This window comes from Maniola jurtina, chromosome 6, assembly GCF_905333055.1.
Source record: "Maniola jurtina chromosome 6, ilManJurt1.1, whole genome shotgun sequence".
NCBI classification, from domain to species: Eukaryota; Metazoa; Arthropoda; class Insecta; order Lepidoptera; family Nymphalidae; genus Maniola; species Maniola jurtina.
This window is the reverse complement of record NC_060034.1, coordinates 12,584,846-12,656,934: the sequence shown is the minus strand read 5'-3', so window position 1 is coordinate 12,656,934 and position 72,089 is coordinate 12,584,846. Positions and strand designations below refer to the sequence as shown.

General features: G+C 37.0%; 2 long non-coding RNA genes across 2 annotated transcripts; both read left to right on the top strand.

Moving 5' to 3' along the window:
• The first annotated feature begins 40,262 nt into the window (after window positions 1-40,262).
• On the top strand, window positions 40,263-59,908 carry LOC123866126. The gene is made up of 4 exons (XR_006796138.1): window positions 40,263-40,273; window positions 40,359-40,370; window positions 59,774-59,779; window positions 59,826-59,908. It is a non-coding gene; the product is annotated as an uncharacterized LOC123866126 (long non-coding RNA).
• Window positions 44,718-45,351, top strand: LOC123866125. Its single transcript, XR_006796137.1, has 2 exons — window positions 44,718-44,843; window positions 45,134-45,351. It is a non-coding gene; the product is annotated as an uncharacterized LOC123866125 (long non-coding RNA).
• Window positions 59,909-72,089: the final 12,181 nt, after the last annotated feature.

Here is a 72,089-nt window from a genome sequence, read left to right as displayed (position 1 = left end):
GTGTGTGTGGTGTGTGTGGGCTGAAATTTAGAATGGATATAGATTATACCCTGGATTAGCACATAGGCTACTTTTTATCCCGGAAAATCAAAGAGTTCCCACGAGAATTTTAAAAACCCTACATCCACGCAAACGAAGTCGCGGGCATCAGCTAGTTATGCATAAAATTAAATAAAAATCTGTTTTAGAATGTACCTACAAGTAAAACCCTTTCATGATACCTATCATGAGAAATCAGCGAATCAAAATGTCAACCCGATATTTTGATTCGCTTGATAAAACGCCTATTTATAACCATTGGTAAATTGATTAGTTCGTTATCAGCGCCGTAAACCGATAGCGAATAAACAGGAAATGTCGGGCAGGAAAAGTGGTTTGATCTAGAAAAATATACCTAATATTGGAGCTTCTGAATCCAGTGTTTGACTACTATGTAGTCAAATCAGTATAATTTTATCAAACGTCAAAACACGTGCTTAGTATGCGAGCTTCTATAAAATACTGGCATGTGACGTCACAATGTTTGATGTGCATTTTTAGTTTAATCGATAATTTAAAATGGTTATTATACTTAAAACTAACAAAGGACGTGGATTCTACGTATTCTGGAAGACTTTTCTAGAATATGTCTGCAAAATTTCATGGACTTTGGTTGCTTAATATTCAAATGAAATTGGAACTACGATTGTATGAAACGAGTGACGGAGAGAGCCCTCTTAAATCACTGAGAAATAATTTACTTGTGACATTAGCAAATAACATATTGTGTTTTTGCTAGCGGTGATATAATCGGAGATAGCTCAGTGGCTAAGACATCGGCCTACTATTTGGCGGGTCGCGGGTTCGATCCTGGTCACGCATATCTTAACTGTACTTTATTAGGTATAGGTACTTACTGGCGCTTCTGAATTATGTTTTTACTAGATACCATGTACTTAGGTACAAACGATGATATAAGCGCCATTTGTTAAGCATGATTGATGCAGCGTTTTCGTAAACGACCACCTCGACGACAGTGGAAGATCATGTGATAGTACTATCACGCACCTATAATCTCTCAGTAATTAGATTATTCGAAGTGCACACGTCGCTAACCTTAGTGCACTACAGTGACCATGAAGATCGTCAGAACGTACCACTGACCTATTATTGTATGAAATAGGTTGATAGTGTGGCTTGTGGTGCATCTGTTTTTCGGCACGGCCATCGGTGTTACTACTAAAGGCTATTCATGCTGGAGCAACAATATGCAACAGTACGGAATGCTACAAAATATTATGGAAACATTAATGTTGTGGTTTCAAACAGCATGCGACAGTGTTTTTATCTAATGCCGAGATAATAAGTGTGCAATAGAGTTGGAATATTTAAATAAAATAAATTATTATTTTACTAAGTATAATATTATTCTTGTTACATTTTAAATAACTGTGCCATAAGGCCCTGTGGAATGCAGCAATGTCGCGATATGTTGCTCTAGCGTAAATGAAGCTTAACGCCTTGCATGTGGGTGGGAAATACTAACACCTTGTGAGTGCTCAAAAGCAAGGTGTTTAGAAATTATTTCCCGAGGATTTTAGCTTAAGAAATACAAGAAGATGAAATAATCCAAAACCATCAACTCAACTTATTTCTGAACTACTAAAGAACACTCTCAGAATAAGAAAGTGCATCTAGAGGCTATTAATAACTTTGGGAACATTAAATTCAAACTCAAATTCAAAATATTTTTATTCAATTAGACTTTCCAGACCTTTATGGTTCGGAATGAATTTTGATATGGAGAACTTATGGAGAACTTTCAGGCATGCATTTCTCTCACGATGTTTTCCTTCACCATGTGATATTTAACGCACTTAACTCCAAAAAGTTAAAGATATGTGCCCGGGATCGAAGCCCCGACCCTTTGAATAGGAGGATAAATAAATAAGTAGCAATCTTGTTTTATAAAAACAGTTTATTTTTTTATTACAAGATATAGTGAATGACTGAGTAGGCTTCTGCGGTAATGGAGCTGTGCGGGAGGGTGACAGTCGTCACAAGTTGACGAATCACTGAGCTCTCGCGTCACATCATCACACCCCTCCCGCACCGCTCCACTACCTCAGGAACCTACTCAGTTATGCTTGTCTTATAGAATTTTTATTCGTAAAATAACAAAACACATGTAAAAAAAAATTATCGATCTTCATAATTTAGTTAGTGCATATGCAACGGGCTTGTCTATCGCAATGCCCATAGCGGTATCCCAGAGAGTGGCACAATTGCTGGCACTGTCTTGTGTTGCATGCTACGACGTTCCGGTCGTCAATGCCCAGCAGTGGGCTCAGCAGACCTCTGCTAGACTCGAGAGGGAAAATCACGGTGTCGGAGACTTCTGAATCCGGGATCACCTCGTCTGTGGAAAAGAAATTTTATTTCAATAAAGCCTCAATAGGTCAACGGTTACAGGAGCGGTCTGAATTCTGAAAGATCGACGGTTCAAACCCCACCGGTTGCACTATTGTCTTACCTACTCCTTGCACTTTACGCTTAGTTGTAGGGAAAGCGTGGCCAAAGCTTTCTCTTCATCTATAGATACAAAAAAAACAACCCTGGGTCTAAAAACTTGAGCTACCTGCTAAAACTCTTCATATAGTAGTCGATCTACCTAAGGAACGATTTTTCAGACATTCCAACCGAATGAACTCGGTGATAATGGCTGTAATGCCTGAACAGACAGATGAAAAAAGAGAAAGAGAAATATGTGATTTAGGGCTCTTAAAAATTATTAATTTAGACTATTAGACTACAGGCCCATGTTTAAAAATGGGTGGGTCATATGAACCACCAGGTGACGTATACAGGACGATATAAGAGCATAAAATAATAAGTTTCAGCACTATGCCGTCACTTGTAAGCTGTCCAACAGAGTGCTGGTGAGAATTGAAAAGTGCAGGTAGAGTGAGTACATTTTGGTCATATATTTTTGTACGGCATTTTTACCATCGATAGATCCATGAAAAATAATAAGAAAGCGCGCAGTGCCGTAAAAAAATGGTGCGCCACAAAGTCAGTAAATGTTTTGATTTTCTGACAATTTCCGGGGTAAATTTGGTCATTTAATTCTGTACGGCACTAGTTTCATACTGTTTCAATACAGCCTCTAATCCATTATTCCGCAACGCCGTACAAAAATCATGCGACAAGGGGAAAAAATTGAGGGTAGCAACCCCCTCTCTTTCCGTGGTCCGGGGGGTGATTTGAAACAACATAAAATTAATTTATTTTGAAAGTGTTTTATGCATAGATAATATTTTTTTACATGCCGTACATTTTCGTTGGTCCAAAGGTTTGTAGGGGATGTGGATATTATATACACACCCGTTCACTTCAGTTAGACGGCATAGTGATTTTATCATATTATCAATTGTTCTCTTCAAAAATATGTTAATGCCGTACAGTATCAGATGGCCATAAAGTACTACCCTTAAAATGGTAGCGTCATTTTCATCAGCCTAAAAGATATGGTCTGCATTAAAATGTACGGCATAATTTTTTCCTAATTTATTTATCTTAATACTATTTAAAACAAGGGAAAAGCGTAGAAAATTGCTATATTTTATTAATCTATGAATATTTAAACTTTTGCAATAATTTGAAAAATTTCAGTTTTTGTATTTATCTATAATTTTTTTTAGAACAGTTTCTTTTGAACGGCAATACTATATAACAATAGTATTTTACACTATCATGTTAAAAAAAAAGTTGCCGTACAGAGTCAAATGATTTTACAGCTTTAAAAATTAAGTATACCATGAAATTAAGATAATTATTGATACACATTCAAATGAACACTAATTTTTTTACGGCATTATTTTTAATAGTACTTTTGAGTGCTAGATAATGTTTTGGAACCAAAGCCGTACTTTCTCAAATCACCCCCCGGACCACGGAAAGAGAGGGGGTTGCTACCCTCAATTTTTTCCCCTTGTCGCATGATTTTTGTACGGCGTTGCGGAATAATGGATTAGAGGCTGTATTGAAACAGTATGAAACTAGTGCCGTACAGAATTAAATGACCAAATTTACCCCGGAAATTGTCAGAAAATCAAAACATTTACTGACTTTGTGGCGCACCATTTTTTTACGGCACTGCGCGCTTTCTTATTATTTTTCATGGATCTATCGATGGTAAAAATGCCGTACAAAAATATATGACCAAAATGTACTCACTCTACCTGCACTTTTCAATTCTCACCAGCACTCTGTTGGACAGCTTACAAGTGACGGCATAGTGCTGAAACTTATTATTTTATGCTCTTATATCGTCCTGTCTACGTCACCTGGTGGTTCATATGACCCACCCATTTTTAAACATGGGCCTGTAGTCTATATTTCTTACCGAATTGTTGGACTTCTACATCTTCACAGGAAACAGTGTGCGTCGCGAGCAGAACTGCGCAGAGAGCGACGAATACTACGAACAATTTGTTACTCATGATTATTTCTTTACTTTAGTCTTTCAACTGTGCTATTAGTAATTAATTTTTGATATTTATACCAAAAAAACATGCAAAACACAGATAAGGGTTGTCTAAGTAAGCCTTTCGTTGGAGTGATAATAGTGATTATAATAGTGATTACCTATTGAAATGCATTTCTAGCGTTGATAATATCTAAATTATGACGATAACCTTTGTAACCTAGATTGTTTTTACCCTCTTTTTTATTTCTTTATTTGCATTCATGTTTTAGAGTTTTGTGCTTCCAAAGGAAAAAAGGAACCCTTTTAGGATCACTTCGTTGTTAGTCTCTCTGTCTGTCCGTCTGTCGTGTCTATCAAGAAAACCTATAGGGTACTTCCCGTTGCCCTAGAATCATGAAATTTGACAGGTAAGAAGGTCTTATAGCCAAAGAAAAAAAATCTGATAACCGTGAATTTGTGGTTAGATCACAAAAAAAAAGTGTTCATGAACAAATAATAAGTATTTTCAATTTTCAAAGTGAGGTAACTATACCAAGAAAGAGCTTGAGACATGTAAATTCTAAAACAGATTTTAATTTATTTTCATGCATGTTTTTGATTTATTGTGCAAAATGCTGAAAAAAATTCTGAGTACGGAACCCTCGGTGCGCAAGTCTGACTCACACTTGGCCGGTTTATTCTATTCTAATTTCTAATACCTACGAATATGCTGTAACCAGCCCAACACTCAGTCCTGTTTTACCACCTGTCATTTCCATTTTAAGTAGTTTCTATTTTTTAAAAGAAAAAACGCCAATTCCTGTTTACTACTTATAATATTTGTGTAACTTCTTCCAAGTTACAATGTTTAGCACAATAATGTGTCACCCACCAACAACACGCAATTTATAGCCTTTACTGTGTACGAAACAAAATTTGATACGTGGGTCCCTTGAGAAATTAGCTTTTTTCTATTTTTGATGGAAAGAAAACCAATGAAAAGATAATGTATTTTAAGTTCTATCGCTGTTTGTGAAGGGAGCTAAGAATAAATAGTTAAGTAGTTCTAAACCACTTTATGACACAGGCAATAAAATAGGCTCTACATCTTTTTATGTACTTTTAGGTAGTTAGTTCGTAAAAGTTTGTTACGAAATATGGCCAATATCTATGTCTGAAATCCATACAGACGAAATCATTGACGAAAACTAGTGGATTATAAATAATAAATAAACTATGATCATGATACTAATAAAAACCTTTTATTTTTATCAAACCTCCTATGGTTACCTACTTAATACAGACAATCATAAAATTATCGCTGATGATATTTTGAGTCGATAATAAAAAACGCATGATATCAACTTATTTACGTCGCCTAATTTTCATTACGGTGTAACAAGATAATTCAATCCGCTTGGATTTACAATTATACCTACTAATCTTAACTTTTAAGTGTTAGGTATTTAAGTCCTACTTATTTAGCAAAACAGAAAATTCTAGGTTAAAATCGATAAAAACACTAACAATAAGTAATGACTCTTCCCATTTCTCGGTCCGTTTAAAAACTCTTTTATTAATTTTTGATGATCTTTTTTTGATTGATTGATTTTCTTTTGACTCTGTATTCTGAGGCTATATTTTAAAAATCATAGGATAGTTAGATTATAGTTGATTAAAATTAAAACAAAAAAATTCTGCAAGCGGGTGAACTGATAAAAATACAGAAATTTATTTTTGTTTTGTAATGCCTCACAAACACAGCGTCAGAAAAAAGATTTAATTTCTTCTGAAAAAGCATATAATTTTTCTCATAGTCCTAAGTCAAATCCTCAGCGAGTGACTTGTCCGCAACGCAACGCTAATTGCATTTCTGATTCCGTCTGAAGTCGCTGTAATCTCGAACTGGCGGAATTGCGTAACGAAGATGCGGGAGACGGCTGAAAAACACTGTTCCCATTGTTGACTCTCCGATGACAGCATTTTCAGGGTTCCGTACCTCAAAAAGAACAACGGAACCCTTATAGGATCACTTCGTTGTCTGTCTGTCTGTCTATCCGTCCGTCCATCCGTCCGTCGCGTCGTGTCTGTCAAGAAACCTATAGGGTACTTCCCGTTGACCTAGAATCATGAAATTTAGCAGGTAGGTAGGTCTTATAGCACAAGTACAGGAATAAACCTGAAATCCACGAATGTGTGGTTACATAATTTAAAAAATAAAAAATAAAACGTGTTTCAATTTTCAAAGTAAGATAACTATACCAAGTAGGGTATCATATGAAAGGGCTTTACCTGTACATTATAAAACAGATTTTTATTTATTTTTATGTGTAATAGTTTTTGATTTATCGTGCAAAATGTTGGAAAAATACCTGAGTACGGAACCCTCAGTGCGCCAGTCTGACTCGCACTTGGCCAGTTTTCATCGTATCCTAAGTTTTGATGAAAAGCCGGAGGAAAGCTTTTGGCCAGTCATGAGATAGTATAGGGTAGATTAAATTAAATAGTTTAGTATTGGTAAAAATACGATGATTTTATTAGCTGTAGTTTGTAGATGATTTGAAAGGCAGAGCTCCTCGTTATTATACTGGCTTTTAAACTGGCGCCGCTGAATTCCTTATCGAATCGCCCACTAAGTACAATGGAGCTAGTTTTTGGCAATTATTTTGTAAAATTCAGTCGCTTTGTCTGATCCAACCCTTTACGCGTTACTTTTCCGCTACGAAACAAGTTTTTAACGTGATTGCATAATTGAGTATGAATTTTGTTACAGAATCGCTAAAAAGGCTAATTCTTCTGTAACACTGGGGCAGAAACGGTAATGATACAAGTGTAAATTAAAAAATTATAAAACCCCCGACGATCCAAAGTATCTGAGTTTTAAAAACATCATTTTCAAATAAATAATTATGTATTTAGGCAACGTCCATCTTGACAGCTTGACATTTGTCTATTGACATAATATTATGAACCTAACGGTTATCTAACCTTCTTTTCTACAAGAAAACTAGAAAAGAGCTGATAACTCTTAAACGGCTGAACCAATTTTTTTAGATTATAGCTTAGAACACTCTCGATCAAGCCACCTTTCAAACAAAAAAAACTGAATTAAAATCGGTTCATTCGTTTAGGCGCTACGATGCCACAGACAGATACACAGATACACACGTCAAACTTATAACACCCCTCTTTTTGGGTCGGGGGTTAAAAATGGCAGCTACAGACAGTATGACAATCACGTACACCTATCATTGACCAACACTTGCTCACTGTTGGCTATTTTAATGCATTGTTGCAATAAGAATACCTTAAATTCAGCCAATCCCAACAATTTCGATTGTAATAGTGATTACGCAGCTGGTTTTCAGTTGCAAATAAATCTCAGGTAAAAAATAATACAAATGATGATATAAAAAATACTATAATTTATTAATATACTTTGATTTTCCGGGATAAAAAGTAGCCTATGTCCGTCCCCGGGATATAAGCTAACCCTCTACCCGTCAGAATCGGTTAAACTGTTGGGCCGTGAAAAGGAAGCAGACAGACAGACAGACACACTTTCGCATTTATAATATTAGTATGGATAAAAAATTTATTTTAAAACACTTGGGGGCAAAATAAAACTTACGACATCTCATTCATCAAAATCGAATGGGTAAGTGCTAACTAAGTATTATTATTAATAGTTTTTGTTCATTTATTTATACCAAAAACAGATTGCTGTTATCTGTTTTCATTTTTTTCAGACAGATAATCCTTATCAGTTTTTTGTTTGCAAAATCGTTTGTTTAGTGTCATAAATTTTAAGGAAACTTTTCCTTGTTTCCGATCAATCCTCTGATAGCAAACTAATTGACATAAATCCAATAATTCTTTTAACAAAATTTAAACCATCACATAACAATTAAATGCATAAGACACCTATCTAATTCTTTTAAGAATCCAAGTCTATACTTAAATTAAAGGTAGGTAAGTATATTACAGTTAATCCACCGTAATACCTAAGTATTAGATGCAGAAGTAAGATGTTTTCAGCTTTGCAGAATATGTTTCTATTTTCTTCATAGAAAGATATAAAGATAAAATAAAATTTATAAGAATAGAACGATCTTTTATTCAAAAAAAATTTTTTACAAGTGCTTTTGAATCGTTTAGTGTGGGTTCCACTGTATCGGAATGCCCTTGCTACCGAATAGGAGCAGCAAGAAACTCAACGGTTGCTCTTTTCAAATATTCAATTTACAATATTTTACCATGATGCTATGATATTTCTATATTTTTTTAAATACCTTCTGTCTATGTCATCCACAAAACTTGTGTTTTAAGTTCAATACATAGATTCAAAATCGATGCATTTTAGCTAAATATTATAATCCTATTACTAGTATTAAAAAAAGGGATTAAGGATACCTAGTTTTTTTATCACCACAACAACACATTGTTCAATAACAAATTAGTGTGATTCACACCTGTCTATAGATTGAACAACCCTTATCTTTGTTCATGTAGCATAAATATCAGAAACTATTTGCGACTAAGCACTGTTGAAAGACTAGTCTCGAAAAAGGATAATGACTAACAAATTGTTCGTGGTGTTCGCAATACTTTGCGTGGTGCTGCTCGCCTTGCAGAGTGCTTCCTGTAAATATATCGATGTTGAACAACTTGAACAGCCCGGTGAGTTACTGAACTAAATACCTTCTTATTGTTTTCATGAAGTGTCTGGAGTCTAGACACGCACGATCTATCGTTTTATTAAAACCGGCCAAGAGCGAGTTACCTATATATTATGTCGTCCGTCCACTGTGGATCTTCCAACACTACGCTTTCTGGTGCGAGGGCTATATTCTAGCACCTTGGAACTCCGTCTGTCAGTTTCTCGAACTAAGTGCCCTACCCATTGCCATTTCAGCTTCTCAACCCGCTATGTCGGTCACTCTGGTTTACCTACGGATCTCCTTATTTCTGATTTAATCACGAAAAGAAATTCCGAGCATAGCTCTCTCCATCGCCCGCTGAGTCATTCAGAACTTTCTCATGAAGCTCACAGTTACTAAGCGACCGTGTCACGTATCCACAATATTACGAATATGATGATATTTATATGTTCACAGGAGAGCTGCACATTGTGGATGACGACTCAGCGTTACCTGTCATCATGACTGAGCCTGAAGCTGCTGACCGTGTCCAAGACACCCGCAGCTGCAATGCCAGCCAGTGTTCGTGGCAATGCAGGCAATGGGGACTCATGTATGGACGATGCAACGCCCAAAGCGTGTGCGTTTGCTCGAATTACCCCATTTAAAAAAAGCGTTACTAATAAAACTGATATATTTTAAGGTTTTTGTAAAGCTTTATACTTACTTTACTTTTGTAAAACATTCCCATTTCCTCACAAACCAAGCGTAAAAAAAAATTCTAGATCTGATTGATTGGAATGGATATAATATAGCCTATAACCCCCTAAAGAATTAAGTATTAACACGTAAGCTAATTTTTATCGCAGAAAATCAAAGAGTTCTCAAAGGATTTTAAAAAAACCTATATTCACGCGGATGAAGTCCTGGGCGCCATCTTTTATCAACGACACTTTTCATTCTAGAGCTTGTCCTTTTACCTTTGACCTTTTGACAACCTTTTGCGGAATTTCCTTTAGCTATTGAGGCTATATACATATTAAGATGAACGTGACCCCAATTGTCCGTGTTAATTAACTGGTACTAATCACTGTCCAATAACGAGATTATTCGGTTGACCCAACAAGTAGGCGCCTACATAAAGGGCAGTAGTCTAATGAAGCGTTAAATCAAAGATTAGTTACTGAGCGTGAGAGGAAATACAAAGAAAACTTCCACCAAATTAGGTCAACACTAGACGTGGAGTAAGTACCTGTCATGCGTGTCTCGTGGCTAGCATAACCGACTGGGTATCTTGAGCTCCCGGGTTCGAGTTTAGGGTCATGCTAGATTGTTCAAGAAGGTAATACGAGATGTTTATGACCTCCCAAACGACAGCGAGGTACACATGTATGATGAGGACGTCATGTGTGATGGCTGTCCCATGGTATGAAACTAGTAAAGGTTTATCAAGTACTAGCTTATGCCCGCGACTTCGTCCACGTGGACTACACAAATTCAAACCCCTCGTTTACCCCTTTAAGGATAGAATTTTCAAAAATCCTTTCTTAACGTATGTCTACGTCAAAAATAGCTATCTGCCTGCCAAATTTCAGCCTGATCCGTCCAGTAGTTTGAGCTGTGCGTTGATAGATCAGTCAGTCAGCTTTCCCTTGTATATTATAAGAAAAGTAAAATCAATAAATCGATATCGTTTTCACTTTCCACTTACAAATAGAAAGTCCGAAACCCCCAATAACCGTTGGCAACGTCCATTCCGTAGAAACGAATGTCGCAATCCTGTTTTATCGCACGGAAGCGAATTATCTGAAAACATAAACTGGGAGCGTTCGTCACAAGTCCCAGAAAAAGAGTCCAATTTAGACCGACGAATCCAACCCTATCTTGATTGAGACGGATTACAGGAAGAGGGCCTTGGGCTTGCTTTAGTTTTACTTCCACCAAATAGGGTTCAGTAGTAAAACAAGAAACCCTTGTAGTTTCATTCAGTTCAACTGGTCTATCTGTCCGTCTGTTTGTAATTCACGGCAATTTCAAAAATAAACTATAAGAGCTGCAAAGTTGTTTAGCAAAGTTACAGAAACGTTACGGTACTGCAATACACAGGCATACTCATTCTTTTGAAAACAAGAAGATTTTTCAGGATACTTACCTCCTGAACACTTGGTGACCACAAGTTTGGCGAGGAAATGTGAGATAGTGGACAGTGATCACATAAGATCCGAGATCGAGTCCTATACGGGCATAGCTGCATCCCTAAAAGAAAAAGTGGCATCGTATACTTTTTATTGGATGGCAATGCAATAAAATACCCTCGACCTTATAAACTACCCGAATCGTTGACAACTTTACAGTATATATAACATTCCCGGCTTTGGCATTGGCTTCTTCTTCACTCTGGGTTGGTTTCCGCACTTACAAGTTTCCATATGTTGTATAATAAGTCTGTTATGCATTGGCTTACTAATTATGTTTGAGCTTATTGTTCTGGCGTCAAAGAGTAGTTTACAGATATGATCAGGGTGTAAAGACGAAGCAGGAAGATGCTCACAAGAATTAAAGCATTTTTAAACATAAACCCACCGAACTCGTTGGATTTGGCTCGACGAACACCTGTTAGCATAGATATGTACCTGTTAGTAGTACTTAGTACTTTTTTATTTCATTGCAAGATAGAAGATTATTGCTTAGCGAAAATCATGCTTAATAAAAAGCATTGATTAGGCCTAAGTTGGAGTGCGTTTGCCTAGAAGACTATTCACTCTTGCCTTGAATGTTTAACTTATACAGAAATCAAGGTCTGAAATCGATACAAGAGCAAAATACCACAACTATTTTATCACAGTTCGAATACTCCACGTTATCAATCCTCGAAAGGAATTTGCCTGAACAATCGGACATCGGCTAAATCGTCTAAATAAATTGCTTACATAAGGTGTGTACTCTAAATAGTCCATAAACAATGTCCTCTAAATCGTTTTTTCGCTCGGCTCGGCGCGACCGAGTGGCGGGGCACCGATTTATTGCCTTGTGGTCGAACATCGCCCGTATATCCGAACTCCGAACTCCGAACTACCAGCTAGGGCTTGAGCTATGGAATTCCGGTTTTGGTGTAACTCCGGACAAATCCCAAATTTCGGGAGATTAATTATAGTTTCGTTTGCAAAGACGGAGTTGTCGTGAGCATGAGTTTCGATTTTCATATTTTTAACCCCCGGCCCAAAAAGAGGGGTGTTATAAGTTTGACGTGTGTATCTATGTATCTGTCTGTGGCATCGTAGCTCTTAAACTAATAAACCGATTTTGTTTTAATTTTTGTTGTTTGAAAGGTGGCTTGGCTTGATCGAGTGTTCTTAGCTATAATCCAAGAAAATCGGTTCAGCCGTTTGAAAGTTATCAGGTCTTTTCTAGTTACTGTAACCTTCACTTGTCGAGGGTGTTATAAATTTTTAATTTACACTTGTTAGAAAAAAGTATAGCTTTTTCAGGGGTTATATATATATATATACAATACAGAATCTTCATAAATTGTCCATAAGAAATAGAATAAAACTCATCCAATTTTATCGATGGAAAACATAAGTTAAAAAATCTGAAAGAAGTAATTTTACCAGTTTGTAAAAGAAAGTTTTGTTGTGATTTTTCTAACTGATTTATTTCATTTCACGCTCAACAGACTTAAAAATAATTTTAGGCGCAAGAAATATTCAAATCAAACGCATGATATATTTTGTCAACGAAGTTTCGAAACTCCGGAATTCCGGACATGGAACGCTGAGCATCGAAACCGGACTCCGGAGCTGAAAAATAGTCCGATTTTCAAGCCCTAGCCCGTATATCCGAACTACCAACTCGGTTCCTCTCCAATATTTCCTGCTATTTGTCCGCTAAACAATCATTTGTATCAATTTGGCGTGCCGATACTAAAACCATTGAATGCCCTGCGGAAATATTACAAGTATTTATTTGCGCTGAGCGGAAATTTCATAATCCAATTAACTAGAATAATGTAGGTACTAAACCGGAAACAGATTTGTCATACACACCATCACACACGCCTGTACCCTATATATCATCATCATCATCATCGGAACTTACACGCGCTATGGTTTTGCGCCGCCTGAATCCAGCGGCTCCTCGCGACTAGTTTGATGTCGTCTGTCAATTTAACTGTGGATCTTCGTGCGATGTCAATATTCAAACACCTTAGGACTCTAACAAACACATTTTGATTTTTTTTTGTGATTTAACCTCAAATTCATTTTCATTTGGATTTTTTCCTGAACTTGTGCTGTAAGACCTACGTACCTGCCTTTCATGATTCTAGGTCTACGGGAAGTACCCTATAGGTTTTCTTGACAGACACATAACAACGAAGTGATCCTATAAGGGTTCCTTTTTTCCTTTTGAGGTACGGAACCCTAGCAATAGTACGGATATAGGGATATTAAGTACTAGTTCGCCTCTGCATCTATATAATACAGATGATACAGAAATACTACGAATACTGGCATATCAATCCGAAAACAAGCTTTGTCTTCCTTTATAAATCAAACAATGGAATAGTGCCAAGGCAAATTGCTCGTAGAATTGGATTTCAAAGTTGGACTTTGTAATCTAAGGTGCTTGTTAAATGCGAGTCAGGATCTAACCATTAATCTAGGCTAGACTTGTTGTGAATTGGGGTGTGTGTTGGATAATAATAGATTTGTGTTCGTCGAGGCACCTGAACACTTTGTATTCGTAAATAGAAATACCTACAGTTTATATACGTAGAAGGCTTACTAGCAGAGTGAGAAAGTTGAATCTCATATTATATCACTCCACACCACACCAGGTTAAATGGTAAAATACCTATCACGTAGAGAACGAACTTGCTGGCCTAGATTTTGCAGAAGTTTTTGTAGGCTTCATTAATAAAGAGTCACATGAATAAAAAGCTGCGCCACAGCAAAACTATTTCCGTAGGTTTTCTGTCGTAACGTCCTCCACTTCCCAGACAATTTAGACCTGGTCTGGAAAGTGACCAGACAGGTGGTTACTTTCCAGTCCATTTAGATCCGCCATGGTTTCGAGGCCACTGAGCTATTAACTTTGAAATTTTTGGTCTGAACTCTGGTAGATAAATGTTCAGTAATAAAGAGGTAAGTACGTGAAGATGATACGTCGCATCAAGACTACGCCCTAAAATTCGCAGATGACTTTCCAGACAGTGAAGATCCACCTAATATTGGGTTTCATATAGCCCGCTGGCAATTTGGTTTAGCAACTCTTTAATCTGGACTCTATGTAGATACTCGTTGATTTTCTGCCGGCTCTCTGACTGTTTGGCAAATTTTCAAAAAAAATAAAAAACAAAAAGGAATCATCAGGAGAGCACTGATCATAAAATACCCCCACAAATCTCAGTTCACAAGCATAACACAGTCCTCTACATGCGCCCGTGGTTGTCAAACTATGACACGAGCAATGTACGAGTAGGTATATCCAGCTTACAATGGATGCGTTTATTATGCGCCACATGTGGTCCGCCTCTTAGGGCGAGAACACACCGGGCATGATGGCAATGAGTTGCAGCCATCGATGTATCGCATCCCAGAAAACTTTCTGTTCGGAAACATCGGACCATCTCGTGAACCTATACTACACAGAGGGCGTAACTCAGCAGTAGAAGAAATCATGTTACATAGCTAACTTCATGCCTTCCTGTGCGTGAAGCGACATCTGACTTAGGAACCCATTGCAATGATTTCACATCATCATCATGATCAATACATCGCCGGTCCACTACTGAGCACCCGTCTCCTTTTAGAACGAGAAGGATTTAGGCCGTAGTCTATCATGCTGGGCCATTGTGGATTGGAAGACTTTATTTTGAGCAGAGAAATTTAACATAGTTACTCCAACATAACCAGAGCGGAGTCTAATCTATCTACATGAAAAATATAAATGTAGGGTGTAGGTAGTAGGTATGCGCTTAGCCTAAGCCGCGTTACAATTCAGGAGCGACCGGCGCGAGTTTTATGGCGGGGTTCTCTGAATAATGGAGCAGCCAGCGCGTGAAGAGACGAGCTACTGGAGCTTTGTACAGTACAAGTTATAAGCGAACCACTCAGAGCCTCCGTATTATTTTTTTTTTAATTCCATTACAAGTTAGACCTTGTTAGACGATATTATCTGGTGGTAAGTGATGATGAAAGCAGACTAACCTGGAAGGGATATGGCAGTTTTGTTAAACTCGGACCCCTTATCGGTTTCTATGCGACATCGTACCGGAACTCTAAATCGCTTGGCGGCACAACTTTGCCAGTAGGGTGGTAACCAGCCACGGCCGACGCCTTCCACTAGACATATTCGAATTTCTTTGAAAAGTTGTTGTTCTGTGCGGACGGAAGTTATTGGATAGGAAAGGTGTAGAAAAGAGTGTGGGGATGCTTTTCAAATTGCCTATGTGCAGCAGTGGATACATACAGCGCGGCTGCAAGTAACGCAAAAACTCCACTCTTGTGGCTACTGGGGAAAACAGAAGCCGGGAGGTATTCCACATAACACTGCTTATAAGAGAAACGAGGAAGCGAATCGCTTCGTTCGAGTTCAAGAAATTTTGACAATGTAGGGATGTAGATGGCCATTACGTGAGATGATGCGCGGCCCGATAGTACTACAGGTAAATCAAGGCCAATAGAATAGTTCGTGTATCGCTAAAAGTTATGATTTAGACCAAGAAACAGATTGGTCGATTCGATGCAAAATGTAGAATTCAAATTTTGTTTTAAAGTGCAATCTGAAACTATGACTTGTCTTTATGAAGTTGGTCAATCTGAATAATAGAAAATCGAAGGAAACGAAATAAGTTACGTTGCATTGCATAGGTACAACATTTTGGTGTTTCAGTAGGTACCTACCTACCATTTGAACTATGTCTAACTATAACTAATGTCTAGACATTAGTTATAGTTAAAAATAAAATCCTTATTAAATGTCCTTGTTAAATATGAAAATAAAATCCTTAGGCACTAGTGCCTAAGGATTTTATTTTCAAATGCCACTAAAAATCTTGGGCACTTATCCCATCCGCACCGATGAGCAAGCGACGAGCTATGAACTATTTTCTCGCTCAAGAAACGTACAAACGATTATGATTCCGTGTCAATAAGAGATATAAAAGAGAGAGAGAGAGAGAGGGTTGATCGATGACTGCGCACGCTGTCGGCGAGAACTCTCTCTCCACTAGTTGGTAGCAATGACGAGAGTTATCAAAGAAAAAAACTCGTTCAGACGCTCTCTTGGCGGCCAACACAATAGTTTGAGCAATTCCTAAAAAATCGAAAATCGAGCTGATGGCCTCTTAAAATAATCTCAGTCGCCTATCCGAGCGACTGACGTAAATAATCGCTCGACGAACTCGCACATTTGCTCATAGCCCGGCGACTACACACCCGCTTATCAATTTGCTAGTCAACACGTTTCTAGTTTGTAGCTCATCTCGTTTCTCACTCATCAGTTGCGGTAGGACAAGTACTTATCCAAGTGATGATCAATGAAAGAATATTTTATTGTATGAAAAGAACGCAACAACTCTTCATTTTACATTAGCTATTACCTAATAATGGTCTTGGCTGGCTGCAACTGAAATCCAAGCTAAACAGAAAGTTCTATAAATGGCTGCGCAGCCAATTTCAATAATTAATGGCTTTATCTGATATCCGTTCTATAAATTACCTACAGGTCTATTCCAGGCTATTATTACGTTACCGATTTATTATTTTATCCGCGAAGTTTTCATGTTTCGCGGTGGTATTACGTCGATTTCTTATCTATTTTTAAGAGATATTTAAACTTTATATTATTGGCAGATAATAAAATTATTGATTGATTGAATGATTGGCTCATTGGCCACTTTTTGCTTTAGTTTCATTTGTCAAAAAGTAAACTTCAGCTTGAATAATTTAAACTTGTCATTAGTAAAGTTGGCATGCTTGGGACCTATCATACAAAAACATACTAGGTCAAAAATGATTTAATTGAAATTATAAGTATTATCAGTGTAAGCTTTGCAGTCTGGACTCTTGAGTTAACAAGGCAAGTCCGCACTTGAGATTGCAATCACATCCATTGGTTATCACGCGTCAAATATAATTTTGTCTCGAAAATCAGAAAATCAGGTCCAACAGGATTTTCAAAAACCTCAATCCTTGTGGATGAAGTTGCGGGCATCATATTATATTTGACACATGCTTAAGCTTGCATCCTGGAGACAAAAATACATATCTAAGGTATACTCTTTTTATCTCAGAAAATCAAAAAGTACCCGCGGGATTTTAAAAAAAACCCTCAATCTACGCGGATGAACCATCTAGTACTTCATAATAATTAATTAATAATGTACCTATTTTACTTATATTACGCGGGAAGTGGCTGGATGAGGAAGGCTGAGGACCGGGTGTGGTGGCGCTCTTTAGGGAAGGCCTATGTCCAGCAGTGGACGTCCACAGGCTGATGATGATGATGAATGTACCTATTTATGTTAAACACTAGTAAATAAACCGTGTGTGATTTCGGAGGTAGTAGTAAAAGACCTACCTATAGTATAAGATTCCAAATAGCCGCTCTACTGGTTAAGTAAATCTCTTTGGTTTATAGAGTATAATATCGCGTGCTCAGTTAATAGCAGTTATGTTTTAAATGACAGAATTTGCATGATATTGCGACTGAAATTATTAGTTAAAATTATTCTATTCGGTATTCTATCGTTATATGCTTAGATGAGCGGAAAAGCCCTAATTTAAATAGGTATTCAATTTTGATTTATTCTAATTCTTTCCGTAGATAATTAGGTTGTAGGTATAAATACAATTCTACACTTAAATCCATTCGTGCCTTATAACAAGTGTAAATTAAAAATTTATAACACCCCCGACAAGTGAAGGTTACAGTAATAACTAGAAAAGAACTGATAACTTTCAAACGGCTGAACCGATTTTCTTGTATTATAGCTAAGAACACTCTCGATCAAGCCACCTTTCAACAAAAAAAACTAAATTAAAATCGGTTCATTAGTTTAGGAGCTACGATGCCACAGACAGATACACAGATACACACGTCAAACTTATAACACCCCTCTTTTTGGGTCGGGGGTTAAAAAGAGACTTGAAAACTTAAAGTCAATAAAGGGGAAAATGAAAGATACCGAATTACAATGTAATCAAGTTTCCATCAAACGAACCAAAACAAATAACCGATAGCGCCGCAGAACTGCGAAACACGTAAAATTGTAAAAGTTAGCCTCGGGCTCCTATGACATACTAAAGTCTAGATAACGTACAAGTAGGTACATGCGTCACGGTTCGCGAGGGTTATGAAACTTAAAATTATTATCACCATCAGCCTGTGGACATCCAGTGTTAGACATAGGCCTTGCCCAAAGAGCGCCACTATACCCGGTCCTCAGCCTTTCTCATCCAGCCACTTCCCGCCAGCCGCTTTATATCGTCGGTCCATCGTGCTGGAGGGCGTCCCGACTACACTTGCTTATATACGCGGTCTTCACTCAAGGACTTTCCGGCTCCAACGGCATTCGGCTCTACAACAGGCATGGCCTGTATCTTAAAAGGGTATTTTAAAGAAATAAGCATTCTTTAGTCCAACTGTGTATCTTTAGTTCATTATATCAGTATCGAGCTTTTCAAAGAAGCTTAGTTGAACGTAAGTAAACATTGAAACATTTCCAAAGTTTCCGATGAAGCCCGTAAAAGGCCTTTTGAAAGGAGTTTATATTGTTTAAAAGAATTAGTCCTTTAAATTAATTATTATTATTAAGTATATTATAAAGAATTAGTCGTTTCAATTAATTATTACTTGATAAAGAATTAGTCGTTAAAATTACATAATTTATAAGTAGCTCTGTAATTATTTAGCTATAGAGACATAGTTACTTGAATTGATCCTTCGTAATAATAATTAATCGATCAAAGCTTTAAATGCCGAGGTTTATATCAATTATTTATTTTCAATTTAGTATTCAAATAACTGAAGAAGTACTTCACTTATTTGAATACTAGCTGACCGACTTCGCTCTAGTGGTTTTTTTTGACAATAATCGGTTAGGAAATGGAATTTCCAAAAACCTGAAACAGGAGGTACTTCTTAATATTTAACCCAAATCCTACGGTACCAATTTTCATGCATATAATATCTTTGGTCTGGTCTGTTGAGAGACTTCGGCCGTGGCTTGTTATCACTCTATCAGCAAAACTATATCACCAAGCGATTTCGGGGACCTGTACCATTCTGTTATTTATTTAATTAAGATGTAATATAAGTATCTTAACATCGGCAACAAATACCTACTATACAGGCTATATTAGCTATTAACTATAGATTAAAAACACTAACCATCTTCGTGACCCCCTAAAACAGCCTACCCCAAAACCACACTGTAATCAAGTGCCCATCAAACAATCCAAAGCAAAATATAACTGCCAGCGCCACAAAGTTGTGTAACGCGTAAAATTGCCAAAGTTATCTTTCTGCCCTTTATAGAAGCTTAGCAAACGTAAACGTTCAAAGTTTTTGATCAAAACCGCAGAGATCCTTTTGTTAATACAACGTTTAGATTCGTTGTTGTTTCAGTAAAATCTTGTGGGAAGAGAACCTTTTTATGTGAAGACAAGTAAGTCGTTAACTGCAATCTCGCCTAATGGTTAGTGATAACTAACAATATAGTCTTACGGCCGCAATTAGAGATCAATGTAGGGATTGTAAATGAAATTGATACAAAGATTTGTTATCTTCCAATAAATCAATCAATATTAACGGAGTTGATTAACTTATATTAGCTCCTACTGATCCATAGTAATTACGTATCTTTATTATATTGTTTACTGCTGATACGATTTCCCTTTCAATAATAAATCAATCTTTTCAAAATAAATAAGCACAATTTAGTTTAAAATATAATAGTTTATTGTAACGATCAGAGACGGTTACCGTTACTTTTTTGACATTAAAACATTTGGTTAAGTTACGTTAAATAGGTGACGTTAATAGTAGTGATAGCTAATAATACCAGTATGATTTAACGTATTTTTAACGTTAATCTATACTAATATTATAAAGAGTTAATGTTTTGTAAGTTTGTTTGTAGGGGATAATCTTTGGACCTACTGATCTTTTGAAACTTCTTTCACCAGTAGAAAGCTACACTATTCCTGAGTAACATTAGTCATATTTTATTTTCAAAAAAATTAGAGATCTCTATGAAAATTGTAATAAGCTACCTGTGCGAAGCCGGGGCGGGTTGCTAGTAGGTAATGCCTGCTTTCCGAACCGGTGTGGTGGAGTCTTGACATAATCATAAGTGGGACAAATTGTCATTCATGAAATGAATTTATTTCATTTTTTTTCATACAAAAGTCCCTGAACATAAATACAATAATCATTGGTGTTTTATTCATTATTATTATTCCAAACTCTACTGTTACGCATCTTAGGTACCTACTCTATTAATTATCAGTCTATCGTCTATGTAGTAATATAAAAACTGATAGATTAGAAATTACACCAATAAAAAATGAGTGATTCCCCCGTAAGGTACTTTTTAGATTACATGAATGATGGGGTCATTGCCCTCTCGTTACAATGATTCTAACTTGGTTGGACACAAACTAAGTACCTATTGACTACTGTACAGTTTTTTTTTTTTTTTAATTATATAGACTAGCGCTTGGCTGCAATCAGACCTGCTAGCAAGTGATGATGCAGCCTAAGATGGAGCGGAGCGCACTTGCCTAGAAGTTGCCTATTCTCTCTTGACTTGAAGGTACCCATATTATAGGTGGAAAGGAAAACTGATGCCAACAACTGTTCGATATCCTAGCGGTTCGGATTAGAATTTTGAAAATGAGAACTCACTCGCCATTTTATCTCTGTGGTGTCAACTGTCTTCTCAAAAGTACGGTCACCTTTAAAATAAGGGCTAAAATCGTATTTTTGACACACATGTTACAAATGCGGAAGTGTGTTTGTTTGTTCGTTTCTCCTTTAATCACGCTGCGAAAGATCAACGGATTGACGTGATTTTTTGCAGCCATATAGTTAAAGACCTGTACAGTGTCATAGGCTACTTTTTATCCCAGATAATCAAGGAGTTCTCACGAGATTTCAAAAAACTAAATCCACACGGACTAAGTCGCGACCATCAGCTAGTTTATCATAATTAAGTTAAATATTGCCATTATGCACTTCTATTTAGGTTGCTTATTGTTTTCTTTTTGTCTTTCTTTTTTTGATAGTGTATAATATAAAGCATATATATTTTATTTCATTCCAAAAATCTGTTGTTTCCATGAGCGCATCATGGAGTTAGTGCATCAAACTTATATTTAAAATCTAAATTTGAAAAATATGCAGTGGTACTTTTCTGCCAACATAGAATAAGCAAAGCATGTCTACTGCAAGGATGAGCCAATTTTATATTTGCAGCCTTGAGCGTTTTCTTGTGAAAGAAACCGCTCGTGGCAAAGAATAAAATAAATATTAAATAACTTGCAATATCCTTGGTTAGTTGAGAAATGTATTGTGCAGTTGTGTGTTATAACGGGACTATATCCGGACTTATAAAGGGCAACTTTAAGAGTTAGCTAAAGAAACAAAATATCTGTTATTTCTATGAGATCTTGGTTAGAGTTAGAGTCAGGAGTTAGAGCTGTAGGGGCTTTAGTAATAGTTCAGATACAACAGATCAACCGCGTGGATCTTATTTGCTGACATTCTTGCTAATTTTCTCTTACTTAAATAATTCCGTTTCATACAAGACAACTTTTCTTTTCCCGATTTCTCGTAGGAATTCCACAGTTTTCCGATTCGGTAAATAAAAAGTCCACCCTTTTGAATGCAAACACACTATTATCTAAGTAGCTACAATGCCCGGCGAAAAGAGGGGAATCTTGAAAATCGGCTGGCAAATCGCGGGTGCAAGAATACAAGCCCTTGATGTCCGCATTTGCAAATTTTTCCTGACAAAAATACACATAATAATAATTATACATACACTAACTTTCAACCTTAACGTTAGAAGTTGTAATATAGGGAAGTAATAATTGGATTATAGGCAAGATGCTTTGCGGTGCCCACTGCCCACTGATTCAGCGCGTTTGACGAGGTTTAACGGTGGTCTGCATCGCATCGCGGTTGTGACTTTTTAGGCGTCCAAAGTAAGATAAATACCGACCAAGTATAAAAAAGTCTCGTGAAATATTGAGAGTGAGTAATAGAAAAATACAGGACTCATATCAAGCTAGTCTACATTGGCGTTCAGTTAGAGTAGAGGTATCTGGTTCGAGAGGTAGATAAATATAGGTAGGAAATTCGAAAGTCATTTTAGAATCGCAGCATGTGCTACTTGGAACTGATAAAATTTCCTTTTTATGAATTCCCGGTATATTAAGTGTTTGCATCAATGTGGAAGTTCTATTTGCATTCCAGATAGTGTACATACATTATGATAAGCATTTTTTTCTAGAAAATACTACTACTACAATCTTATTTAGTAATCTTACTTGCTGCCTTTTACGAATATAGAGTAGGTAGGTAGGTAGGTCTTTAAAATATTATAAAAATGATGAATGAGCTACACTGCCGCTGTGGTGACACCAAGTGAAGGTTACAGTAACTAGAAAAGAGCTGATAACTTTCAAACGGCCGAACCGATTTTCTTGGATTAAAGCTAAGAACACTCTCGATCAAGTCGCTTTTCAAACAAAAAACCTAAAAGTAAATCGGTTCATTAGCTTAGGAGCTACGATGCCACACACAAATACACAGATACACACGTCAAACTTATAACACCCCTCTTTTTGGGTCGGGGATAAAAAACCAAGCAATAGTGAAGTTTGACGCATCGGTCCTTTAATTTAAAAAGCGATTTCCGATAAATGCAATAGATAAGCCATGTTTACTCCTCCACTGCCGAAATTACCCCGTCTGACGCAGATTGATTGTGATTCATAGCCCGCATTGCGTTCCCGGCCTAATTAACTTTTACCTGCAGTTAAAACAATACTACTTGTCTTTAGGATAAGAAATAGGAATACAAAGGGAAATATAGCTCAAAATGAACTAAAACAAAATGATATGGGACGCCCTCCACTTTAGTATAGGTACCTACAAGTTAAGAGTGAATAGACAAATTCTAGGCAAGCGGGCTTCATCTTAGGCTGCATTATCACTTGCTCGCAAGTCTGATTGCAACCAAGCGCTAGTTAGTCTTTAATTTAAAAAAAAAACCTCTGTCCAAAAGCAGATAACGTCTTTCGGTTGAAACTACGACTAACCACTACGGCGACGACTAGTGGAAGAGTTACTGTAACTAACAAAATTTCACAGAAATATCATTCGATTCAGTTCTCATTAATCGGCGAATGTAAGTGGAAATCCAATCCCGAAAGTTCGACACTTAACGGGCAATGTGTGAATTTCGGACGATTTACAAGTAGGTCAAATGGTGAGTGATCTGATCAAATGCAGTAAACAGTTCTGCCAGCGTTGCATTAGCCCCGCGTTCGTTTAGGCGTAAAATTAGGAGTAAGTAGGTATATCAAACAATGATGGGCATTAAGTATGAGTGGTAGATGCTCTTGACGATTCAAAAGCACTTGTAAATGTCTAATTGAATAAAAATATTTGGACCTTTGAATTTTATATTTAAGAAGATTAGTACATTAAATGAATATTAATTAGAGCACTTAGTTTTTATCCAATATTTATTCAAACTACATTTCTAAAATATTCACATTAGTAGATAAAAGCTTTATTCGAATTAATGATTCAAATAAATTGACTAGCACTTTAATTGAGGTTCTTTGCTATAAATTATTTACTGCATGGAGGAATAGTGAGCCGGCTACACATAACATAGGCTTGGTTCACAATAGTTCAAAACACATATTTTACTTGGTGCTTAATCTTAGGGTCTAAAAATTCTCGATTCGATTCCCCGCAAGGGGTTTAGGTAAAATTTTATAATTTCTGAATCTCTGGTATGGTCTGGTGGGGGGCTTCGGACGTGGCTAGTTACCACCTCATCGGCAAAGTGATTTAGCGTTCCGGTACGATGCCATGTAGAAACCAAATGGTATGGGTTTTATGGAAACTGCCATACACCTTCCAGTTAAGCCTACATCCATCTTAGATTGCATAACTTACCACCAGCTGTGATTGCAATCAAGGCTTAACTTGCATTCGTTTGGCAAATATATATTTTTAATTTATAGATTAGCGTTTGGCTGCAATCAGACCTGCTAGCAAGTTATGATGCAGCCTAAGATGGACCGCGCTTGCCTAGAAGATGCCTATTCGCTCTTGACTTGTATTAAAAGTGGCAGAAAACTGATGCTGGATGGGCGTTCCATATCCTAACGGTTCGAATCAGAAACGAAGAGACAAATCGCTTCATACGATCACGAAGGCATTTCGACTAGGTACGTACGGGTGCTTTACTTACAATGTGGTACACCTATTGGGGCTGGTGTCACAGATGAAAATGTTACATTTGTATGCTTTGTGTTTATCTGTGACTCAACAACAATTAAATGCATTTTGTTTCTTTCTTTCTTACTTAATTTAGAGATGCAAACGTGAACCCAGCCTTAGGTAAACACGTATTACCTGCGAACGGCGGCCGCTAATTTATTTATGCCGGGAGTATGCCCAGCGATATCTCAATGCCTCGCCTATATATTTTGCCTCACTTCTTTATTTGCATTCTGGAAGAGTTATGCGTTCTCTTTGGTGGGTTGTAGAACTGCTAACTGCTTCGATTAAAAGATTTATTTAAATAGGTACTTAATTTTGTGCAAATTAAAAAAAAATGCAAAGTCGCAGCTCGGTCTAGTTCACCCAAATCTTAAAAAAAACTAAATGTCTTAGAACTGCCAATTGCTCGTGGTAGCTCCAAAACAAAAATTAAAGGGGGCTTTATGCCACCATATTTGAAAACGTGCGGTCAAAATTATTTTGATTTTAATGGACTGTATTAGCGGTTAATTGCCCCATAAAAACGTAGCATTCGACGAAGGAGAAAAAATGGATGTGTCCAGGGAGTGGTTAGGTAAATTTGGACTTACGTGGCTGGAATGGTTCAAAAGTCTGTTCCGAACTGCAGCTTTCTCGTCACCACACTTTTACCATCACTGATCCCTGGCCAGGGTATATTTGTAAATCGCTGTTGCACTATGTGTCGTGTTGGGTGTAGACACAGTTTTCGATGAGCGGTATGTATAACTTCACAATGGCGGCGCGCACGTGGTATTGCGGTGGTTTATTAAAAGCACACTTGCAGCGGACACGATGGATTATATTGCACTGAGGTGTCGGTTTTTTTTTCGTACATTAGCGTTGCGTTGAGTCCATGAGTGGGAAAGGAAAGGATATATAGGATAGAGTGAGTGCGAGGATCTATGATCTATGAAGACCCGTTATGATACATTAATTAGTACAGTAATTTGAAGTATGTGGCGCCATCTATTGAGATTTACCACGCCCCTCAGCATGAAGGCTCTGCTTCATCAAATTATTAAGTAAAAAGGATATAAAGTAGCGTTAAACTTATAAATTAAAACCCATATTGCAAGGGTGCGTAATATTGCAGATAACTTAAAACTAAGTAAAACTACAACTTAAATATAAATTAAAACTACTGAGTTGGCAACGGACAAAGCTTAACTATAGGCCTGTCGTAAGTTCCAGACTTAGTTCTAACTTGCGCGACACGAACCACTCCGTCTCGACCAGGCATCACCTTGGTAATAATTCCAATTGGCCATTGGAGGGGTGGTGCGTTTTCCATAATAATCAACACAACAGTCCCTACGGTAATAGGATTATTTGGCGTATTCCATTTTTCACGCGTTTGTAAATTATGCAAATATTCAGTCTTGAACCGTTTCCAAAACGACTGAACAAGTGAATCTAATAAAGCAAACCTTGTCAAAAGACTCGCGCGCTCTCCCGTAACATCAGGAGCTGGAATAAACTCCAACGGTAAGGTTGAAAGAAAATGCGATGGCGTTAATGCGGTTGGCTCAGAAGGATCTGAACTTAAAACATATAGAGGTCGACTGTTGAGTACAGCCTCGATTTGATTAAGCACGGTGAGCATTTCCTCGTAAGTCAAAATTTGCTTGCCGATTACGCGAAAAAGAAGAGTTTTAACACATTTAATATTGCTCTCCCAAATACCACCAAAATGGCTACCGTATGCCACATTCAGTTTCCAATTGATACGATGAGTCGCCAATGCTGCACCGAGCTCTTTATAATACTCTTCTGATCTCAAAAAGGTGTGTAACTCACTTAAATAAGCCTTAGACGAAACAAAATTCGTGCCTCGGTCACTGTACAGAATTTGACAGTTACCCCTTTTTGACAAAAATCTTTTGAGACAATTCAGAAAACAGGCAGAGCTTAAGTCAGACGCTAATTCTATATGTATTGCCTTTGTGACTAAACAAACAAATAGGCAAATATATGCCTTCTGACTGCGTACGCCGCGTTTTTTAGTTAAAGTTATATAAAGCGGTCCTGCGTAATCAACGCCTGTATGTAGGAAAGCCTTACTTTTCTCCACTCGACATTCAGGAAGATCAGACATAAGGGGAAAGGTAGGCTTGGGATTTTGTTTAAAGCATGCATTGCATTTATGGATGCGCTGGCGCACCACACGACGAGCGGATAGTATCCAATATCTTTGCCTCAATAAAGATATAAGTAATTGAGGACCAGCGTGTAATTGATTGCGATGGTAATGATCGATTAGAAGATCAATTATATGTCCTTTTTTGGGTAATAAAGCGGGATGTTTATGAGAATAATCCAAGGAGGAATATGAAAGTCGTCCGCCAACGCGTAGAATGTCATCAGATATAAAAGGAAACAACTTCTGCAATTTTGACGAACAAGGTTTGTTATTCTTAATGTTGTCAATGTCAGTTTTAAAAGCTGATTGCTGTACTGCTCGAATGATTGTTAACTCAGCTGTTTCGATGTCTTCGGCTGTAATAATGTCTCTACGCGGAAGCTTCTTCATGAATCTAAGTGCATATACTACAGCGTGTACAAACTTAGTCCAAGAAGAACATTTGGACCCAAGCGTTATAATTGGGTGCTCGTCCTGTGATGTTACTACATGAACCGTAGTTTTCGTCTCAGGTAAAGAAGAATTGTCGCGAGGTGAAAACTTTGTTATAGGCCATTCTTCCGAGGGTAAAGAAATCCATGAGGGACCTTCAAACCAAAGTGCGTGTTCTGAGAACTGTGTGGGCATAAGACCACGAGATACACAGTCAGCAGGATTTTGAATCCCTGCGATATGATAAAAATTCACCTTAAGTGGCGACAAATGCGTATGAATTTGTGAAATGCGGTTAGCCACATAAGTATTAAATTTGTGCGGTGACGAGAGTGCCCAGCAGAGGGCGACTTCTGAATCTGAGAATGCGAGGACTTCCTTTATGTTTACGCGGGAGGATATCGTATGGTAGACCGAACTTACTAGACGAGCAAGCAAAACAATTCCATTCAACTCAAGTCTGGCGAGTGTGACCGTTGGCTTCAGTGGTGCTACACGTGATTTCGAACAGACCAGTGTGACTATAGGCGGCTGACCTTCGTTTTCAACGTGTAAGTACACGACACAGCCATAGGCCTTCTCACTAGCGTCGGAAAACGCCAGAATTGAAACTTGAGAATTTTCTTTAATTCCTGTATGCCGCGGAAATTGAAGAGTGGAAATGATTGGCAATTCGGAAATATAATTTTGCCATTGGTCAACAATGTGTTGCGGCGGAGAATCATCCCATCCCATATTCAGAAGCCATAACTCCTTTATGAGTAATTTAGCGAATAAAATGACTGGACCTACAAGGCCCAAAACATCATACAGGCGTGCGGTAGCTGAGAGGATAGCTCTTTTTGTACAAGATGTAGGCGGTTGCGAGACTTTGAAAACAAACTTATCAGAAGCGGGAAACCAATGTAAACCTAGAATCTTGAAGGTGTGCTCATCTTCAAAGGATATACCTTCAGACTGTCGGTGAGACTGCGGTATATGTCGTATGAGTTCAGGGGAGTTGCTAGTCCACTTGACTAGATCAAACCCTCCAGACTTGAACATCTGGATTAGTTCGTTCGCTATCGCAACTGCTTCCTCAGTGGAAGAAGCAGAGGAAGCAAGATCATCCATATAGATGTCCCTTTCGACAATCGCAGCGGCAAAAGGCCATCTCTCTCTCTCCTGCTTAGCAACTTCGCGCAGAGTACGAAGCGCCAAGAAGGGTGAGGAGCGCAATCCGAAAGTAACGCGGTTGAATTCATACGTCTCAAGCGGTTCATCACTATCAAATCTATATAAGATTCTTTGGTATTTACGGTGCGGGGGGTGCACTTGAATGCATAAGTACATTTGCCTCACGTCGGCAAAGAACGCTATTTTAAATACTCTGACGTTTAGCAAAATATTAAAGATTTCTGCCTGCAGGTTACAACCCGTGTGGAGAATATCATTCAGAGACAGGTTTGAGTCTGACTTCATCGACGCATCTAGAACAATTCTAAGGCGGGTGGTCGACTTGTCGTTACGTATGACAGGATGATGCGGTAGGTAAAACCCAGGTGAGGTACATTCCTCAGGAGGAACCCTTGAGATAATACCCTTGTCTAAATAGTCCTGAATGACTTCATTATACTGTACGCGTAATTCGGGGGATTTAGCGAATTTCCTTTCTAACATTAGATATCTCCGTTTGGCAGCGATGAAAGAGTCACCTAGCCCTTCAGGGCTCTCCCTAAACGGTAGATCAACGGAAAAGCTACCATCCGCGTTACGAGTTGTCGTCGAGGTATATATATCTTCGCATTCCTGCTCAGCGGGGCTTAGAAATCTCCTTTCAGGTACCTCTTCTACAGTCCAAAATTTTTCTAAAAGATTATCAAGCGGTTCGGGACTGGTAGTGCAAAAGGCAGAAGTGTGCGAAAATAGCGAAAGAGTAGGCGCATGACCTAGGATAACATACCCTAGAGATGTCTCTATGGCCGATGGAGAGTTATCGTTACCTGTTATTTTATTAAAAAGCAATATATCACAATAAAGTTTTACTCCAACTAATATATCTATGCTTCCTGGCTCAGAAAAACTATCATCAGCTAACGGAATGTCTTTAATTAAGTGGTCTAAAGCAGACACATCGACTCGTGTATTCGGTAGCTGAGAAGTAATTTTTTCTACCACCAGGGGGCGTATGTGATATTCTTTAGTATCATCAAAACGAGATTTGAATTTAAAGTCGGAAATCCCAAGTATCTTTTGAGAAGTCCCACCGATTCCCTGAACTTCAGAGAAGCGGCTTTGCGTGTGAACAGGTAATGATAATCTCTTGCAGCAAGTCATAGAAATATAATCACTTTGTGAGCCGGGGTCAATGAGACAACGCACAAAGTGAGGGCGATTGTACTTATCTAGTACTTTAATTTTAGCGGTGCCCAACAAGGCGGTTGTAGCGGGATGGTCGTGATGTTCACGAGATATAGTACATATAGAAGAGGCAATGTTAGCGGATGAATCATTGGACGATTCTGATACATTAATTTTTGCGGGAGAACTAGCGGACGTCGAAGCGGACGTCGGAGCGGACGTCGAAGCTGACGCATGAGCGGGTTGAATTACATTATTTTCAGAGTGATTGCTCGGCACAGTGCGAGACATATCATCCGAATTAGCGGGTTGCGACAGTGTGCAATTATAAAGGTGCGGACAGATATGTGACGTTGGCGCATTGACAACGACACTACAGTTTGATTTACTAGATTTAGCGAAACACAAACTTGAATGGTGACGTTTAAGCGGAAAGCAATTTGAGCAGTTTTTAGTGCTGCTACAAGCGGGATATTTATGCGAGGTGCTTAAGCAGTTTGTACAGTATGAATTATTTTTAACAATTTCGTACCTTTGCCTAGGAGTTAATTTCATAAACTCAGTGCACTTGTATAAGTGGTCATGCTTTTCATTTTTACAGATGACACACTTATGATTTTCATGTGAGCTACGAGCGCTTTCCGTATTGACAAAAGACTTAGTAGACTTAGTAGACTTAGTAGACCTCGTGACAGGTGTAGGTATGTGTCTAGAGCGAGCTTTATTTTGCAACTGTGCATTAACATTGCTCCCTCTAGACAGCAGCTTGCTCTGTTCCTTCACGAAATCTATAAGACTTTTATATGTTGGAATTTGTTTTTTACGATTAATAAGCTCAAACATTTTAACGGTATCTTCATCTAATTTAAGCGTAGCCAAATGAAGGAATATAAAATCAGTCAGATCAATTTTTAACTGTTTAAGTGCTTCTACCGATGAATCAAAAGTGTTTATGAAATTATCTGGTGCGGTATCATTATTATTAGCAAGTGGCTTGAATTGCAACACTTGATTTAAATAAGCGGAAGCGAGCGAGCGGGGGTCGTCGTACTTCTGTATTAAGGCATCCCAGATGATATTATAATTTTCAGCTGTTGCTGGCAACCCTGAACAAACTGCGGCAGCCCTATCAGTTAATTTTCCGACTAGGTAAAATACCCTTTCACTATTATTTAAATTCGGGTTATCATGAATCATACTTTTAAACTGCTGATAAAACAACGGCCATTTAGTTAAATCACCATTAAATGAAATAAGATCAATAGGCGGAAGATGCGATTTTAATTTAGGGAACTTTGACAAAGACGCCATGTTAGATTCAGATTCTTTATTGCTGTTAGTCGCTAAGACTTGTTTGACATAACAAAATAATTCCTCGAAAGACATCCATGATTGATAATTAATAGGATTTTTAGGATTTAATTTTAACTGTATAGCGTTATATGAATCTAAAGTTTGCTCGAATTCCTTCCGTAAAGTGTCTAGGTTACCTGACTGGCATAAAAGATTAGGTAGTTTACTAGCATCAATTTCTACTTGCAAGGCGGCATCGTAGATTCGTTGCATTCGGGCAAACATCGCATCGCGTTTCGATTCTAATATTAACATTTGACATTCGTCATGTGTACGCGGTATATCTGAATCACCCTTTGTAGTCATTTTGAAAACTCAAAGTACCTAAATAAATCGAACACAAGGTAATATGGTATTTAACTATGTTGGTTAAATATGTCAGTTAAAAAATATCGATATTATGTAACCAATATAGCTTAGCGGTAAGTATATACTATAAAATGCGTTGGTTATACTGTGAAAACACACAACTTCTATATTTAGGCGAGCGGTTAAATTATTGCGTTGCAAACGTAAAAATATTATTTACGGAACGCGTATTTGAGTGCATACAATAATCACAATGCTGGTTGAATACCTACTCCGCGCGCAATGGCTCGTACCTACATTAGTCTATTCATAAAATCGACAGCGGAACTTATGTAGGTACCTACCTTATTCGCGTCTTATAAGTAACGACAACTTAAATGTTAACTACTACGTACCTATAAGTAGATCTATACGTTTTATTTTCCAGGTTTGCGGAATTATATTATGGTTAAATCTTATACCGAAATAATAAAGCTGTGCGGGTATATGAAATTTTATAAAAAATACTTTATTACTTCTAACCTAGAATATCAAACGCTAGAATTACGTAGGTATATCGTAGGCCGTACTTATAATCTAATAATTCTGCAATATTACGACACGATGCAACATTAGGTATCCATAAATCGTGAATGCTACTTGAAATAATTCAAACTTATTGACTCGACGTAGGTAGATGGTACCTACTATAATTTAATTTAACTAAAGAATCGAGTCAATTTTATTCTGAAATCGGATGGTTAAGCCCATAAATCCGATTAAAAGATTCTGAAATCCGGTTCGAGAATGGACCATAAAATATGGTAGCTCCAAAACAAAAATTAAAGGGGGCTTTATGCCACCATATTTGAAAACGTGCGGTCAAAATTATTTTGATTTTAATGGACTGTATTAGCGGTTAATTGCCCCATAAAAACGTAGCATTCGACGAAGGAGAAAAAATGGATGTGTCCAGGGAGTGGTTAGGTAAATTTGGACTTACGTGGCTGGAATGGTTCAAAAGTCTGTTCCGAACTGCAGCTTTCTCGTCACCACACTTTTACCATCACTGATCCCTGGCCAGGGTATATTTGTAAATCGCTGTTGCACTATGTGTCGTGTTGGGTGTAGACACAGTTTTCGATGAGCGGTATGTATAACTTCACAATGGCGGCGCGCACGTGGTATTGCGGTGGTTTATTAAAAGCACACTTGCAGCGGACACGATGGATTATATTGCACTGAGGTGTCGGTTTTTTTTTCGTACATTAGCGTTGCGTTGAGTCCATGAGTGGGAAAGGAAAGGATATATAGGATAGAGTGAGTGCGAGGATCTATGATCTATGAAGACCCGTTATGATACATTAATTAGTACAGTAATTTGAAGTATGTGGCGCCATCTATTGAGATTTACCAGCTCGGATGTAAAAGTTTATTTTGATACTAAATGATGCCTACGACTCCGCCCGTGTGGATTTAGGTTTTTAAATTACGGGGAACTCTTTTATTGTCTGGCATAAAAAGTAGTCCATAGACTACTAAAATACCAAAATTTGGTAAAGTTAGACATATCTTACCAAATATTGTCAAAATAGGTTGAATAGCTGGACTGTGAAAACCTAGCAACCAGACGGTTAGGCAAACAGACAGACACACTTGCATTTATTATATTAAATTAATAAATTAACAGTATGGATTTACTTTGTGCACTTAAGAAATTTTTGAAAAAATAAACTAAAAAAACCTTATGTTTTATCTATTTGTTTTCATTTATAGCCAGAGATATAATTTCACTTTAATGCCGATTAGATAAATAATGCTTAACTTCCGGAATAATGTTTACTGCTTGATATGAATCATGATTATTTATCAGAGCACAATCATTTGCAAATAATAAAAGTTACTAATGATCCACGGGCACTAATAAAAAAACAGGTGATAGCCTACTGGTTAAGCCGGTCCCCCTATCAGAGGTCGGGGGTTCGAAGTTTTCTAAGTTATGTGCCTTTTAATTAATTAAAGATCGATTGCTTTAACGGTGAAGAAAACATCAACAGAGAGTTCTCCATAATGTTCTCATTCGAAGAGAAGACCCATGCTCAGTAGTGTATCGGTGTTTAGGTAGTTTCAAAAAAGAAGGATATTATAACGCAAGGTCGGCTCTATATATAGAAATCCTAGTAAAATTAAAATTTCTGTGATCAGAAATGAGGGTGCAAATGGTACTACAATAAATATAAAATGATGTTGGAAAGCAATTAGCGAATACAGCAATACATTCTGAACTGAAATAGATTTAAAAAAAAAAATGTAGTTCAAAGAACTCACAAGAACAAAAAATACAAATGATGGTAAAACTACAAAATTAAAACTAAACTTACGAGCTAGAAAATACAAAGAACAAAAACGATTTCGTGTTAACTCGCCCAATATCGATGCCTACGATGCCAATTCAAAATCAACTGAACTACCACCGCCAACGAAAGATAAAGGCAATATTATGCTTTTGAAAATAAAAGTAGGTACTCGATTGAATTTTCTCGTAATACTTTTGCATTCAAGATTAGCTACAGATCCTTACAGTTTATTATACAGATTTACTGAATATAGAATAATAAGGAAAATATTATAAAATATTTTTTACAATTTGTTTCATTTTATGCCTAAAGTTTTTATTAACCGAAAAAGAATTGCCACTAACTATAAACAGTAAGTATATTGAATACTTGTATGGTATTCATGTAATGTATAGTACCTACATATTATTGCGTTCATAGTAACCATGTAAATGTAATTATTATATAATATTGACATTATATTATTTTGTAACGTCTATTTCATCTACTGTCTCGGCCTAACGTGATTTTTTTCATCAGGGCTCTTTTCTTCCGAGAAAGAAATGAGAAAAAATTGCTAATTTCTCAAGGGACGCACGAATCAAATTTTATTCCGTACACAGAGGAAGCCCGTAAATTGCGTGTTCTTGGATGGTGTGACAGCATTATTGTGGTAAACTGTGCTAAAACAACACTTCGTAAGGATAATATAAAATGAATATAGAAATAAACTTGCTGGAAAGTTAAAAAAAATAAGTTTACTACTTAACAAAACTTTGATGGAATGTACACGGTCAAATGATGTATACGCAAAAAATATTAAACTCTATCATGATTTCAAAACACCAATAGCAATATTACCTAGTAAATATTTACTAGCTTAGTAAAAAAGTCCCTAAAATAGTCTTTCAAATCTTTATTATCTACATTGAAATCGCACGTCGCTTATTTCACCGTCATTGTTATAGATGGCTAATAAATATTTTTCAGAATATCACCGCAAAAGACAGGGGAAATTTTGTTATCTTGTAGGTAATTGTAGGGCTTGTATATTTCAATAATAACAATATTGATTGCACCAAAATGGATTATTTTTACTACCCTTATCTTCTTCCTTTTCCGTATAAATATCGGGAACTAATTGCCAAAAGCACAGTTGAAAGACTAAACTAAAGAAATAATCATGAGTAACAAATTGTTCGTAGCATTCGTCGCTCTCTGCGCAGTGCTGCTGGCGGTCCACACTGCTTCCTGTGAAGATGTCGAGGTTGAACAACCTGGTAAAAAAATCTGTTTACTTAATTTTATATACTGAGCTTTTCCAACTTCAATGTAATAACTATAATTACTATAGTAAACATTGTTTCTGTAGCAAACTTTCTTTCAACGCATGTAAAAGGGTTACCTACATTCTTCCAGGTACCAGGTTTCTTCCCACGTCTCTCTTTCCTAAGACATATTCTTCAAGGCTAGATTAAATACAATGTAGGATGTCATGTACAGGATAATAGTTACGAACAAGTACAGATATTATCCCAGGCTGCTTCATGAATTTCCTTTCAAGGCAGAATTCTTGGAAGGAAATTGCAAACAGCATCACGATATTTTAATGTTTACCCTTTTTAGGGTTCCGTACCTCAAAAGGAAAAACGGAAAGCTTATAGGATCACTTTGTTGTCTGTCTGTCTGTCTGTCTGTCTGTCTTTCCGTTATCCTATAATCATGTTTGGCAGGTAGTTAGGTCTTATAGCACAGATACAGGAATAAATCTGAAAACCACGAATTTGTGGTTACATAATTAAAAAAAAATTAAAATGTGTTTCAATTTTCAAAGTAAGATAACTATACAAAGTGGGGTATCATATGAAAGGGCTTTACTTGTTTATAGATGAGCTGTACATTCTGAACCCGGGCTCGGCGTTTCCCTTCATCGTGACTGACCCGAACAACCCCATCCTCCGCTCGGACAGCCGCCAGATCATCCGCATATGCATCGCCAGCCAGTGCCAGTCTGTGTGCAGATCCTGGGGCTTCAGGATTGGTCGCTGTAACGCTCAAGCTATTTGCGTTTGCTCGCGTTGAAATGAATCGAGACAATTTTAATATTATTTTTTAATCATTATTCCAAATCTAAAAAGTTCTACTGTTTAAAGTATGTATTTGTATCTGCTTATACGTATTAAATAAAGTAATTTATTTTGTATTTCGGTTTTTGATTTTTTCCTTTATATTTTGTCATGTGTGAGAGAGAATATTATACTTATTATTTTAATACATACATCTGCAGATTCAATTTCTGTTAAAGAGTTTTTAAGTTGCGGGCTAAAAAAATTAATGGAATTCAAGCAAATATTACTTTTATCTAAAAATGAAATTGATAGAGCGAACTTGACGATGCTCAGACTTGCTCAGCTTAAGACACTGCTAAAATGAGACAGATTTAAGCCAGCTATAGTATAACTCCCACTGTCTCCTTTTAACAGTGTCTTATTTCTGAGCAAAGTTGAAAATGCCATAATATTATGTAGATTTCAGCCTTAGTTTGGTAAACCCACGAAGTAGCTAGTATTTAGTATTTACTTATAATAAAACTATAACTGAAAGATTTTCACAATTTTGGAACGGACATTTTTAAACAATAGCCATAAAATAATTATAGTTAGCTATGAGAATACTGTAAGATTCAAAACGAAAAACGCAACACGCAATAGAATTATTAGTGGCATGACATGATGAGTCAAAAAAAATCTTTTTCTTTGCAAATGTTATGAACAGCTGTTGTAAGCGTTTTCTCAACGACAGCTACTCATTACACTCTTTGCAAATACGTAGATGGTGCCCGAGAATTCCACGTGGATGCATGTTTTTTTAAGAATTATGTGAGAACTCTTTGATTTTTCGGGACAAAAATAGTCTCTGTCCGTCCCCGGGATGCAAGCTATCTCTGTACCAAATTTTAGCAAAATCGGTTAAATTGATGAGCTATGATAAGCTAACAGAGAGTTATTAATATTATAGTATGGATTCTCGTTCAAAGTATTAGTTTATTGTTATGGCACACTGATTGTGCAAGAATAAATAGCACTAAGTACTTATAATAATTAACAATTCTACAAAATAAACTTAAATCTAAATTAAAACTAAAATAAATTAAATTAAATGTACAACCTCATCGAAACCACCGCAGCCAGGCATTGTAAACAAGATGCTGGCAGTATTGCCCTTTTGAATGGCCTAACTAGTCCGTCTTTGCCCAAGGTAGCTGCCCACTCTCGGATCCCTGGTTGAGTCGAGAACCCTTTTTGAAATTTCCTACACAAGAGCTCGAACCCCGGGCTGCACAGCTTTGAGGCTATGGGGCCCGGATCTCCACGCCAAAAGGTACAACGAGAAACTCCCATCGAGATTTTTTCATATTTGCACATCAAGGCCTCTTCGGCAAGTATACTTGTCAAATTTTCAAAGTTTTTTTTTTGTGTTTAAATAGCTTTAAATGTAGCTTGAAGATAAACATGGAAATAATTCATAAAATGAAGTAATTAATACCAAAATTTTTAATTTTTAATTATTTATTAAAAGTAAATATAAAATTTTAAGACTTTTCTTATGGAATACATGCATAAAATATAACAATAGGCAGTTACAATAACTTTTTATTAATTGGTTTAAGAAAAGTTTCTTATCGCGCTCCCCACACAAACGCAGTTTGGTTCTCATTTGAATAATAACCAATCAAACTCATTGAAATTTCGTAAATAGGTTTTAGCAAATATCTGTCTCTTTTCATTGTATTTGATTGAATGAGAATCAAACTATGTTTGTTTGGTGCGCGCTACGAATAAACTCCTCTTAAATATTAACGCGAGCAAACGCACACGGCTTGTGCATTGCAGCGTCCAATCCTGAAGCCCCAGGATCTGCAGACAGACTGGCACTGGCTGGCGATGCATATACGGACCACCTTGCGATCCATGCTGCTAAGGAGAGGGCTGTTCGGGTCAGTCACAATGTAAGGGAACGCCGAACCCGGGTTCAGAACATACAGCTCATCTGTAAAGAAACAAAGGTATTATTAGAAATAAAAATAATGAACATAATAATATGAAATTGGGGGTGGTGATGCTTTTTTGTTACCGTTTAACATTTGTCTGATAAAATTAAGTTCCTGAAATCCTTCCTTAGTAAGGGTCTATGCTCCACACTGGCTCTAAAGTCACGAGATTTGACAGTTTTGAACTTAATTAAGTTTGTCTGTTTTTTTCTTTAACATTGGTAATAAAAAGATGCGAATATCCTGACATTAGTTGCGATCAGAACCTGTATTGTAGTTAAAGTTACTTTAAACTTTAATTTCTTACCAGGCTGTTTAACTTGTTCGACTTCTTCACAAGCAGCCTGCTGGACGAGGAGAACTGCGAAAAGAGTGGTAAAGACAACGAAGAGTTTGCTGTTCATGGTGAGTTTTAAGGTAGCTTCGGAATTAAACTTGTGATACTTGAGGTAACTTCTCAACTGTGCTTCCTAACAACAATTCTGCATTTTTATATTAAAGTGCATTAAGATAAGGGTTGTAAAAATTAGCAATATTATTGGAATCGGATATAATTTTATCAATAGGGTACGTCCAGATGATAAGGTGAAATTGCTTATTTTTTTATGATAGTAATTATATGTGTCAATCAATAGAAAGTTTTTTTTCACCGCAAGAGAAACAGGGGAAGTCTTGTTATCTTTTACATGAATAATAACAATAATGATTGCACCGAAAGGATTATTTTACAAACCTTATCTTCTTCCTTTTCCGTATAAATATCGGGAACTAATTGCCAAAAGCACAGTTGAAAGACTAAACTAAAGAAATAATCATGAGTAACAAATTGTTCGTAGCATTCGTCGCTCTCTGCGCAGCGCTGCTGGCGGTCCACACTGCTTCCTGTGAAGATGTCGATGTTGAACAACCTGGTAAGAAAATATTCCTGTTTTTTTTTAAAGCTTTTGCAGCTTCATAGTACCTAATTGTAGGAAACGCCTCGCATCCTTATTTTATTTTTAAATAAATGATGCCATGCTAGAGACTTCATCCACGAGAATTAAGGTTTTTCAAAAATCCCGTGGCGACTCTTTGATTTTCCGGGATTTTTATCCCGGTAACCAATATTCATACCCGGGATGCAAGTTACATTTGCACCAAATAGATGATGCCCATGACGTCATCCAGGTGGATTTAGGTTTTTCAAATCCCACGGGCATTCTTTGATTTTCCGGGACGAAAAGTAGTGTTTTTCTGGAATGCAAGCTGTTCCTGTATCAAATTTCGTCGTCGTCGGTTAAACGGATGGGCCACGAAGGGCAGACAGACAGACACTTTCGCATTAACATTAAGTATGGATATTATGGATTTGGAAGGATAATGGGTGGCGATGGGATGATTATGATAATGATGAAGATATTTAAGTGTACCTAATCTGTTCTATAGATGAGCTGTACATTCTGAACCCGGGCTCGGCGTTTCCCTTCATCGTGACTGACCCGAACAACCCCATCCTCCGCTCGGACAGCCGCCAGATCATCCGCATATGCATCGCCAGCCAGTGCCAGTCTGTGTGCAGATCCTGGGGCTTCAGGATTGGTCGCTGTAACGCTCAAGCTATTTGCGTTTGCTCGCGTTGAAACGAATCGAGACCATTTGAATATTACTTTCCAATTATTTAACTATTCCAAATCTAAAAATTCTATTGTTTAAAATATTTGTATCTGCTTGTGTATTTAATAAACAATTTATTTTGTATTTTAGTTTTTGATTTTATCCCTTAATATACTGTTTAATGTGCTGGTAGTATACCAAAATTCCATGACTGGGTGACCGTCTAAAAGTGTATTGAAAAGATAATATTGTAACGATTTAATTTCTACGAATCAAGTCACAACTTAATCGGAGAACTTTTTCTTTTCACTGCTGTTACAAATTTTTGGCACAAATAAAACAAAACAATTGGAAGTGGCCGAAAAATCATTTACCAATTTCGAGGGAATCTTATAGAGATAAATGTAAATACTAGTACAAGACAGCGTCTTAAAAATATATAAGAAAACTTAGTCGTAAATTCAACATTTCTCTCTTTAAAACCTCTGCCTGAGATAGAATTTCATTACTTTAGTTTAGATTAATATTACAATTGTAGTGGACGTAACATTTCCATACAAAGGGAATTATTTAAACGTGCCAACTTCCATAGAGGCGGAACTAGGGGTCTGGGCAAACACAAAGCGTGATTCTCAACGTTATTATCTCAACTGAATTAATTGCAGTAGGGATTGTAGGGAAAATCCATCATGGAAGCCACTGGCCACGGGGGAGCACAGTGGTTATGTCGGTTACCGACTAAAAACCTCACGAAGTTCCATCCCACCGCTGACGACGGAGTACAAGGGACGGACAGTACTTTGTTACTCCGTCAGCGGATGTCTGCCGCAACAGACCCACCACTGGAGCACTACGTGCCCCCAAACGCCATTAAAGGTATGCCGGAACCTCAGCAACCCAACCAACTCAAGGACCATATTGTGAGCGACGGACCGCCCCGTGTCCATAATTTACACGTCCTCTTGAAGGTGTCGTGCAACTCACTTTGCTTTTTATTGGTAGTCAAACTTTATTGCTAACCGTAACGTAACTATAGCCATCTGTCATTAAACTGGATCTTAAAAGTTCAAACGTTAACTGTCTTAAGTCAATGTATACGTTCTATATAGTCTAGACCAGCTTTTGAGTCACAGAAGTCGCTACCATCGTGCGTTTTGTTTAACCAAGACTTTATAATAAGTAGCTCTACGCTAATGTCGTCGGAAAACACGTCTGAAAAATAATATTATATGAATGTTTTCAGCTGTTTTTACTTAAACATTTTAGTGTCGCTCTGTTGTACGATCTACTTCAACTCAGTTTTTAGAGTTCCGGAACAGGTAGGTAATAAAATAATGTAAGTAGTGAAAAATATCTTATGTGTCTGTGAAAGCCGCTTCAGAAATTATGACCAGAGACGAATAGAAGTTATAACAAGAGCATTTTGATCTATTTTTTGTATACATTTCCTATATATTTAAACCCTTCCCTTTATAGTCAGGTTTTAGAATAGAATAGAATAGATTTTTATTCAAATAAACTTTTACAAGTGCTTTTGAATCGTCAAATAATTTACCACTGGTTCGGAATGCCGTTCCTACCGAGAAGAACCAGCAAGAAACTCGGCGGTTGCTCTTTTCAATTGTGCAATTTACAATAATATTCAGTTAGTATATATATTTAGTTTTTGAACTACATAGGAACACGAACAAGGATGCATTTCCAGTGAAGCGGAGCAGAGAGGTAGTAGGTACCTAATGTGTTTTTTCAACAAACCAGATTTTTGAGAGATGACGAGATAAGATGATAACGTCGTCAGCTAACAATAACCTGATTGAAATAACACTTTTTTGTGATGTACGTAACTACAAATTCTCGGTTTTCGGATTTTCCTGCCAGAATTAATGATTATAGGTCAACGGGAAGGTTTTAATTCCACTGACGGGAAACGACAGACAGACAGGCAATTATGAAGTGATCGTATGAGAGTTCCTTTTTTCTTTGGAGATACGGATCCTTAAAAATCTGAGAAATCAGCATATAAATCGGCGGTAATTTCATTACAACTACCATTGCATTGCAATTACCAACCTACTGCAATCACTCGCTCGGGTTAATTCATTCGTATAAAGTTAATTAATTACTCACAATCAGCATCGGCAATAACAGGTGGGCTGATTCTGACTCGATATTAAAGTTTAATCAGGTGATTATCAAAGTAAAATGAACTATGCGATAGAATTCACTAGCTGAACAGATGACCTTTAGAGTCCCGCAACCGCTTCATCTGTTAAATTAATTAGGCTATACTAACATCATCATCGCGATCAACTCATTGCTGGCCCACTACTGAGTACGGATCTCCTCGCAGAATGAAAAGGGTTTAGGCCATAGTCTGTCACGTTAACCAAGTATGGATTGGCAGACTTCAGTCACCTTTGAAAACATGGACAGCTCTCAGTCATTCAGGTTTCCCCACGATGTTTATCATTAACCGTTAAGGATTATACTTACCGAAGATATTTAATTCCTTAACACGCACATAACTCTAAAAAGTTAACCGTGCGTGTCGGGGATTGAACCCCCGACTTTTCGATTACGAGTCGGACGTCTTTACCACTAGACTAGTTATACGTAAGCTTAAATCTAAGTTCGAATCGCCTTTCGTACAATCGTATTACATTTTGGATCAATAAGTGCTATTGTGTACAGATTAGATATTGTTGAACGAGAAACGTTGAACTCAGTTCACTTGTCTCAGCGTTTCAAAGAATTATTGTGCGCCGTCCAAATCCCAGTAACATGTCAAATACATCGAACTGGAACAAGTAAAGTCCGTACAATCCTCTTACTGGTCTTAAAAATGAAACTCTGGATAAACGAATCTGGTACACATATAAAATGACAAGTTAACTGGGTATATGAAGGGATTATTGCTTTTATTCAGAGCCATGAGTTACATTTTAATCAATTTATGAAAATAACTAAGTAGCTTATTCGCGTGGATTACACTTTAACCCATACTTTATCCCCTTGAATTTTCAACATCCTTTCTTAGCGGATGTAGGCATACGTCATAGCTATCTGCATGCCGAATTTCAGCCCGATCCATCGAGTAATTTGAGCTGGTCAGTCAGTGAGTCATCTTTGAAGTTGTCTTCGGCCTCCTTTCAGGGGTTTCAGGGTTCAAGCTCGGGCACATTACCTCTTACTTTTTGGAGTTTTGTGCGTTATGTGCGTTTTATACATGACGATTAAATGGAAGGCTACAAAGTTATCAAAATAAGTGCCTACCTAAGTTTATCACATCTATACTAATAAATAAAATTGGAGTGTCTGTCTGTAATTTCGAAATAACTACCGCATATTAAGGTCATATAGTTATTTGAACGATACTATAACTGAATCACACGTTTTTAAAATTTTTGTCTGTCTGTCTGTCTGTTTGAAAAGGCTAATCTTGGGAACGGCTGAACCGATTTTGACGGGATTTTCACAGACAAGTAGAGAATTGACCAGGGAGTAACATAGGCTACTTTTTTAACCGACTTTCAAAAAGGGAGTTGTGTTTTTCTACCTATGTACACCGAAATCTCCGAGATTTCTGAACCGATTTGCGTCATTTCTTTTTTAATCGATAGAGGAACTTTGCAACATTGTTTCATAAAAAATTTGGAGTCCAACTCCTCAATCCTGATGCTGCAGGGGATCTGACCAATCCACGCGGGCGAAGCTGCGGGCATCAGCTAGTAAACAATAAGCCTTTATCATCATGAGTTTTGTGTGAATGCTAACTGCTGCACCACTTTATTGAAACAGAACGTAGGCATAGTACAAAACTGGTTCTCCACGTTTTCACGCCGGAATAACAGTGACAAATTACATCGTGCATGGAAACGACGGTTGATGTGTCAAAGGCACTTAAATTCTCCACGGTTGTAATTTTTGCTCGCACCGCGCAGACAATTTATTATTCATTTTTACAAAATGTACAAATGAATGTGAATGAATAATAAATTGTGTAGATTGAGTATTATATTTGTACAGGAAAATTAATAATGACAGATTATTATTTGCAAAGAAAATCCGGTGGGAATTAGGTATGTCACCATCTTGTACCTATAGAAATAGAGAGGTTTTAGTTCAAAAAAAAACTGTTTATATTTAAAAAGTACTTTCGAATGGTCATAAAAATCTAACAATGCATGTTCGGAATGCGTTTTCTACCAAGAAGAAACAGCAAGAAACTCAGGGGTAGCTCTTTTCAAATATTCAATTTTCAATAATAAATTACTATGCCGTAAATTTGCAGTCCGGCACATTGCTGGACCGATAATACCTATACACTCGCTAGTATCAAGTAAGTATAAATTGTAATCAAGCGATAAGGTAGGAAGCCATTAAAATATTTCCTCTCCCATGGCAGCCAATAATGTTTTGAGATAATCTAAATGCAGTTTCATTGTTTTGATTTAAAAACAAAATGCCTTTCTATTTTAACACGCTTTTATTTTCGATTTAAAATAAAATAACAACGGAAAATGTAGGAAAAATCTCATTCCCCATTTTATACCGTGATTTTTCATGTGCAAATATTGTTCATAAAAGCGGGTTTATATTATGCAAATGATAAAAGTATCGTTCCATTCCAAGGCTCATAGAAGTGTGGAGGATGTTACTTTATAATAATGTGCTTTAAAAAGTACCTATTAGGTTTTATAATATTAAAGGGGAAATAATTAATTGATGGGAATTCTACCTACAGTTAAATACCTAAGGCTCCGTTATTTCTAAATTCTGAGTAAACAAACTAAGAGTTTTGATAAAATGTACTGATTTCGAGGGTGAAGTTTCAAATCATTCGTCATTATCGTCAATCCATCGCCAGTCCTTTACTGAGCACCTGAGCATATAATTATTTCGTCGGAGAAGAGAATGGTTAAATTATTATTTGGAACCTACATTTTTGGAATTTAACGACCTTGAATAGGTACTTCAAGCTGACAACAAAACATAATACTATAGGCTGTTACTATAATATTTATTTGTCCATGCAATGCAGCTATATTATTGAGTAGGTACCTACCTATCGTGACCAGATACTGGTAGGAGTTCTTTTGGGATAATAATACGGTGTATTCAATGGTGTATTCCCAGATCCTTCTGCTTACAACTTGACTAAGAGGTTATGACCCTTAGCCTTAATAATAGCCTTAATAATAATTACAACCAGACCGACGACGATGGCTCGACGTGATCTCCGACGCACTGAGAAAACAAAATGACCATCGGACCTCTAATGGCCCATCCAGTTACCAACTTGGGTCAACGTTGCTCAACAATCGCATTTGATTGTTATGCGTTAACTAGGCCATACGTCCCTTTTATACTATAAGTAGGTATATAGATTACAAATACAAGGAAAATGTTATCAATTATCATAAACAATGTATGATGCCATGTATGAAGCTATTTATTTGTAATCATTTAAGCAATGCCAAGACTTCCCCTTTTCAATCTGTTGCAAATTGAACTTATATTATGTAGGTAGGTACTAAGTAAGTAATATAAATAGCTTGATTTCAACTAAGAGTATTATTTTAGATCTTTCAACTCATCATGAGGTTCTTATTAGTGTTAATTGCTCTCTTATTTGTAGCTGGTATTAACTGTGCTACTCTCTTATCGGGTGGGTAATTCTTACTTTTTTATTTTGACGGTATTACGAGATACGACAGGGTGTTACAATTCTTACAAGAGCATCGATAGGGTACCGTTTAGGGTAGGTCGGTAGGTACCTACCTATTTAATGTTTAATCAAGACTAATCGACAAACATCAAAAAAAATTAATAAAAGGGCCTTTTATTAATTTTTTTGGCTTCACTTCCATTTTTCCACGCGAGGAAATTGTTTGTTGGTTTGTCATTCGATCACGTCACGTTAGTTACTATTATTACAGAGTTTTTTTTTTTTTTTAGATAATACAGGTCTCCATCAACGTACGATCCCAAGTAATGAATCTGAAGAAGTCATTCATAGGGCAAAAAGAAGCAACTTCTTCTGCAAAACGCATAAAGAATGCAACGACTTTTGTAGGAATGTTGTCTTCCATAGAAAAGGAAGATGCCATCTTATTTGCTTCTGTAGTTAATGTAGCATCTAATACAAATAAATGTAAATAAAAGAGTATGTCTGTTTATATTATGTCTTTTATTGAACTTTACAGCTCATTTTGTGGGTTCGGTCAAGTGCGAGTCGGACTCGCACTCGAAGGGTTCCGTATCATCGTACAAGAACACTTTATACGTCTCTATATTTTTTTTAAATTTTCATGGCAGCCATTTTGAAATTTTGATTATTTGTTGTTATAGCAGCAACACATTCTGTGAGAATTTCAGCTCTGTATACCTGTCATGGTTCACAAGATATGTCCCGCTGACAGACAGACAGACGTACGGACGGACGGACGCACGAACAGCGGAGGCAATTAGTAATAGTGTCCCGTTAGCACCCTTCGGAAACCTGCAAAAAAAAAAAACAACGCGGACGCTAGTGTTAAATAAAGTAAATTTTTTTTTTTAAATAAATGATTACTCTTCTCTTCTCATTAAAGCTCTATACTTGCTTAATTAGCTTACTGCGTTATAAAGTTGACCCACTAGCCAAATGTAAAGGATGCCTCTAACATAAAGTTATATGTTTATCTCTGTCATGGCGTCACCACCCCTTCACAGGCCCTCCAGCTCTGCCCTCCACTCAATGCCTCATTACGAATGCAAAAGCCGTTTAGTCATTATCACGCAACACCTGTTGTCGCTCGCCTATGTCGCTTATACACATACAGAAGGGAAATAAAACAGCATTATTATAAAAATAGACACATGGGCGGTTCCACACTCATCCGATCCGAGTCTGTGAAAATACGTTCCGAAGTAGTCATAGAGCTATGTGTGTGGTAACTTACCTATCCAAGTTCTGTCCGTCATCCGTGAGCACCCGTAAGAATGTCTCGGATGTGCCTCGGATTCAAATCGATGACGTCCACTCAATAGCTCGGATTCAGTCCGAGTATTTTGATCCTTACTTTGACGGATTCGGATCGGATAAGTGCATAATCGGTCTGAGAATACACAATAGTTATTTCGGTCCGAGTTTTTTGTATCCATATTTCACGGATTCTGAGTGCGTAATCGCTCTGAGAATACATAATAGTATGTGTTTTATGTTTAATTTAAAAAAATTGTAGGTAGATAGATAGGTACTCCTCAGAGCAGTGCCAGCATGGCAGACCGAGGCAACACAGACGATGCGAAGGCAAGACGAATTAGATAACAGAAGACGGCCGGAAGAGGCACGGAATAGGGAGTGGCGGAATAATCGGAGACAGGCCTTTGCCCAGGCGTGGGGCAGTACTTAAGGGCTAATTTAGATTCAGATTAGAACAGCTTAGACTACGATCTCAAATTCGAGATGAAAAGCCTCAAGAAAACGCTATCCTGACAAAGATTACGAAAGTCAAATCTGAAATCTGAATTCAAGAGATTTTTTCCCTTGTTTTAAACCAGCATACGCTCTTACGACCAGTGATGTTCATATCCTGTAAAACTTTCTCCCATCTGAAGCAAATGCGCCGAGTAACGGCAGTTGGGAATGGCTACGGCTGACTTTTTTTCGTATAACAACCCGTCTACAGATGCCGTAATGCGGAAAACTGCTTCAGATGTGTTATTAAGAGAAAACCCATCTCATCTTCGTATGACAATCAAATTTTAGTATACTTATGCTTAAGATTTCCCGATGCGTTAAGAATTATGGTATACTTTACTTTATTTACTTTATACTTTTGAGGTGTGGAACCCTAAAAATCAGCTATTACAATATTAAACTGCCATTTTTTAGCGCTTTTCTTCTCTCGGGGAATACTTTCACTCGGCACTAACAAGGAGGCACATATTATTAAGAATGTGTGTTATAAAAGAAAACACGATCTTTTAAAGTTTATTGTAACCTACTCTTAAGAGGTAACAAAGAATATACGGTATCTGGCGCTACAGTGAACGCTTTTGTAATCCTATAAGTTGAACTAGTGACCGCCCACGGCTTCGCTACCGTGCAATTTTGAAAAATCCGGCTTTATTTCTTGTCTACATTATAAAAGGAACTTCTCTGCATTTAGGCTTTTTAAGTCCAATTTTTTATATAAAATAGAGAACCACCACCACACTCCCCCCTCCCCCCCCCCCCCCCCCGCCATTAAAATTGACTGAATTTGGATTTCAAATTTGACATACCCGGAAAAAAATATGGTTGTTTAGTGGTCTAATCGAGCGTATTTTCACGGACTCGCATCCGACTAGTATATAGAAACAAGTGTTTTAACGTGATCTTCCGTTAAGTTGGCAACAAGACAATCAAAAGCAAACCTTTGTCACATCGCAAACATCGGCCAGTCCTGTCACGTCGCCCTCCACTTATCGGAGTTGCTCCCGGTTACCCGTAAAATAAATTGCGGGCACCGTGGGTCCCATTTCTAGCGCAAAAACCTTCGATCATTAAAGTATCAAGATATGCCGTCCTATACTAAACATAATAAAAGTGTCCGTTGTGAGTTTGTGCGTCTTATACTTATTTGTATCTATAAAAATCATATACGAAGTCTTTCATTTATCAGGATAAAAAGTAATCTAAATGTCATTCTTCGGCGTGCAAGCTATATCTGTATCATCTTTTATCAAAATCGGTGTAGTAGGTGGACTACGAAATGAGTTTAATTTATTCATATGTCATAATCATTATGGACTCTACCACTGACCGCTTCAGAAAACATGAAAATGTAACACGCAAGAGATGTACTTTCACATATCACATATTAGTATGAATATAGCGAAAATAATGAAAGTTAGCAAAAATACATTTTCCTTTTCAAGTACTTTTTTTTATATTTAATGACCTTTAAAAAATACACTGAATTGAGAACCTTCTACTTTTTGGAAGGCGATCATATTATATACCTAAATGTTCAATCGACGATTAGGTACCAATCGGGGTTGGATAGGCACTTATTTTTCGACATTTTCCGACCATCCTCCAGCATATCTTGTGCTTAAATGATCAAAGAAAGAAGACGAAGTGGCGAGCATCAATACTTTGGAAATATTCAGGAGGAAAACAAACTATCGCCGCATAAGTTATGGTGTAATCCGTGATATATGACGCGGTAGAGGTGGTAGAGGTTAGGAAGTTGTTATAAATCTCTGCCTTAATATTATGGTTGTTGATAAACCCATGGCAGGACTTCTATTATACTAAAGGGTCCACTTCTAACGCACTTGTCCATACAAACGTATTACGCCTATCATTGTATGAAATGAAAAATTTACATATTCATGTCACGTTTTACTTTATAATAAATCCAAATTCAAATGTTTTCTTTTTCCAAAAATAGTCGTAACTAATTCCAAACGTTGATTTGCAATTTTCACTTTGCCGTTTTTGATAAAAAAATCTTGAATCTCAAGAAAAATTCATTCACCTGGACTCTCGGGGTGACATGCACAGATAACGTTGTTTTCGTCATCTGTGGAAATATCACTATTTACTATTTTAGGTTCCACCCACCAACGAGTTATCGCTTCGATGAAGCGGGCCGTATTTTTCCGTTGGTCTAAGATCCGGTCCGGTATTAGAAATATATACTCTCATCTGGTATTTAATGATGATAGAGAATATAATTATTATTATATGCTAGATAATGTGTAGATTGATACATCACAAATTGGTTGCCTAGCTAAACTACGTGCTAAAATAATATTTTTTTTCGAGCAACTTCCCTGACTATTTATTTATGAAAGTCGTACATCAGCAGAGAGAAGCTCATCTGTTATTTAATCGAATTTTACATCAAATGAAAGATTATTTTATTTCCAATCCAAACCATATTAGGTCGCTTTACTAGTAAAGCCAAAACAGAAAAATTTACATCTTAAATCTAGGCAACCATGGATTCAAAAAAATGTTTTACTATCCACGCGAACGAAGTTGCCAGCATCATATAAATTATTATAATATTATACTTATTTCTAATGCTACAGAGACTTACTCGGATTTCCGCAATATAACATGCCGTTTGCTATCATGGAGACAATTTGTTGTTCGAGTAAAATACCAGATTTTTAATATCCAAGTTTCCAGTCACTAATTGCGGTAAAAGTAAGGGAAATAGTTCATTTTCCCACTATTTAAGTAACCCTCCGCAACTTCCTTCATTTGCGCGGCTTTGGTGAGGCAACGAAAAATAAGAAAGTTCTACGAAAACCCCACCTCTTTAAAACAAAACATTGTAAAACTGGTTAACCTAGTAAAATGGCCTCCCTAGCCTATTAGTTAGTAGAGTCTCCCACTTAAGTAAGACTACATTACTTACAAGACAAGTGTAAATTAAAAATTTATAACACCCCCGACAAGTGAAGGTTACAGTAACTAGAAAAGAGCTGATAACTTTCAAGCGCCTGAACCGATTTTCTTGGATCATAGTTAAAAACACTCTCGATCAAGTCACCTTTCAAACAAAAAAAAAAACTAAATTAAAATCGGTTCATTAGTTTAGGAGCTACGATGCAACAGACAGATACACAGATACACACGTCAAACTTATAACACGCCTCTTTTTGGGTCGGGGGTTAAAAAGGATGGAAGACAACCAACCCATCACGTTCGTTGGTCCGACGACATTACCAAGCTTGCGAGAAAACTTTAGAAGAAGCTTTGCGAAGAATATAATATACATTGGTGTCAAAAAATATTGTTGTCAAAGAATCTTCCAGTAGGTATATATGTATTTACTCAACCATTGCAGGTACCTACTGGGGCAACAGAGTTGCGAGCTGTCAATATAACTTAAAGGAGCTAAAGCGTTCACTCCCGGCTGCATATCAAATCTTTTCACGCGAGCGCGCCCTACACTTCACTGGCTCTACGGATAATAAACCGTTATAAATTTATCAAATCCTGCAGGATAAAGTGCTCTCGCGATGAAAAATTCCCGCTTGTTAGTTCGTAGCCATTTGTTTAGACACTAACGAGATAACTCGGGTAATGGCGCGTCGAACGTCGCCTCTTGCTTTTTATGGTGCCCTGGTTGTAGTGATCCGTATTGGCATTAAAATACGAAACAAAAATTCTTTACCGTGGGCTCTTCGCAACATCGCTTTGCTTTAAAAATTAACAATAGAATTCCTGTTTGAATTTTATCGAAGTTTCATATTTATTTATTGCTAGATTACTAGATGATGCCCGCGACTTCGTCCACGTGAATTTAGGTTTCTTAAAAATCCCGTGGGAGCTCTTTGATTATATCCGGGTTAAAAAGTAGCCTATCCCCAGGATGTAAGCTGACTCTGTAAGTAGGTATCAAACATAAAAATTGGTTAAACTGTTGGACCGTGAAAAGCGAGCAGACAGACAGACAGACAGAGAGCTACACTTTCGCATTTATAATATTAGTATGGATCATTTTAATTTTTGTCAGTTTGGGACATAAAAAATCGTATCACCTTCTTTTTCCATAAATACTTATAAAAAGTATACAATATCATTGGGTGTTTGGCCCTGCCGTCAGAAAAACCGAGTTACCGTGTTCAAAGTAAGTATTTTTTTTCTACTAGGGTAAGTCAATATTACCTAAAGAACGGCACGGACTTTATCAGCGAAAATGGGAACAAAAGACCGACAGCTCCATCCTTTAAGTCAAACGGGATCACGTTTCAAAAGACTATGTTGAAAAGGAAGCCGGTATAGAAAAGTGGTAACCGTAGTTTTCTTATTAAGTACCAAAACCAGCTCAACCCGCTTTCAGTCCTATGCGTGTGTGTATTTTATTTGGCCTATGACATCCGTACTACCAGATGCACTACTCATTCCACGGAAACAAGTTAGTACGGAAAACATAGGCTCGGTTGTGATTGGTTGGTGACATAATGATTAACGCTCACCGACTTTTTGTTTTTGTCATTTGTATGTGATTATGTAACGATTGGAAAGCTTGGTAGACCATAGCTAAACTATTCTCATTCTGAGAGGAGACTAGTGCTCAGTACTGTGCCGGCGGTAGGTTGATCATGATGATGATGAAGTGTACGTCCGACAATGACAATGGTCTTAAATAAGGTAAATGTGAACACAAAATATACAGGGTGTAATCAGAACGCTAGCAAAAGCGAAGATAGGTGTAGTACTGATGATTACTTATAAGATATGAGTACCATAACAAACTACGATTTTTTTTTTAAAATCCTGTATTTTTAATAGTAACATTATTATATTGCAAATAAAACATCTGACTGACGCTAGAGGTCAACGAACGTTCCGTAAATAGGTCACTCGAAGTCAATAACGCGTCGTAGGTCGGGCATTGACCCGAGTGTACGCTATACAATGCGGGTTTAAAAAATACTAAATTACTAAAATTACAAGATAAGGCATATTTTATAATTATTGGGCAGTATAATAATAACGCTAATTTTTTGCTAGCGTTCTGGTTACAGCCTGTATGTGGCGCAATTAAATCCCACATAACATTTTCGATGCGAAAGCGTACCTAATATTACTTTTTATTACAACTACATCCCAAAGAAATTTTGTTCGCACGCGAATACGTGGTGATTTTTTCGGCTTAATCTCCCATTCGTAGCAGTTTCCCGCGTAGTGCCGCATTATGGCACCTGTAGACGGCTTGTTGTATGAAAAAATCAGCCATTACCATTTCAATTTGCTGTTTTCACGACGCGAATGTTCTGGATAGGGCAAAAAATTTAACTTTCACTTATGTATCACAATACGAGGCGAAATATACTTTTGTTTGCATTAAGTATGTAAAGCATATTAAATCTGGACATTACTACGATATAATATCGTAGGATGAATGGGAGACGAAAGATCCCTGCATGTTTAACGCGGCACCCACACGCTAGGAAGAAAATAGGGACATTACATGTAACGACAACTTTTTCCATTTCGCCTAATCTCCCCAACGAGTACCGCACCATCGCAAACAATCCCCTCGGAATTGAATAGAGGCGAGCTCCGACGCCGTGCTCTACTGTAACTATTTACAAGATTCATATCCCGGATACATCTATTCTTTGGAGGGTGACAACATGTTGACAAGTTGTCTTGCACAAAATAAATACATACATTACATTTTATATAACATAGCGTGTAAACCCGTACTCACTGATGAGTAAGGCATAAAATATACAAATCGCACGAGAGTGGAAGAGACAACTATCTACTAATGTGACCCAAATGCGGTGATTTCGTCTTCACTTTAGGCGTTTACCTTTTCACAGCCCATCAGTTTAACCAATTTTGATGAAATTTGGTACAGAGAACACGGAAATAGGCTATTTTCATCCTGGGAAATCGAATATTTACGACGCTAAAAATCCTAAATCCATGCAGAAACAGTCACGGGTATTATCTAGTAATTAATTGATAGACACCGCAAACGTAAGCACACCTTATCGTCAGGACATTCCTGTATTGATAGAAAATTTACAATTCACATACCTAATACATTCCTGTATACCTATTCCGATGTAACTTCTCCAACACCAACGTTGGAGAAATTACATCAGAATAGGTATACAGAAGAGTACAATTAGGTACTTAGGCAGACGAGCGTGATCTTTACGTCGTCGCGCAGTTTATGACTACCTTCCTACTGCCTACCTATTCAATATTGTAAAACTGAAACTTTACATTTTAGTTAGAGTTGTTTTATTATATGATACACCTGATATGTGTAGCTTTTAGGCGACCCGCCTGCTCGTTTGCTCGCTATTTTTTTTTTAAATGTGTGACTAGGTAGGTAGCTAAAATAATCAACAACACACTTGCTTTGCACTGCAGTAGATATGCCATATCTATTACGTTCTTAGAATTCTTTGTTTCACCCCACAGACAATGAATGACAATATGTGTGTATCGTAGGAGATGGTTGCTGTATTATGCATATTAATTCTTGTAGCCCTTCGTGCGAAGCAAGGCGAGACAATATTAGCATGAACCAAAAGATCCTTAGGGAAAAAACCTACCTACCTGCTAGAAAAACGTCAACTTAAAGTGACTTAAAATAAAATAAAAACACGGGAACAATGTCGTCGTATCCATAACAGTAATATCAAATGCCCTAGCGCGATAGCAAACGGCTATTGCTTATCTAAACGCGACCCTTAGGAAATCAGTATTTCGCCCAACTTGACGTTTTCAAACAAGCCAACGCAGATTTAGATTGGATCAACAAAAAAACCCCTTTTATTTTCGGCATAGTTCACGACAGTTAGGGAACTTGTATCAAAATGTCAAGGCTTCGACGTCAGTGGTAGACGTCAAATGTTACCTAATTTTGACGCTAGGTAAGCTATGAAACAACTATTTTTTTTTCTTTAATTTCACGTCACCCATTAAGCCTAATATTTGACATGCCGATTCAGGATCAAACTGAGAGTTTCCTCACTCTAGTTCACTCTGTTTTCGGTAAAAACTCTTAGGGTGAGATTTATAGAGCTCTCTTTGACTTTGCTCAGACTTAAGACCGAGTTAAAACGAGACAGATTTATGTGAGAGAAATACATCCGTCTCGTTTTAACTCTGTCTTAAGTCTAAATAAAATCAGAGTGCTCTCTCTAGATCTCAGCCTTAAAGCGCTAACACACTGGGATGCCCTGGCAACCTCACCGGCTACTCATCCTAATTCGTATTGAGATGTATGATAGTTGGCTAGGGGCGGGGAGGCTATTTTATCCTTTAGTCCGGACAAAGCATGCCTAGAATAGGTATTTCGAGTGTCTAGGTAGTAGGATAGTCGAGCTTTGCTCTCTGAACCGGTGTATCTCAAAGAACAGCTCTAAAGAGCGCGCTTCGTTTCACAAAGTACGATTATGATTCTGCTTGAAGCTTTAAATGATATTTCCTAAATATTATTTATAAGGAAAAGGTGACTGACTGACTGATCTATCAACGTATAACTCAAACTATTTGGCTCAAACTATTATGACGTTGACACCTAAGGGGCTAAAATAGGAGCTTGAAGTTTGTGTAGTCCACGCGGACGAAGTCGCGGGCATATCTATTGCATGTTTAATATTGAGAGGGTGGGCTGTGCATATGATAAATAATAAATAAATAAAAGTTTATTCAGCTCAACAAAATCACAAAAAAAAGGAATAAAAATAAAAATACAATTCATACAAATTATCAACTAAACTTAAAACTAGAAAATACTAAGACCAATATTGTGTCTGTGCGCTAAAATGGCGCATATCGCGTCTTGTAGGTATGTTGCACCATACAGATTTGTCTGTTTCAGCGGATTATAGCAAATTAAGCTTTTGGTTCCTTGTGTATAATTATGCACTTCCACAAAATAACGCCTACTTCTATACAAATTATGTATGTATGTCCTTTTGGTGCAATCGGGTAAAAGGTAAATTGCGTATATAATATGCCAATCCATCTAATATTTAAAAGAGTGCGTCTCTAAAAACCGGCAGTTTTTCATCACAAGCATCGAGTGAGCCAGTCATGTCACGTCTCTGCTCACTTATGAAAGGTTCCTCCCGGATAATAAAATAAATTGCCGACATATCACACCCCTGTCGATTCCTTAAACCTACCTAAACCTTACGTACCTCAAAAGGAACAAGTGTAAATTAATTAAAAATTTATAACACCCCCGACAAGTGAAGGTTACAGTAACTAGAAAAGAGCTGATAACTTTCAAACGGCTGAACCGATTTTCTTGGATTATAGCTAAGAACACTCTCGATCAAGCCACCTTTCAAACAAAAAAAAAAACAAAATTAAAATCGGTTCATTAGTTTAGGAGCTACGATGCCACAAACAGATACACAATACACAGATATACAGATACACTGATACACAGATACACACGTCAAACTTAAAACACCCCTCTTTTTGGGTCGGGGGTTTAAAAGTATCTTATACTATATCACTCTCTTAACAAGTGTAAATTAAAAATTTTCAACACCCCCGACCAGTGAAGGTTACAGTAACTAGAAAAGAGCTGATAACTTTCAAAAACTTGGAGTTTTCCAAAACATCATTTTCAAATAAATAATAATGTATATCTAGGCAACGTCCATCTTGACAGCTTGACATTTGTCTATTGACTTAATATTAAGAACCTAACGGTTATCTAACCTTCTTTTCTACAAGAAAACTAGAAAAGAGCTGATAACTCTTAAACGGCTGAACCAATTTTTTTGGATTATAGCTAAGAACACTCTCGATCAAGCCACCTTTCAAACAAAAAAAACTAAATTAAAATCGGTTCATTCGTTTAGGCGCTACGATGCCACAGACAGATACACAGATACACAGATACACAGATACACAGATACACAGACACACAGATACACAGATACACAGATACACACGTCAAACTTATAACACCCCTCTTTTTGGGTCGGGGGTTAAAAAGGAACCGTCGTAGGATCACTTTGTTATCTGTCTGCCCGTCTGTCGTGTCTTTCAAAAAAACCTGTAGGGTACTTCTCGTTTATCTAAAATCAAGAAATTTGGCAGGTGTTATAGCACAAGTAAAGGAAAAAATCCGATAACCGTGAATTTTTGGTTATATCACAAAAAAATGTATTTATGATCAAATAAAATTTAGTAGATACATTCAATTTTCAAAGTAAGATAATTATACTAAGTGGGATATCATATGAAAGGGCTTTACCTGTTAATTCTAAACACGATTTGAATTTATTTTTATGCATAATAGTTTTTGATTTATCGTGCAAAAAGTCGGAAAAAATGCCCGAGTACGGAACCCTCGGTGCGCGAGTCTGATTCGCACCTGGCCGGTTTAATTTTATTTCTTTAGTAAGTGTATGCACTAAATTGAAGCATTTGTTTACTATCTCTTAAGTAGGTGGTAATATAAGACATCACAACTTCCCATTTTCCAGCGGCTTAAGTTGAATAACTGAAGATTGCCGAGCGTTAATCGCCCCTGAACTAAATATAGCGAGTAAAAACTTCAACTAATACTTTAAGTTCCCTCCAGTGTTCAAGAAAACTTATTTTTACTTACACAATAAATAGCGACAGGGTTTACCTTAAGATTTATGATGTTAAACTTTTTATCCAAGTGCTTTGAATTAATAGCTTTTATTAACTTGTTAGCTACTGTAATCTAAAAGAAGAGCCACCCGGCGTCCAACCTATATCGCCTATATACATATGTAGTATGTACACACACAGTTATGTATATTGTATATATGTGAGTTTCTTTATACCACCATAGCTTCTAAATGCTACACATTTGCATATAATGAAGGTATATTTACATGTATGGGAATAAAGCTCGAATGAAACTGGCAATAAATTTTTTGAAAAAATCCCGCGGGAACTCTTTTGATTTTCCGGGATAAAGAGTAGCCTATGTGTTAATCCAGGGTATAATCTATCTCCATTCCAAATTTCAGCCAAATCCGTCCAGTTGTTTTTGCGTGATTGAGTAACAAACATCCAAACATCCACACTTTCACATTTATAATATTAGTAGGCTTATGTCTAATACTTGTAATATTATTTTGAATAGAATTTTCAAAACCCAAACCGATGCGGGCGACGCTGCGGGGTAAAGGTAGTTATTGTAATACTACTACTATTCAGTTCCACTCAGTGGCGTGCACAGGTAAGCATTAGTCAGGTAGGTACCTATTTTCAGGCAGGCATAATCAAAACTGAGCATTGAGCTATTTAGTTTAAGTTGGGTAAGCAGTGTTTTTACGCCTCTATGGATTACACGCCTACGGTTCCACTGTATAGCTAAAGCTTAGCACCAAATGATAGGACACATCTACATAGGAGATAAATGCGACAGTAGGGAGATTTATCTTAGCCTGGTGCGATTCATCTTAGACTGTATCATCAGTTACTATCAGGTAAAGTCCTAGTCCCGTGTGGCCTAGTTGGATAGCGCTAAGTTTGCTATATATGTGCTTTGACTTTGCTCAGACTTATAGTTACAGACTTTACGTACAGTTCAAACGCTTCTTAATAAAGAGTATTAGCATTTTAATCCTAACAAACATTCCCTTTTCCCCACCAACTAAACGAAAGCTTTTTGTTAAGTGTAGGATGGCAATAGTGCAACAGGTGGGGTTTGACCGGACGACCTTTCAGATTTTAGTCAGCTCCCATATTCGTTGAGCTATTGTGGATATGTTAGAGATATAAATCTGTCTCGTTTTCACTCAAAGTAAAGTCTACGAAGGTGGTGGGAAGCGGGTAGATGAGGAAGGCGGAGGACATATTATAGGCTTTTCCAAGATCGCGCCACTCTTGTTTAGCAATGGATGCATACAGGCTGATAGAATGGAAAAAGTCTAAGCTAAGTCAAAGTATACTTTAAAACTGATCTCAGCGTAAAAATAGATTTTAGGCTACGCAACAGCGACTGGCGACAATGACACGCTACTCGTGTCGCGCGATCGATTGACACCTATAATACTCTAAATATCTTCTGTTTGGCGCGTTGCGCTTCACTGTCGCTCACCCCAAATGCTCTCATGCTCTCCATACATTTCTGTATCTATATCTTTCGCGTCACACGTCGCAATCGCGTAGTTCAACCACCAAGTCGACCCACAGCCATAAACATTACAGCACGGAAAGAGAGGGCAACTAAAATGAACGAGGAATACAGAACTCTAGCCCTTTAGCAGTGTGATAGAAACCTTAAGCTTTTTCCTCATCCCAAACTTTTGTAAGCAAAAACTTAAATTACGCTGGACGAGCAAACTTCTCGGAAAGAAATTCGGTAGTATAATTGAAGTAAGTGGCGGTGATTCAGCAAACGGCACCTATTAGCAGCAGGTCTGCGAAGAAGTTGCGCCGAGATCTGCGGCTAATATCTACGTAGCTGTGGTACGTAGAACTAAAAACTCCGATTATCACCAATAAAACTTAAGGTCAAGGAAGTTCTACAAAATAAATAGAATGACCAATCGTGGCGAACCTAACACGAAAGCGCAAGAATTTTCAACTGTATTTGAACTTTTGCGAGCTAAGATTGCATTTCCGTGCTTTTTTTCTCAGACTAGCTAAACCACACTAGCTTCGCTCGCGTGAAATTGTTAAAAATTAACGAAGTACAGACCGTAGAAACTACAACCAGTAAGAACTAACAGCAGAAATTTACAATTAAAAGTTAAGGAAGAGTGGACGCAAGTTTAGCGCATCTTTCGCTAGACTTACTCGTATTGAGAGTTTCGCTTTTTATTATAGAAACTGGAGCATCGCAGCCAATTAAGCAACTACACGACAAAGAGTACAATGTCCCTCTCAGTGTAATCGATTTGCTGCAGCGAACTAATCAGGCTGACGTCGGTGATTGGTCCCGACGTGAGTAATTGACGGCTCTAATAGGCTAATAACGATTGCTTCACCAGAGATAGAATCTAGTTAGTACTATAGAATTAGGACTTGCATATTCTGTAACCACATATTAATTACTAGCTTATACCCATAACTTTGTTCGCGTGGACTGCACAAATTTCAAATCCCTATTATATCTCCTTAGGACTTAAGTTTTCAAGAATCCTTTCTTAGCGGATGTCTACGCCATAATAGCTATCTGCATGCCACCAGATCAGTAGTTTGAGTTGTACGTTGATAAATCAGTCAGTCAGCTTTTCTTTCATATAATATTTGGATCGTACACTAGATGATGATTGATGCCCGACACTTCATATGCGTGGTTTTAGATTTTTTTTTAATTCCGTAGAAATCGATTTCTTTGAATACATTATAGAACAGTAAGCTATATCACTTGCCAGGTCACTTGCAAGGATTCATACAACAAGTGTAAATTAAAAATTTTCAAAACCCCCGACAAATCATTTTCAAATAAATAATTATGTATATCTAGGCAACGTCCATCTTGACAGCTTGACATTTGTCAATTGACACTTGAATATTATGAACCTAAGGGTTATCTAACCTTCTTTTCTACAAGAAAACTAGAAAATAGCTGATAACTTTTAAACGGCTGAACCAATTTTTTTGGATTATAGCTAAGAACACTCTCGATCAAGCCACCTTTCAAACAAAAAAAAGTAAATTAAAATCGGTTCATTCGTTTAGGCGCTACGATGCCACAGACAGATACACAGATACACAGACACACAGATACACACGTCAAACTTATAACACCCCTCTTTTTGGGTCGGGGGTTAAAAAATCACACGTCGATCCGTTGCTCGGTTGCGGCGCGTTTAAAGGCCAAACCAACACACAAACTTTCTCATTTATAACATACTTAGGGTGATGGGGGAGATGGGAGGTGTAAAAATTACCCGGTGCGGTGGTAATCTTTACACCTCCGAACCTCCGAAATATAGTCGGTACTATGTTTTGGAAAGCTAGTATAAATTCGCACTTGTAAAACTTACACTTATTGTTAAATGGTTCTGTTTTACCTCCTTATAAGGGTCAAAGCACACTCGATATTTTTAGCTTCATTCATCGGCGAAAGAATCGCTTTGCGGAAGCCAAGTTGTACCTACTTTATCTTTTTCGGAAAGCTACGAGTGATTGTGTCTTTCACTCCGCACACAATTCGAACGTTAATCGTAGCGTGCTGATTTCACCAACATCGAGTGACGTTTAACCTAGGAATAAATTGGACGTAATGACAGTTTCTTTATTGAAAACCTACCAAAATAAGAAGAATAAGACTTAAATTACGATGGTGAAATCGGCCTTTAGTGAGATTTTTACGCTCAAACAAAACTTAGATAATCAAATTAGATAACTGTTAGGTACTTTATCGACCAATTATACATGACACGCGATACAACATCGCAGAAGTTCGTAATCACAGATGGCTGGATTTTTGCTGCAGAATTCTGTGAGATTTAGAAAAGTTCGTGTGACTTACAATATTCTGCGTGAAAATTTCACACTTACGGTAAATTTTCGCAGTGCGGACTTACCCTAAGACGATCAAAGCTAAATCCGCTTTCCACACAAACCCGCTTTTCAACGTCAATCTTTTGAAACGAGATTCTATTTGACTTCAAGAAGTTGTCGGTCTTTTGTTCCCTTCTCTACTATAGATAAAGTTTGCGGCGTTTGCGCCAGTGTAAAGAGTTTTTTTTCCTAAGCTTTTACCAACTATCAGAACTTTTCCAATATCCACTAGTGACTATTATGAGTTTATTTTTGCCCAGTGAATTAAAGAGTAACCAAAGTTATTAAAAGCGTTGACTACCTTTTTGAGAAGTCGAACCTACCCTTCACGAAATCAAAAAAAAAAAAAACAATTTTTGAATCGGCTAAGAAATCTCAGAAAAATCACCAAATTGAGAACTTTCCTCTTTTGAAGTTCGCAAACAAAAATGCTAATTTTAAATTAAAAAACTAAGATACTGCTGCATAATATGTAGGTACTGAAATTATTTTTTAACCCCCTTCCAATATTCAGAAATTCATAAAAGTTGCTGTGTGGCTGTGTGGACAAAATGACAAAAATAGTAATTTATGAATACTTAACTGCCCTTTAGGACTTTCCATAAGTATTTGGGGGATTCCAAATTAGCTCTATCAAGGTCTCATAGTTACCGTTAATCATTAGGGCCAAGTCGCATCACATCAACGTTTACTTATCGAGGGTTGGTCTCGTAAAATAAAATAAATTGCGGACACAGCGAAACCCACACCTATCGCAAAAACCTGCCATCAATACTCCAGAAAATATACCGCGAGAAAACAAACGTCAGCTCTATAAGTTATGGGGTAATCTGCTATAAATCATAGCGGTTTAGGAAAGGGAAATATCATACCGGTGATCCATAGTTCCCATATTAATTTTTCAAAAGTAAGCAAGGCAAGACAAGGCAAGTCTTGCCTTGCTTACTTTGTACTTTGCCTGATAGGTGACTAAAGTTAAGGCGGAAACAAATTACCGGATACGGCTAACGGAAGCGGCAGTCTGCCGTGACTTTTTTTTGTTTCATTTATGTAGATACAAGTTAGCCCTTGACTTCAATCTCAACTGTTTGTAAGTAATGATATAGTCTAAGATGGAAGCGGGCTAACCTATAAGGGAAGTTCCAGCTAAATCGCTTGGCGGTACGACTTTTGCTGGTAGGGTGGTAACTAGCCACAGCCGTAGCTTCCCACCAGACAAAAGACTTCTAGATATCTGAATATTTAATATACACTGAATTTGCAAACTATCGGACGTAAGTAGCTTGAGCGCTCGGACGTCCGATAGAATTCTGGCCCGCTGGATGTTTTTGGAGTCTGCAAGCCGCAACCCACTGCTTTTCCGTATAACCAGAGAAAAAAGGAACTTGGAAAAGGATTACTTCGCTGTCTGTCTGTCTGTCTGTGTGCCTGTCGCATCTGTCAACACCCGTCATAACGGACGGAACAACAACCTATAGGTAGAGGTACTTCCCGTTGACTTAGAATCATGAAATTTGGCAGGTAGCGATGTCTTATAGCACCAGTAAAGGGAAAAATTCGTGAACCATGAATTTCTGGTTACATCACAAAAAAATTAAAAAGTGTTATTTCTTGTACCATGGTACGGAATCCTTCGTGTGCGAGTCCGACTCGGACTTGACCGGTTTTTTATTTGTCGTCATAGTTGAACGTATCTGTAACTGCCGGGCATGCAACTGGACATATTAAACCCTATATTACTCGTCACAAGGAAGCCAAAACTCAGTACAGTCCCACGAGAAATTTTCCTCTTTACTGCATAATATATCAGTGCAGTCACTACGTATCGTAAAATTCTAAAACGCTGCACTCCGACTTAGCACAGTCAGTATACTCAAGAGCGAAGAAATGTCGTTTAGCTTCTGTGAAAGATCTCCCAGTTTTAGCAAGGTTGATAAAATTTAGAAAAGGCTAAGGAATTCTCTTCGAGGGAAGGAAGTGTACCTGTATATTATTGTAATTGAATTGTGTTTTCTTCCGCCTTGCGGCGCCGGTGTTGGTACTTGTACTAAGGTAAGTAAATTGTTCTAGGAGATGGTATGTGAATAAATTTTTTAAGTAGTTTCTTTCAGGACGCTGCGTTGTTTCTTTATAATATTGTTTCTACACTACCACAGATAACGTTTTGTGTGTCCGGTTATAAGAGGGAAAGTCTTCTTTCACTTCTTAAGTAGGTACTTCTTTAATAAATATCTCAATTAATAATGAACCTAAATGGATCAAAATGGTTATTTCACCGATGATAAAATGCTTTGTAAATTGGGTAGGTCTAGGTATGTATCTGTCTGGCTCTGTTATTAACGCATTTTCAAAATTCACAAAGTATTTTTATCATTTTTCATACTTACACCTATTATTATCATTGTTTCAAAAATAATTTCGAGCAGAGACATTTTGAACCTCAGCATTCCAATAATAACTTACCTATATTAAATACAGTCTGAGCTGTACTGCGCAGCACATTGAACTCAGGGAATTGACGTGCAATATTCCGAAACTAACTAGGTTCCATCTCAGCCGTAACCGCCGTTATTAGACCATTAGCGACACTTCAATTAGTTACGATGGATATGACCTCATTAATACAACACTGCAGTCGATAGTTTCCCAAAATTCTCTAAGATATTCGCACATACAGGAAAAAAACCGGCCAAGTGCGAGTCAGACTCGCACACCGAGGGTTCAGTACTCGGTGTTTTTCCGACATTTTGCACGATAAATCAAAAACTATTATGCTCAAAAATAAATAAAAATCTCTTTTACAATTTACAAGTAAAGCCCTTTCATAATATGATACCCCACTTGGCATAGTTATCTTACTTTGAAAATTAAAACATATTTTAATTATTTTTTTCTGTGATGTAACCACAAATTCACGGTGCTATAAGACGTACCTACCTGCCTTTCATGATTCTAGGTCAACGGGAAGTACCCTTTAGGTTTTCTTGACAGACACGACGGACGGACGGACAGACAGACAAACAGACACTGTCTGTCTGTCAGGCAGACAACTAAGTGATCCTATAAGAGTTCCGTTTTAAAGCGTAGGGTGGTAACTAAAAATGGCTTTGGCCATTTTTAGTTGCCACCCTACGCTTTAAAGATGCCTGGTGGGAACCAGACCAGACAAAAGGCTATTTATATTCTGTAATCAAATGCCTATTTTCAATTTTCTAATCACAACTCGCAAAGAACTCTTAAAAAGTAGATGCTTATCAATGACGTATAGCCGTTCTTTGAGTTTCGCGATCTCCAATTCAAATAGGAAAGAAAATTAAATAAAAAATCTCTGGAAACGTCCAGAATCTTGAAACGAAAGTATTCATTGATCTCTTAAGATTTATTTTTAAAGTAATAGGTACTTCAATAATTTTAGCCAAATGATTGACTTTCACGGTCTGTTGATATTTACAGAAATTTTCCAGATACTAAAAAGTAAGGTATAACTTTTGATAGCTTACTTTTTTTTTAATTCTAAGTTTCTATATGGCCTGATTCTTTTTCTTAAGATGAATACTGGATAACTGACGACGATTTGGTTTTTAAGATTCCCGTGGGAACTCTTTGATTTCCCGGAACAAAAAGTAACCTATGCCCGCCCTTGGGATGCAAGCTATCTCTGTACTCAATTTCCTCAAAACTGGTTCTGAACGGATGGGCCGAGAAAAGCTAGCAGACAGACAGACACATTTTCGCATTTACTTACGGATTGGTACTTTTTCTTATCTATCTCCCTATTTATCTTCTAAAAGCGGTTACGCACTCATCCGATCCAAGTCCATGAAAATACGGATATAAAAATCTCGAACCGAACTCGGACATTGCTTACGCACTTATCCGATCTCTGATCCAAATCCAAGCTATCCAATGGACATCTTTGACATACGAGTAGGTATCTACGTCATACGTCCGATTTGAAACCAAAGCACATCCGAGATATTCTCACGGATGACGGAGAGAACTCGGATGACGGAAGCCAGAGCTAGTGCGTAAACTACCATAATATAACTAGTTCTCTAAATATGTACTTCGGAACGTATTTTCATAGTTTCGGATCGGATGCAGTGCGTAATCGCCCTAACAATCCCATAACCGTACAGCTAACAGTAAACAAGAAAGGCCCAACGTGTGGAATTTAAAATTACGATCTTTTCGTTTTCCAGATAGATGTGCCTAATGTACGGCCCACTGCACGGATTTTGGCAGCTTTGTAAATAGGACAACACAGGATATCGCAGTGTGTTTCCCACCAAGTCCGTTGCCAAAATTGCATGTAAATAGTTACATTTCTGTTAATCTGGTACAGTCGGCTGGATAAACAATCCTCGTTAAGGCTTCGACAGATACGACACGTGGCGGCATCAGCCAATAACACGTGACAGCATTACAGCAGTATGGAACCTCACATTCAATACGAGTACAATTTTTTCATACTAAGGATTATATACGAAACAGCTCAAACTTTTGTAAAAAGCGACCGATATTACTTTACTACCAGGCTTTCCGAACCAGTGTTAAGCTTCATTTACGGTAGAGAAACATCCAAATAGACCTCATATTACAACAATTTAAGAATCGTTGGCAGAATATCGTACCGTAATATTCCACGAGACGATGTTTATCGACATAAAATAGACAGAAAATAGCTTATGCCCGTTCCCGGGATGTAAGGTATCAAAATTCTACATCTAACTACTTAATTTCGTCAACATTGGTCAAACGGATGGGCTGTGAAAACATTACAAATAAACGGACGTACAATCACACTTTCGTATTTATAACATTAGTATGGATGTGGATTTATTCACAAAAAGTTTACATAATAAGGTAGATCTAACACGTTTCCGTCGCAAGTCGTTGCCATCGCCTTTTGTCTGACCAAACCTTTAAACCGAACTCTATCTAACCGAGTGCTGACGAAGTTAAATTGTATTTTGCTAACAGTTTGTCTTGTAGTTGAAGATTTCGTTTATTACATAAAAGCTTAATATTTATCTGTTTACACCTTAAAGTTAATATTACTCCATAGTTTACAGGATCCCACTGAAATTGCATATTATAATTTAGTTCAAAGAACACTCACTCATAAGTAATAACAATTTCTCGAATAAGGTCTAAACTTCAACAAATATACCTACTTATGATCGGTTTTTAAAAATCTTGTGGGATCTCTTCAATTTTCCGGGATAAAAGTAGCCCATTTCTATCCCTGAGATGCAAGCTTAATCTTTGTATACCCGATTCCGTCAAAATCGATTAAGACAGTGGCCTTGAAAAGGTAACAGACGGACAGACAGACACACTTTCAAATTTCATGATTTAATCCCACCGGTTTCTTCATTAATTCCAAATTACTTAAACGTAATGCTACAGTGGAGTTCATTGTATTGGTCAATATTAACGACGGAGTACCTACGAAGAGAGAAAACTTTTGTTAGAAGTCGGAGCGGACATGGAACTGCACTTCATTTAGTTTATTATGCGCAGTCAATCTGCTGGCCGGCGATTGATCCTTGATTAAGCTCAGAATAGGTACCTAGTTTTAATTTATATAGCTTTCAGACTGAGGGAAACTACGGTATTGATTAGAACAGATAGTATCCGAATTTGTTGCTATGGGGGAAAGATGAAAATGAAAATTGGTTTTAGCTATTGATTAGGTGGGTTATTTAAAAAACTTTTCCCTTATACCTTTCAAGTTTCATTGCATTCGATAAAATTCAACGAACAAAGATGTGACGCATAGAGCCGCTGGTTTCAGGCGGCGCAAGACCTTTGCATGTGGAAGTCGCTACAAAAGAAGTCACAAAAATATTCAATTTTTTTATAGCGTTATTAACAATACAGTCATGTTATTTTTTACGTCGCATCGCTCGAGTATTTCAAATGGTTGCGTTTCTGAAACAAACCTTCCTGTATTCAGTCAATAACCCGACTAAAAGTTTTTTTGCCAAAAAAGTCAAAGTGGAAATATTTTACTTGAATATTGGTGTGTGAAATGACAAAGCTACGTTCAAACAATTAGTGACACTAAACCTAATCCCCCTTTGCGAAAGAGAGAATGTACATGAATAACAAATCACTCACGCGGTGTGAACTGAAATTACAATCGATGAAAGTTTAACTGCTTTTGACACTCAGCCTTCGCTACCGACCTCGGTGTAATTTGTCACTGTAATTCCGGTTTGGGAAGACAGAGGGCGTGGATCATGAAAAACGACGATCATTGAACAGGGGGCTAACACAAAGCATGAGAGTTGTGCATTATCTATGTATGTCGCGTACAATCTGAGAAAAAACCGGCCAAGTGCAAGTCAGACTCGCGCACTGAGGGTTCCGTACTCGGGTATTTTTTCCAACATTTTGCACGATAAATCAAAAACTATTATACATAAAAATAAATAAAAATCTGTTTTAGAATGTACAGGTAAAGCCCTTTCATACTTTTACTTTTATTTACTTTTACTTACTTTACTAAACCCTACTTTTGTCATTACTATCATGTTACTATCCTACACGCATACATTTGAGCACAGACCAGGATCTGAGTTCCAACGCCATATCTCGCAAAAATGAATTCATAAATTAGGCCGACTGTCAGTGCCCGTGTTCGGTACTTTCTGTTGAATCTTATTAAGTACTCCAATTAAAGATGAAAAGTTCAAAGCAAATTTTTACTTTTCCGCTCCTTTTTGAAGATAATTAATTTCCCTTCCTCTTTAAATTAACAATTCATGTTGCTGCCATGGAAAAAACTGTTAATTGTTAGTAGTAGGGGATTCGCCGGTTCTGCCCCAGGCCCTGGCCCCCTCCCATGCATCGCTGCCTCAGCCCCCTCCGTGCCTCGGTCAAGATCGAAACCTAAAAAAAAAAAAAAAAAAAAAAAAGGTTTTGGGGTACGCTGAATCGATTGCGCTCACTCCCGACGTCGTATCTCTAACGGTTGCAAAGTTAGCTTTTCGAAAAATTAATCCCTAGTTCGTTATCTAATTGCTTAATCACCTACTAATGACGCTCTATTGTTCGCTGGCTCGTTGCTTCATTCTATGGGTTTTAAAGGAAACGCATGAATCATAACTACTCTTTATTAGCCTTCAAATATTGATTTAAATAACTCACATAAAAATATATCATTCTCTACTGTATTTCCATTGAATAAATCTAAAAAATCTGAACTTGTATAGTAACCCGTAAACATGAAATACAAATACATTATACAATATTCTCCACAAACTGATGTGTAATCATTCTGTATCCGCCTTGTATTGAATTGCCATATTCTTGTATTTCTTTCCAAGAACTGCTTATGATATTTTGGTGGTGCTCGTCCAAATGAATCAAAATATTGTCCAACACCATTTGTATCTATATATATGGCTATCCAATGCGATCCTGGTTTATAATCGGGGTCTAGATTGCTTATTAAATAGGCTGGTGTTTCAACATAAATCGGTAACCGGTTTGCGGCATACACATTGTCTTGCAGACTTGGGTGTATTCTTCTTAAATATGTCTTTATCCCTATTGTATTCATATTACTTCAATACTACTGATCTTATCGCTGCCGAGGATCATACATGAATGGGACGTAAGACCATGTTATTTCAGATATATTATAAATCATCATCATCATCATGATCAACCCATCGCCGGCTCACTACAGAGCACGGGTCTCCTCGTGAGAAGGGTTTTTTGGCCATAGTCTACCACGCTGGCTGAGTGTGGATTGGCAGACTTCGCACACCTTTAAGAACACTATGGAGAACTCTCAAGCATGCAGGTTCCCTCATGATGTTTTCCTTCACCATTAAAACAGTGTTATTTAATTAAGTACTTGAAACGCACAAGACTTCGAAAAGTTAGAGGTGCGTGCCTGGAATTGAACCCCGACCTCCGATTAGAAGGTGGACGTCTTAACCACTAGGCTATCACAGCATAGTCTTATTAAAAATAATGGTCCATAACTTAAATAAAAACAAAAAATATTTCTTGTATCAGTGTTTTATTACAAACCTTAATAATAATGTAGGTACAAATTATAACTTAATCTATTTACAGAAATTAGGTTTCTTAGCTGCTATAGTCCACGCTTACATTACGATTTTTATCAATTTCAATAACATTGTCAAACTCTGCATATACGATGCAGTTTATCGTTTCAGGAATAGCTGAATCAAAGCGAACTTCTAGCCTCACACTACCGTGCTTTATAAGATTCCAATGACTAGAGTGAGCTGATAAATCAGGAGTTAAATCGAATGCTAAGAGACAATAGCCTTTTGCATATTGTTCCCTAGATATTCCGTTCCCTTCATTTAAAAAATGGATTCCCGTGCCTGAGAATAACGTATGATAGGCTGAACTGAAAGTATTATCATCGAATGATGGTTGCAAAGCTTTTGAAGGTATTTGTTGGCCATCAATATATAAACTAAATGTATTCATATGATAATTTTCAAAGTTGAATGGATTTTTCGTAAGAGTTCCATTAAATGCTGCGTTGTTAACAAATCCGACAATACATCTTTTAGGAACTTGACCAAGAAAAATATTATCGAGTGTTTTACCCTGAACCCCTGAAGGAATTGTTAAAACTTTAACTTCCGCTCGAGTTATTGGATATTTTGCAGTAGTAGATGCTAAAACTTTTTGATGTGCAAGTAATACAGTCAGAGCAAGTAGTACAGGCACGTGTCGATTAGTCATTATTCATTCCAGGTATTTGAAATTCCGTAGGTTCGTCATTAGAAAATTCCAACAATACATCTTTATCTAGGTAGTTAGCTTATCACGTTCCTTTTGGCTTTGTTCAATAATTGTTACAATCACTAACCACATTTTTTGAAATATTGATTACAAAACCTTTTTCGATAATATGCTGTTTAACTAGTTGTTATCGGTGCAAATACATTCTTCACTAACGATAATGGCATTGGTTTTACTATATAAGCTCAAAATAAATAATTTCTGTCATATTTACTACCTCGTTTCTACTGAAGAGTACTGAGAGAGTACAGTTTGACTTTAAATCTATATTGTGTTCATACAGGTGTTTATTAGCAGTGTGTGATTAAGAAGTGTCGTGTGATAAACAATGGAGGTGAGTGTGTAATTTATTTTCTTTTAGTTCCCTTTAAATTAATGTAAATATTTATGATATCAGTATGATAGTTTATTTTTATTGTTACAGAATATATCGTACTCCCCTTGCAATAGTCAAGAAAACAATACATATAAGCAATATTACTTTCCTGCGAATTTGGTAGAAGAAGAAACACAAAATTTGCTCATAGATCATGAAATGCCATCAAAGAAAATGAAAAGGAAATCTGAAAATATAGACATTTTTTTCGAGTCATCCCCAAAAAATAAAAACAAAACTAGTTCAACAGTGGCTCGAGCTAACAAAGATGGCAGTATATCGTATATATCTACGAACTCCAACGATGGTGCGACAGCCACACATCTCATTAAATTAGAGGTGTATGACCTAAAAAAACTAGCCAAAATACCTCAGTCTCAACACTGGAAACATGCTAATGTAAAAATCAAATATTATACAGAAAAGGCTAATGGAAATTTTGCGAACACGAATCAGATAATTTATAATATTACAAAAGAAATCGCAGAAACAGAGGGTTGTAAAAAATACTCATTTAATAATTAATAACTTAATCTATCATTAGTAAACTACCTCACATAAATACTTCACCATAATTTAATTTGTGAGATTAATTCGACGTAACACTTATACAAGCAGTATAAAAACACATTGTAAATCCTATAGTAATGTCAGTAAGCCACCTGGTGCTGTTAATGAATAAGTCTCCCTCTGTAGTCTTATAAACTGTCAGCAATGGAAGATACAATTGACAGCTGTGTTAGCACATTTTTCAACACTTCAATTAATGATGAGGAACTCATTGAGGCTTTAGATTATTTTGACTTACTGGATCCAGCATATGACAATGAATTGTATAATATATGTGAAGCAATTGATTCAATCATGTAAGTATTTAAACATTATTCTTTTTAAAATTATATAATGTGTATTATTGATTGTTTTTATATGCTTCTATTTTTAATTTCTAGCCCAACTAAACAAAAACTTCAAATTGGTGGAGCTTTAAAGCGGTCCAATGATTTCACCGTGAACAACTCTGCGAAAAAAGTGAAATATAATGAGGGAGCCTCAACTTCATCTATTCAACACTCAGAAAATAACTCCACTACACCATCTGCATATTCAGAAGGTAATAAAGTGAAGTGTGATATTTGCAATATTTTTATAACCAAAAGGTATTTTTCTAATCATTTAAAAAGTAATTTACATAAAATTAATCATTTAAAGTCGCACCCATCATTATCGAATGTTTCTGTAATTGATTCAGCTTTTGGACAAAGAATAATAACGTACATGATAAATAGTAAAAATGATGATTTATCGATTTTTAAGACCCCTGAATCATTTTTGAACTCAATAAAAAATGATATTTTATTCCTAGTTCAAGAGTCGATCAAAGAACATACAGTTTTTAAGGTAAACTTCATTTTACACGCAGACTTTATACAACAAACCAAACAATTGACAAATTCATTTGACTTTCAAACATCAAACTATATAGTTTTCCGTGGAGACGATCTAAATATTTTCCTGTCATCATTATGTGACACTTTTAAAAATAAAATTAGTTCTTTTGAAAGAAAAGACAGTGGCTGGAGTTTAACAAACATAAAATGCTTACATATGAATGTAAATAAATTTAACCCGCTTCGTGGTACATCTTATATTGATTTACCTCAAGATATTAGAGCAAAAAAAGCGGTGATAAATGTTAAAAATGCTGATTATATGTGTTTCAAATGGGCATTACTTTCTGCTTTATATCCTCCTGCTAATAACAAAACCGATAGAGTCTCGTCATACAGCATGCATTCAGATAAACTTAAATTTGATGGTATATCATTTCCAGTCAAATTAACGGATATACCTAAAGTTGAAAAGCAAAACAATATAAGTGTGAATGTTTTTGGCTTAGAATATAATAAAGAAAAGAAAAATCATAGTATTGTAGGTCCCCTCTATTTTACAAAATCTCGAAATAGTACTCATGTTAATTTATTATTAATCTCAAATCAAACAAACTCGCATTATTGCTATATTAAAAACATGTCACGACTAGTTAGCAAGCAAATTTCAAACCAAGAACATGCCATTTATTTATGTGATGGGTGTCTTTTACATTTTCCTACACAGGAGAGATTAGAAACCCACCAACAAAATGATTGCGTTCATATCATTACAGAATTACCAAACAGTGAACTATCTAAAAAAAATTGGTTTGGACAACCATCATCAAACAATAAAATAAAGTTTGATAAGTTTAATAAAAAGTTAAGAATACCATTTGTAATATATGCTGATTTCGAAGCGTTTTTAAAACCAATAAATTCATGCTCAAACGATCCCTCTAAACCTTTTACTGAGAATATTCAGAAACACGAAGTGTATAGTTTCGGATATTATATTAAATGTTCATACGATGATAGCCTTTCAAAATATGAAACATACAGCGGTCCAGATTGCACTAAAGTATTCATGGAACGACTCTATGAGGACATAAAACTAATATGCAGAAAAAATAGTTTTCAAAAACGCCCAAACCCTCTAACAAAAGATGATGAAATAACTATTGCAAATTCTCATAACTGTCACATATGCGAATCAAGACTTAATGGAGAATCCATTCTGGACTTTGACTGGCACACTGGAAATCTAAGAGGTGTAGCACATGAATCATGTGTGGAAAAATATCGCGCTCCCCGTCATATTCCTGTAATTTTACATAATCTTAGTAATTATGACGCACATTTCATTGTTCATTCATT